Here is a 71,603-nt window from a genome sequence, read left to right on the forward strand (position 1 = left end):
CCGTCATCGTCATACTGGTATGGCTGTCACTCATGCTGCAGCGTCGGCTGCCACCTTAAGATGTAAAAAATAGATTTGTTCTGTGTTCATTTGCTTCCCCTTCCTCCGTGAAATCAACGGCCTGCTAAGCCCAGGGTTTCCAGTTTAATCTTTGGGGGGACCATTCTGTGTGACAGTTGTTTGTGTTTCTCCCTGTTCCTGTACCTGTACGCCATGTCGTCACTCGGCCCTCCCTCCCTCCTGCCCTCCCTCCTTCTCCTGGTCCATCAGATACTACTTTCGCGCCTTTTTTCAGACCAGGCGCCATAGCTAGCACTGGGATCATGGAGCCCGCTCAGATCACCGCAGCAATTATGAACACCACGCGCATTGTCCTGGAGTATATGCAGAGCCAGGACATGCCAAGGAGAAACCCGGACCAGGCGAGGAGGCGATTGCAGCGCGGCGACGAGAGTGATGAGGAAATTGACATGGACATAGACCTCTCACAAGGCACAGGCCCCAGCAATGTGGAAATCATGGTGTCACTGGGGCAGGTTCATGCCGTGGAACGCCGACTCTGGGCCCGGGAAACAAGCACAGACTGGTGGGACCGCATCGTGCTGCAGGTATGGGACGATTCCCAGTGGCTGCGAAACTTTCGCATGCGTAAGGGCACTTTCATGGAACTTTGTGACTTGCTTTCCCCTGCCCTGAAACGCCAGGATACCAAGATGAGAGAAGCCCTCACAGTTGAGAAGCGAGTGGCAATAGCCCTGTGGAAGCTTGCAACGCCAGACAGCTACCGGTCAGTCGGGAATCAATTTGGAGTGGGCAAATCTACTGTGGGGGCTGCTGTGATCCAATTTGCCAGGGCAATGAAAGACCTGGTGATAGCAAGGGTAGTGACTCTGGGCAACGTGCAGTCAATAGTGGATGGTTTTGCTGAAATGGGATTCCCAAACTGTGGCGGGGCCATAGACGGAACCCATATCCCTATCTTGTCACCGGAGCACCAAGCCACCGACTACATAAACCGCAAGGGGTACTTTTCAATGCTGCTGCAAGCCCTGGTGGATCACAAGGGACGTTTCACCAACATCAACGTGGGATGGCCGGGAAAGGTACATGATGCTCGCGTCTTCAGGAACTCTGCTCTGTTTCGAAAGCTGGAGGAAGGGACTTTCTTCCCGGACCAGAAAGTGACCATTGGGGATGTTGAAATGCCTATCGTGATCCTTGGGGACCCAGCCTACCCCTTAATGCCATGGCTCATGAAGCCATACACAGGCAGCCTGGACAGGAGTCAGGACCTGTTCAACTACAGGCTGAGCAAGTGCCGAATGGTGGTGGAATGTGCATTTGGACGTTTAAAAGCGCGCTGGCGCAGCTTACTGACTCGCTCAGACCTCAGCGAAAAGAATATCCCCATTGTTATTGCTGCTTGCTGTGCACTCCACAATATCTGTGAGAGTAAGGGGGAGACATTTATGGCTGGGTGGGAGGTTGAGGCAACTCGCCTGGCCGCTGATTACGCGCAGCCAGACACCAGGGCGGTTAGAGGAGCACAGCAGGGCGCGGTGTGCATCAGAGAAGCTTTGAAAATGAGTTTTGTGACTGGCCAGGCTACTGTGTGAAACTTCTGTTTGTTTCTCCTTGATGAACCCTCCAACCCCCCCCCCGACCCAGTTCACTCTACTTCCCTGTAAACCAACCACCCCACCCCACCCTCCCCTCCCGCTTGCAGAGGCCATAAAGTCATTGTTTTTTCACATTCATGCATTCTTTATTAGTTCCTCACAGAGGTAGGGGGATAATTGCCAAGGTAGCCTGGGATGGGTGGGGGAGGAGGGATGGAAAAGGACACACTGCATTTTAAAACTTTAACTCTTATTGAAGGCCAGCCTTCTGATGCTTGGGCGATCATCTGGGGTGGAGTGACTGGGTGGACGGAGGCCCCCCCACCGTGTTCTTGGGCGTCTTGGTGAGGAGGCTATGGAACTTGGGGAGGAGGGCTTTTGGTTACACAGGGGCTGTAGCGGCGGTCTCTGCTCCTGCTGCCTTTCCTGCAACTCAACCATACGCTCGAGCATATCAGTTTGATGCTCCAGCAGACGGAGCATTGCCTCTTGCCGTCTGTCTGCAAGCTGACGCCACCTATCATCTTCAGCCCGCCACTTGCTCTGTTCATCCCGCGATTCAGCCCGCCACCTCTCCTCTCGTTCATATTGGGCTTTTCTCATCTCCGACATTGACTGCCTCCACGCATTCTGCTGTGCTCTATCAGCGTGGGAGGACATCTGCAGCTCCGTGAACATATCGTCCCTCGTCCTACGTTTTCTCTTTCCAATGTTCACGAGCCTCTGCGAAGGAGAAACATTTGCAGCTGGTGGAGGAGAAGGGAGAGGTGGTTAAAAAAGACACATTTTAGAGAACAATGGGTACACTCTTTCATTACAAGGTCGCATATTTCGGCTTGCAGGCATGGTAGGCCACAGTGTTTTGGCTTTTTTAACCTTCTTAACATGCGGGAAAGGTTGCAAACAGCAGCGCATTTCCCATATCAAGGATGAATTGGGCTGTCCATTTAAAATGGGGTTTCAATGTAAAAGGAGGGGGCTGCGGTTTCCCGGTTAACATGCGGCACAAACACAAGTAAACCACCCTCCCCCCCACACGATTCTCTGGGATGATCACTTCACCCCTCCCCCCCACCGCGTGGTTAACAGCGGGGAACATTTCTGGTCAGAAGAGCAGGAACGGGCGCCTCTGAATGTCCCCTTAATAAAATCACCCCATTTCAACTAGGAGAGCTTTCTGGAGATGTCCCTGGAGGATTTCCGCTCCATCCCCATATACGTTAACAGACTTTTCCAGTAGATGTACTGGCCGCGATTGCCAGGGCAAATTAATCATTAAACACGCTTGCTTTTTTTTTGTAATGTTTACAAATAGTTACAAAGTTACACTCACCAGAGGTCTCCTGTGTGCCCTGAGGGTCTTGGGTGAGTTCGGAGGTTACTGGTTCCAGGTCCAGGGTAACAAACAGATCCTGGCTGTTGGGGAAACCGGTTTCTCCGCTTCCTTGCTGCTGTGAGCTACCTACAGTACCTCCATCGTCATCTTCCTCGTTCCCCGAACCGTCTTCCCTGTGTGTTTCTCCAGTGAGAGAGTCATAGCACACGGTTGGGGTAGTGGTGGCTGCACCCCCTAGGATCGCATGCAGCTCCGCGTAGTAGCGGCAAGTTTGCGGCTCTGCCCCGGACCTTCCGTTTGCTTCTCTGGCTTTGTGGTAGGCTTGCCTTAGCTCCTTAATTTTCACGCGGCACTGCTGTGTGTCCCTGTTATGGCCTCGGTCCTTCATGGCCTTGGAGATCTTTTCTAATACTTTTCCATTTCTTTTACTGCTACGGAGTTCAGCTATCACTGCTTCATCTCCCCATATGGCGAGCAGATCTCGTACCTCCCGTTCGGTCCATGCTGGAGCTCTTTTGCGATCCTGGGAGGACTCCATGACGGTTACCTGTGCTGATGAGCTCTGCGTGGTCACCTGTGCTCTCCACGCTGGGCAAACAGGAAATGAAATTCAAACCTTCGCGGGTCTTTTCATGTCTACCTGGTCAGTGCATCTGAGTTGAGAGCGCTGTCCAGAGCGGTCACAATGAAGCACTGTGGGATAGCTCCCGGAGGCCAATAACATCGAATTCCGTCCACACTACCCCAATTCCGACCCGCAAAGGCCGGTTTTATCGCTAATCCCCTCGTCGGAGGTGGTGTAAAGAAACCGGTTTAAAGGGCCCTTTAAGTCGAAAGAAAGGGCCTCGTTGTGTGGACGTGTCCAGGCTTAATTCGGTTTAACGCTGCTAAAGTCGACCTAAACCCGTAGTGTAGACCAGGCCTAACACTCCTACAATAACCTAAGGGGGGAGATGTGACACTCTGTGCCCCAAAGCAACTCCCTGGACTCCCATATTTACAAAGCTGATATGATTATGATATATTTTATACATAGTATGTCATGTAAGGCATCAAAGTTATGATTTCCTGAATATGATTACCCTATTTCTATACATGTATCATTTTTCTACTTAAAGTTCTGAAAGCGTGCGAGGGCATGTGGCCAGCTCATGTGACACTGGATATCGTTTGTGCCTGTACTTTTCCACTAACTGTACTGGGGGCTTTTGCTTGGAAAAATGAAGTTCCCTCCGCATGAAAGAAGCCATAAAAGGTGGACGTAACAAAATCACTTGGCCTCACTCCCCCACATAACTCAACACCAAGGACCGAACTGGGGATTTGGTCCCAGGCTGAAGGGATTTCTAGCCTGTGTATGGAAGACAGGTGGACTGTTTGTACCATCAGGGTAACACACCGCATGGTTCAAATCATGTCTAGTTTCTAGAACTCAGATTGTCATTTTGCTTTATTTCTTATGTAATCTACTTTGATCTGTACACTTATTCCTTATAATAAATCTATCCCTTAAAATCTATCCTCCTGCAGTTAATAAATCAGTTTTATATTTTTTCCCCTAATACAGTGTGTTGTTTAAAATGCAAAAGGGAAACCTGCTCAGGAACAGGGGCTGGTGCATTGTCCTCTCCACATTGAGGGTGGGGCAGACTGCGTAAAAACGTACCCTCGCCGGGCTTCTGACCAGGGTAAGACGGTACAGCTCTGGGGTCCTAGGCTGGGGAGCTGGGGTGAGGGGGGAATTGGCTGGAGCCTCTCTATTGTTGGCTCATGAGTGCCTAGTAAAAGCATTCATGTAACTGCAACTGGGTGCGTCCCTGGCTGTGTCTGGCTGTGGAAGTGCAAAACCTGGAGAGGATTGCAGCTTGTCACAGCCTCACAGTGTGAGAGGGAGCCCAGGTTGGTATGCCAGAGGGCTCAGCAGTACCCCCATTCCAGGTTGCATCCTGAGCAAGTCCATTACACCCACCTAATGAACAATCCCTGCTACACCATGAATCCATTTCCTTCTTGTCATGTGCTCAGTTACTAACGGAGAGACTGTGGTTACAGCAGGGAAGTCAGGACTCCTGGGTTCTGTCTGTCATTCTCTGTGTGACCTTCACCAAGTCACGTCACCCTTTCCCTCGGTTTACCTATCAGTATAATGACGATATGTTCATAGTGACTTTCCTTTGCCAGGTGTTTTGAAGATCCATCAATTTAGGGTGCTGCACAGTATGATGATAGTTACTGATGAGAATTACTGAATTCTGATCCCTTAGTGATAGCCCCGCGTGCCTGCAGAAAGTGTTCGTGTCTCCCCTGAGTCACCTTTCTCCAAATATCTCTGTCTACTATCTACCTATTAATATTGGGCCTTTACAGAGTATCAGACCCTCTGGAGAGCTGGGCATTATCCCTAGTTTTCTTACTAATCAACTACTTTTTAAAAATACACAAATACACAGAGCAGCCAATTCCTCTCTGACTCAGCGGAGAGCCGAAGAGTGGAGAGCCCAAGAGTTCTCATCTCCCTTTGGGAAGGTCCCTTAATTACTGTCCACTCCTAAAGCTGGATAAATAGCACAGAAGCACAGATATTGAAAGAGAGACATTGGCTAGAGTGTCTCTGGTCTCCAGCCTGTTTCCATTCAGATGCTGCTTCTCCCCTAGAGGCTGAACAATGCCCCCAGGATACCGCACAGCTGTATTATAAACTGTGCACACCCCTGTGTCGGCTCTCGGTGTGGGATGCTGCTGCAGATGCTGGGGTGAGAGAGGTGTGGGAAACGGCTGCCTGCGGGGGATTCCCAGGGAAGACACGTCTGTCTCAGAATTCACAGGTACCCATCTCTTGCTGAGGAGCTCACCTGCTTGACAAACCCAGTGCAACGTGGGTGTGATGGGATAGAGAATAGTTCTGTGGTCCTTTCTGCTTTGCAGAGCCATTAAACATACCGGGGCCCTTGCCACAGGGGATGAGTTTGGTCCAATATCACTGGCCAAAATGTCCCTCTTTACTCCCCTTGGAGTAAGAACTGAGTAAAGACCTCAGGAACCAGCTGTGTGTGAGTTAATGCACAGGGACTCTCACCTCCTCCTCTTGCATTTCAGGGCTCTGGCTGTTAACGGGGAGCGGGGGTTCTCACCTGACTTTCTGGTGGAAAGCATGGAGGTGCTAGGGCTCTTCATTGGAATAATTATATGAATTTTTCAACATGGGCAAGACATCTTTTCTCCTGGCTTCATTTGAGAAGTCGGCTGAACTGTTATGTCTTAAACTTTAAAAAAAAAAAAATCAATTCAGCTGGAAACAGACACACAGTGTGGGAAATTTCTGTGCAAACAGTTAAACTTTGGTCAACTTATAAGCAACTGAAAATGACCTCTCCTAACTGAAGGTGTCAGACAGCGGTTAGGATATAGATATTCAGGCCTGTCTGCAAAGGCCTATACTTGAGGAATTTAGGTGTATTCTTATCACTAAGCTAGTTATAGAGGTACAAAAGAAGAATCAAAATCAGTCTGCCTGTCTATGGGCCTTCTCTCACTATGACAGTCTAAGGCCTTGTTCTTAGGCTAAGGCCTTTGGCTTATCAGCAGGGGCAGCCGTAAGCTGGGAAGTGAACGGTCACGTCCTCACCAGTCACACTGAAATAAGGCAGCTTTGGGCTGTTAGAAAGGTGATCCGATCTATCACCTCCAGAGAAAGGGAAGAACCCTAGAAGATTTAAAGAAAACTTAGTTTGATAGCATCCTGTCTGGCAAGAACTCACTTATCAATAGCTGGGGTGTGAAATCCTCATTTCTTTGTTGTTCTATCACTGTAGTCCCCAATTCTCTATTGTTTGTCTGTATAATCTCTGTCTGGTTCTGTGATTGTTTCTGGCTGCTGTATAATTAATTTTGTTGGGTGTAAACCAACTAAGGTGGTGGGATATAATTTTTAGATAGTCATGTTACAATATGTTAGGATTGGTTAGTGAAATTTCAGTAAAATGATTGGTTAAGGTATAGCTAAGCAGAACTCACGTTTTACTATATAGTCTGCAGTCAATCAGGAAGTAGGGGGGGAATTGGAATCATGTTTTGCTAAGGGGGGGAATGGGAACAGGGTCACAGACAAGGCTCTGTGGAGTCAGAGCTGGGAAGGGGGACACTGAGGAAGGAAATTGAAATCATTGCTTGCTGGAAGTTCATCCCAATAAACATTGAATTGTTTGCACTTTTCTCCATCTTTTTTATGGCAGCCTTTCAAATACTTGAAATCTGCTATCATGTCCCTCCTTAATCTCCTGTTTTCCAAACTAAACATACCCAGTTCCTTCAGGCTTTGCTCGTATGGTTTGCATCCATCCCTGGGATCATCTTTGTTGCTCACCTCTGGATCCTTTCCAGTTTCTCTACATCCTTTCTGTACAGCAGTGACAAAAATTGCACACAGCTCTCCAGTCGAGACGTACCCAGTGGACAGGAGAGAGGTACTATCACCTACCATGACTTGCGCACTATGCCTCTGTTAATGCAACCCAAAATTGCATTAGCTTTTTTTGCAACAGCAAAATAATGCACACCCCGAGAGCTGTCACTATATCTACCTAATCCCAGTGTAAACAGCATGAGGTCGATGGAACAATTCTTCCATTAACCTCTCTACCACCTCTCGGGGAGGTGAATTACCTACGCTGATGGGAGAACATCTGTCATCCATGTAAGTAGTGTCCACACTTAAGCGCTTTGCAGCACTGCTGTAGTGTTTTAAGTGTAGACAAGCCCTCAAGCAGATCTTCCACAAAAGCATCCAGTCTGGATCTACAGACATGGGGAGTTGGCGAATCCACCACTTCCCTTTCCAGTTTGTCCCAACGGTTAATCACCCTCAGTGGCCCTTATTTCCGATTAGAATTTTCTGGCTTCAGCTTCCAGCCATTGGGTCTTCCTCTGCCTTTCTAAACTAGATTACAGAGACCATTAGCACCCACGGCTTTCTCCCCATGGAAGTCTCTGCTTGATTGTCTTTTTGATGAGATAAATAGATGAAGCTCTTTAAATCTCTCTCTGTGTTAGGCATTTTCTGCAGTCTCCAATCATTTTTGTGTTTTTTTCTGCACCTTTTCCAGTTTTTCAACATCCTTTTTGAAATGTGGACCCCAAAACTTGGTGCAGTCAGTTTCATCAATGCCATGTTCAGAGATAAAATCCTTCCCCTACTCCAACTCCTCCCCGCCCCATTTGTATATAGTTCATTTTTTTAACCTACTAAATCAAATGCCTCAGAAAAATCTAAGTCTGTTGCATCTGCTTGGTTCCCTAGATCAACCAAACGTGTACTCTCATGAAAGGATGAAATCAGATTTTTTTGACAAGACCTGTTTTCCATAAACCATGTTGTTGACTGGCATTAATTATACTCCTAGACGTTTTTTTTTTTTTTTCAACTAATCCCATATCAGCTTTTCCATTGTTTCTTTGTTTTGCCAAATCTTTTCTTAAAATCTTTCCCTTTATTTTTTTAATAGTTTATGTTTAATGCAGAACTGTCCTGTTTTTGCCTTGGAGGGCGGGGGGCTCCGTTGCTGCCTGACTCCTACTTCTGGTTCCGAATGAGATGTGTGGTTGATCCGTCAGTTAGTAACTCTGGGGTTTGTAACTCTGAGGTTCTACTGTAGATGCTGTTTAACATCCTCCTTGACTGCTAATGGACTGGAAAGTGTTTCATCACCGCATGTGATGTGAGTACTGCATACTGCTTCTTTCCAAATGCAGAACAAAAATAGTTCTTGAACACATCGACCTTTTCTGCAACATTAACAAGTTTCCTTTCTCCCTCTAGGAATTGGCCTTTAAATTTTCTAGGATTTCTTTTATTCTTAATATACTTAATAACCTCCTTAACCCTGCAAAGCATGGATTTCCCCTTGATGTCTGTAAAGTCCCGTATTCATTTTCATAACTTCCAGTTTGTATTGCTTGCTATCTATTTTCCCTTTTTCCCATTTGTTATATGTTGCTTTTTCCCTCTTAATTGCTGCCTTCACTTTGCTACTGAACTGGGTTTTTAACCAAAGTTCTCCACTTTCTTGATTGTGGAATCGTGGCTTTTCAGCTCTCTCATAAACTCTTCTGAAAGAAATCCCAATTTTCATTGCCATTGTTCTGCCTAAATTTTTCCTCCCAATCAGTTTTGCTGTTAATTTCTCTCAGCTTTGGGGAATTAGCCCTTTTGAAGGGTATCTGTAGGTAGCTATTACTGGTCGGGAGCTGTTCTCTGTATGTCCATTTCAATGTAATAAGTTCCATTTTTTATTTTATTCTCCTCTATCCTATACCCCCTTATTTGTCTCTTCTTTAAACTAAACAGTCCCAGATGGTACAGTCTGTCCACATACGCCAGCCTCCCCCATTCTCATAGCCTGTCTCAGAAATCCCCTTTCTATCCGCTATATCCTTTATAGAGACTGGGTGACCAAAACTGAGCGCATCTCCAGAGCTGGTTATTCTCCATCCCATTCCTTAGGCATTCGAACATTGTCTTTGTTGTGGCCACTACTGCCAATGAGCAGGTGTTTCCGTGGAGCTGCCATCAATGACGCCCAAGTCTTTTCCCTGAGGTGTGTTGGGATGTTTCCCCCGGTACATGTCTTGGCAAAGGTTTTTTTTCCCACTGTCAGATTTTTAGTAACTAGGTGAATAGGAAACTCCCTACAGCATGGACTCTCTAGCCTAGGTTTCATTGCATTAAGGCTATGTGTACACTGGCAGATTTTTTTTGCTGAAAGTTTGGTCAATGACCAAAAAGCCTTTAATGAAAATTGTTGTTGCATGTTCACACTGTCTTTCTCTTTTGGCATAGCGCGTCCACATGTGGGGCAGTGGCAACGATAGTGAGAGCAATGCACTGTGGGTAGCTATCCCACAGTTCAACTCTGCATCTTGTGTTAATAGGTGTTGTAGGAAGGCAAACTGGATCACAGCACATCATAGTTCTGGGCTCAATGTCCCATGATGCATTGCTTTCCGTCCCAGCATTCCATGTGCTTCCGTCTCTAGTTTCCCGCATTTTTCAACACCCCTTGTTTTCCGCTCAGCCCACCACCTCTATCTGCAGGAATGGATCCCGCACTGCTCTGCTAGCTGTCAGTAGCACATCGTGAATGGTAGTGGAGTCAGTCTTGAAGTTCTGAAGGCAACGGGAGTCACAGTTGCCTGACATGGTGTCTGACATGGATAACAGCAGCGTTAGATAGCTTTTGGCGTACACAGAACAGCTGAGCATGGTGGAACGTTGCTTTCCAGCTTGGGAAACTAGCACTCAGTGGTGGAATCGCATTGTTATGCAAGTCTGGGATGATGAGCAGTGGCTGCAGAATTTTTGGATGTGAAAAGCCACCTTCCTGGAACTGTGTACTGAGTTCCCACCAGCCCTGTGGCGCAAGGACACCCAAATGAGAGCTGCACTCTCAGTGGAGAAGTGCGTGGCGATCGCAGTGTGGAAGCTGGTGACTCCAGTCTGCTACTGGTAGGTCAAAAGTCAGTTTGGAGTTGAGAAGTTGACTGTTGGTGCTGTTGGGGGACTGTTAACAGGGCCATTAATCACATCCTGCTGCGCAGGACCGTGACACTTGGCAACATGTGTGACATTGTGGATGGCTTTGCAGAAATGGGTTTCTGTAACTGTGTGGGGCGATAGATAGCACTGGTCTACAATTTTTGAGAAGTCGTCTGCTTCAGAGATAAAGTGTGCTATTTATTATGTATTTTGATGTGCTGAATTCAAATATGACAATTAAAACAACTGATTGGCTACTGTTTCTAAGATATTTAAGTTTTTACATTTTATGTCTATGTATATTGTGTAGATAGTAGAGTTTTAATCATAAATTGTAAACCTAGGTCTTTTCATGTGTTTATGGTTGCTTTACATGATAATATTTCACCTGTCCTGTTTATGTAACACTTTAAAAATCAGCAAAAGGGTTATATAAATAAAATTTATTATGAAACAAAAGGCAAAAAACTATTATGTACATAGTTTAGTCCTATTCAGTGTCTACTCGGCGCTTCTTGGCTTGTCTCTTGTATTCATTAAATGGAGCATCTCTTGTCACTGTCCAGCAATAGTCTGCAAGCATTGATGGGCTCCATTTGCCCTGATAGCGTTTCTCCATTGTTGCAATGTCCTGGTGAAATCGCTCGCCGTGCTCGTCGCTCACTGCTCCGCAGTTCGGTGGAAAAAAATCTAGATGAGAGTGTATCTTTAGTGACATGTTGCAACCAAGACTTTTGTATGCCTTGAGGAGGTTTTCCATCAACAACCTGTAGTTGTCTGCCTTGTTGTTTCCGAGAAAATTTATTGCCACTAACTGGAAGGCTTTCCATGCCATCTTTTCCTTGCCACGCAATGCATGGTCAAACGCATCATCTCAAAGAAGTTCACGAATCTGAGGACCAACAAAGACACCTTCCTTTATCTTAGCTTCACTTAACCTTGGAAATTTTCCACGGAGGTACTTGAAAGCTGCTTGTGTTTTGTCAATGGCCTTGACAAAGTTCTTCATCAGACCCAGCTTGATGTGTAAGGGTGGTAACAAAATCTTCCTTGATTCAACAAGTGGTGGATGCTGAACACTTTTCCTCCCAGGCTCTAATGACTGTCGGAGTGGCCAATCTTTCTTGATGTAGTGGGAATCTCTTGCACGACTATCCCATTCGCAGAGAAAATAGCAATACTTCGTGTATCCAGTCTGCAGACCAAGCAAGAGAGCAACAACCTTCAAATCGCCACAAAGCTGCCACTGATGTTGGTCATAGTTTATGCACCTCAAAAGTTGTTTCATGTTGTCATAGGTTTCCTTCATATGGACTGCATGACCAACTGGAATTGATGGCAAAACATTGCCATTATGCAGTAAAACAGCTTTAAGACTCGTCTTCGATGAATCAATGTACAGTCTCCTCTCATCTGGATCGTGAACGATGTTGAGGGCTGCCATCACACCATCGATGTTGTTGCAGGCTACAAGATCACCTTCCATGAAGAAGAATAGGACAAGATCCGGTCACGGAACATGGAAACCCTAACATCACCTGCCAGGAGATTCCACTGCTATAGTCTGGAGCCTAACAGCTCTGCCTTACTCTTGGGTAGTTCCAAATCCCTGACAAGGTCATTCAGTTCACCTTGTGTTATGAGGTGTGGTTCAGAGGAGGAGGATGGGAGAAAATGTGGGTCCTGTGACATTGATGGTTCAGGACCAGAAGTTTAATCCTCTTCCTCGTCTGACTCAAGTGAGAATGATTCTGGTGCATCAGGAACCGGTAGTCCTTCTCCGTGGGGTACTGGGCGTATAGCTGATGGAATGTTTGGATAATGCACAGTCCACTTTTTCTTCTTTGACACACCTTTCCCAACTGGAGGCACCAGGCAGAAGTAAGAATTGCTGGTATGATCTGTTGGCTCTCTCCAAATCATTGGCACTGCAAAAGGCAGAGATTTCCTTTTCCTGTTCAACCACTGGCGAAGATTTGTTGCACAAGTGTTGCAGCATATGTGTGAGGCCCACCTCTTGTCCTGATCTCCAATTTTGCAGCCAAAATAAAGGTGATAGGCTTTCTTAACCATAGTGGTTATACTGCGCTTTTGTGATGCAAAAGTCACTTCACCACAAACATAGCAGAAGTTATCTGCACTGTTCACACAAGTACGAGGCATCTCCGCTCACTTTGGCTAAACAGAAATGTTTCCCTTTGTAAAATCAAACACTGACAAATAATAGAGCACGATACTGTATGATTTCTAGAGCTGATATAGGGCAATTTGTTCAGCAGAGTGATGTAAGCTTTGTTATGATTACATCATCCATGACTTCTAGGAATAACATGATGCAATTCATATAATGTATGACGCAATACCAGCTTCAGATTGCATCATTCATTGTTTTGCCTAAAAAGCAAGTACTGTCCAAACCAAATCATAGATTTATTCATAGATCCAGTCAAAGATGTATTTTAGCCATTTCTGGTTTAAATTGAGATCCCTTCCCTTTATAACTCACTTATCCTCCACCATTCCCAAGTCAAGGGTCGAATATACTGACCCAATAGCATATCTTGAAAACTAGAGCCAATCAACAATTTTAAGCATCATTTTTGGTCTCAGTGACCCAGAATTAGTAAAGTTTGACTACATTTATTTCAGAAGCATTTTGGCTGTAGAGCAGTGTAGCACGCATATTCCAATTTTGGCACCAGATGCCTTGCTATGGAATATACCAATCGGAAGGGGTACTTCTCCACACTGTTGATGGCACTCATGGATCACCATGGGTATTTCATTGACAGCAATGGGGGGAGGTCTGGAAAAATTCACGACACATGAATTTTTAGGAACACCGGCCTTTACAGAAAGCAGAAAGTGCGGACTTTTTTTCCAGACCTGAAGATCCCCGTAGGGGATATCGAAATGCCCATACTGATCCTGGGGGACCTGGCATACCCCTTAATGCCATGACTCCTGTAGCCGTACATGGGAAACGTGAATAGCAGTAAGGAACATTTCAATAATAGGCTGACTGGGGATAGGATGACCATGGAATGTGCATTTGGCAGATTAAAGGCGTGCTGGTGATGCCTTTAGGACAGGTTAGACCGCATTTGGGAAAATATTCCTATGATCGTAGGCATGTGTTGCACGTCGCATAATATTTGTGAAGGAAAGAGCGAAAAGTTTGTTTAGTGGTGAACTACTGAGACAGAACACTTGGCTGCTGATTTTGAGCAGCTAGATACCAAGGCTATTAGAGGGGCACAATGGGGGGCAATTCGAATCAGGGAGACTTTGTGTTTTTAAAATGAGAACGAGTAATGTTTGTTGCTATGCTTGGGTTTGAAATGCATAATGAAGTCCAGTTTTGGTAGGGTAGGAAGCAGTTGTGATTGTTCAGGCCCAGGGTTCAATGTAAGGAAATGATAAAAATGCCTGCTTGTTTGCTGTTGCCATCTGCTATCATAACTTCAACGGAAACAAATAAAGAGTGCTTTTTATTCAAATAACTTTGCTCTTATTGCCAAAAAACCCATCACACCATGCACACACACACAGCTGAGCGTAAGTCCAGCTTTCACTTGAAAAGGTGTCTGCAAATGGAATGTGGAGTGAATGGAAAAGTGAGAAGTTCCAGAAATTGGAAAGGAATGTGCAGGTGGAGTTTGGGAAGGACATGGGAAAGAGTTGTGAATGTGCTGAAGGGGAGGGAGGACACCCATCTGCTCAGTCTGGGGCATCAGGAGGGACTACAGCATGTTGGTTTGCCGTTCCAAAACTTTCATCAGCCTCTCCATTGCATCCCTAGCGCATGCCTCATTTTCTTTTCTTTCCTGCTTCTCACTTTCCCTCCACTGCCTGCATTCTGTCTTGTCTGCATCAGACTACTGCAGCACCTCCCAGAAAATATCTTCCTTGCTCCGTCTTGGTCGCTTTCTTATCCGGCGGAGACACTTGGCTGGAGTGGAGGGGGTGCCTCCTTTCAAGGACATATCTGGTGAAGCACAAGTAACAATAAACAGAAGCATTATTGTTAAGTAAATGTGCAGCATTGAAAGGCTACATTAAAATATACTGCTGGTAACACACTTATCACTTTTCCGTTGACCCTTGACAAGCACAAATGCCAGCGAACACTACAAGCCTGGTGTTCCCAGGGACGGGTGACATTGTGCGTGGAGAAAAGCAATGGGAAATGGGTCGTGGGTCACTTCTCAGGGGACAATACTCTTAAGTTTCTCACCCTTTTCCACAGGCAGGGGACATTGTGGCAGATATCTCTCTCCTGAGGGTTAGCAAGGAAGGAAGGGTGCATCTACGATATGCTTGCGGTTTCCACCCCAGTTCCTATACTGCTCGCCTGTGTGGTGCTTTGGTCCTTGCCCAAGTAATTGCCGAATGGCGTGAGAGAGTGTCTCTCAATGGGGGAAGAAACAAAGCAGCTCTGCCAAGGAACCTCCAGCAGAAGATTGCAGAGTACCTGCAGGAAGGTTTCCCAGAGATCTCTCTGGAGGATTCCAGTGAAATCTCGGTGTGCATCAACACCCTGTTCTGCCATACTGCCTAGCTGCACGGGGAAATGCCCAGCACACACAAACACAGCCAGCCTTCTACAGTTCTCTGCCTTCCACCCACCTCTGCACTTCACAAAGCAAAACCACTTACCAGGGGACTCCTCTCCTGCTCCTGGCTCACCTGATTGTGACTACTGAGACTGGCTGGACACCTCCAGAGTGGAGAACAGCTCCTGACTGGACGCAGCACTGTGCAACCCTGGCATGGGCTCCACATCTTCTAATCCCTCCACCTCTTCATCGATGACTTTCTCCTCTGGGTTAGGTCCAGTTTCCATCGGCTCCAGCCCCACTGAAGTATCCACACAGCTCTTGGTGGTGGAAGTTGAGTCGCCGCCAAGGATATCATCCAACTCCTTATAAAAATGGCAGGTCTGGGGCACAGCTCCGGAATGACCATTTGCCTCCCTTGCCTTCTGGTATGCATGCCTCACCTCATTCACCTTTGCTCTCCATTGCATCTTGTCCCGATCATAGCCCTTTTCCCACAAGCTGCAAGAAATCTTCCCATAGATATTGAACTTCCTACAGCTGGAGCACAGCTGGGACTGCACAGCCTCCTTCCCCAAATACTGAGAAGATCCAGCAGTTCCACAGTGGTCCAAGCGGGAGATCATTTGCTGCATGGAGCCGCCATGGCCACCTGGGAAGATGTGATGTGAACACTCCATGCCGAGCAAACAGGAAGGGAAATTTCAAAATTCCTGGGCCTTTAAAGCAGAGGAGTGGAAAGTATTTACCTGGATGCAGGGCAGCAGAGTTGAAAGTCCTGACCAGAGTGGTTAGGATGGGCATTTTGGGATGCCTTCCAGAGGCCAATTACAGTGATGAAATCAAGCATGGTGTCTACACTGGCACATCGGCGACAAAACTTTTGTGTAAAAAGCCTTACAAGTCTCGTCAATGTGCCTTTATTACTGAAACTCAGGAGTTCCGTCATCAAAAGTGGCTTTGTAGTGTTTACACCGCCACTATTTCTTCACCAAAAGCTGCTTTTTGGCAAAAAAAATGTGGCACTCTAGACAAGACCTAAGGAACAATGAGGGATAACCATTATTCTCTTGTGTTTCCTCCTGGCACCTATTAAGATTTCCCATACCACGATGTGTAGGAATTATTGATGAAGGAAGCACCATAAAATATGGTATTACATTAGTAGAGTCAGTTGTTCATAATTCATTTATCTGAATAATGAAAAGGTCATTATTCAGTGTGTGAAGAGTGACCAATCTGCTTCATCCATTAGAACAGCCTCCAGTTGTGCATGTAGTGTCTCATATTAACATTGTTTCTCCATCCAGGTGTTTATCCTGCGAACATCTCTCTAGACCCTGGGCACATACAGGAAGTCAGGTGAACGTACGGTACATGCAGGAGACACAGTTGAGCCTCAATGTTGTACACCTTCTCTCCTACTCCATGTCAGACTTCAACTCAACTGACTTCATCAACCCCTCCACATTCATCCTGCTGGGCATTCCTGGCCTGGAGGCAGCCCACGTCTGGATCTCCATCCCCTTCTGCACCATGTACATCATAGCCATCTTGGGGAACTTCACCATCCTGTTCATCGTAAAGACAGAGCCAAGCCTCCATGTGCCCATGTACTATTTCCTCTGCATGCTGGCCGTCACTGACCTGGTCCTGACTACGTCCATCCTACCCAAAATGCTGAGCATCTTCTGGTTCAATTCCAGGGAGATCAATTTCATTGCATGCCTGACCCAGCTGTACTTCAGTCTCAGCTTCTCTACGATGGAGTCTGGGATCCTCGTGGCCATGGCTTTTGATCGCTATGTGGCCATCTGTGATCCCCTGAGACATTCCACCACTCTGACAAACCCCATCGTGGCCAAAATTGGCCTGGCTCTGGTGCTGCGTGGTGCCATACTCGTACTGCCCTATCCCTTCCTGGCGAGGAATTGGCCATATTGCAGAACGAACATCATTCCCCACACGTACTGTGAGCATATAGCTGTCGTGAAGCTGGCCTGCGCCGACATCCGTGTCAGTAGTTACTACGGCCTCTCTGTGGCATTCTTCGTAATTGGTCTGGATGTGTTTTTTATCGCCATGTCCTATACCCAGATCCTCAGGGCCATCTTCAGACTCCCAACAAAGGACGCCCGGCTCAAGACTGTTGGGACCTGCGGGTCCCACCTCTGTGTCATCTTAGCCTCTTACATCCCAGCTCTCTTCTCCTTCCTCACTCACCGGTTTGGGCACAATGTGGCACTGCACGTCCACGTTCTCATGGCCAACATGTACCACCTGTTGCCTCCCATGCTAAACCCAATCATCTACGGGGTGAGAACCCAACAGATCCGGGATACGCTGCTCCAGCCCTTTACTCATAAAGGGACCTAAAGTTTTCTCCTGGTGGTCTGGCTCTCAGACCGAGCTCCATGCAGAGCTGGCTGGTGACATGGTGCTGGGCTCTTTTCCCTGAATCACTGACTGGCCAGTCAAAGAGACCCTTTCCTGACCTTACTGTGCTGTGTCAGGATGACAAACTGGGGAATCTCACAGGGTTGCCATCTTTCTAATTGCTGGTAACTGTAAGCCTGAGGTCCCACCTCTCTGCCCTGCCTCTTCCCCCAGGTTCCGCCCCTGCTCTGCCTCTTCCCTTCAAGGCCCCACCCCTCACTCGTTCCTCTCCTCTCCACCCCCTGTCACTCTCTGGTTCATCCCTGTGACACTCTGCACCCCAAAGCACCCCATATTTACCATGGTGATGTAATTATGGTATGTTTTGTACAAAATAGGCCCTGTGAGGTATCATTCTAAAAGTCTTAATCTGCTAAACATTGATATCCCCTTGGGTTGTATGCGCTCTCATTGTATGTGAAACTATGAAATCTTACTATGTGTGAGTTACTAAAGTGTGATATGAGGCTAGAAACACCCAAAACCAGCTTTTCAGGTATGTCAAAGGAGTAGCCAGACAGTGAATTGCTGTCGTCAACACCAATCCAGGGAAGAATCCACTAGAACAGGAACTCTGCATAAGAAAGCCTCCTTGGAGGGAGCACAGAGACAATGGAGAATGTTTGGCCAATGGGGGCACCCCCCACACACACTTCACATACATAGACTTTCCAGCAAGCTGGAAGAAACTATAAAAGATGGGGAGTGACATCATCTCTTGTCTTCACTCCCCCACAACTCAACACCTGCAAGAAGCTCTGAAAGGCAAAGGACTTTGAATGGGGGAGAGGAGTCCAGTCTGCAATGGAGATACAGCCTGTGCTTAAAGAATCTGTAAGCCTCCTTGTATTATTAGTCAGGGTGAGATATTGCTGATTCAAATCCTATTTAATGTGTACAATTCTTAGATTGCAAGTTTGTTTGCTTTCCAACATAACCTTATTTGATCTGTTTGTTATCACTTATAATCACTTAACATCTATCCGTCTGTAGTTAATAAACCCGACTTATGTTTTATCTTAACCAGCGTGTTTTTGAGTGAAGTGTTTGGTAATCTTAGCTCCGTTAGCAAAGGCTGGTGCAGATCTTCCCCCATCAAGGGGGGAGAGGACTATTTAATAAGCTTGTGCTTTGTACATTCCACTGCAGTGGAAGACGGTCTAATTCTGGGTTTATGCTCCAGCAGGTGTGCAAAGCTGGGGAGCTAGGAAATTGGCTGATGCCTCCATTGTTGGTCCATGAGTGGCTTAGGTAAAGCACTCAGGTAACTTAGTGGCGTGTGTGGCACTACCTGCTGTCGTGTTGGATGATAACTGGTCCTGGAGGGGCTGGCTGTGGGTCACCAGCAGAGCAGGGGGAGCGGCCAACCCAGCTGAATGGTTTGGAGGCACAGCGGTTCCAACAGCTACCAGGCTTCACCCTGAGGGTACATCCCATCACAATCTCCACTTTCCATCCAGCCCCCCCAGCTTGGTTCCCTCTACTCCCAGGCTGGGACGAGAGCTGCTGCAGCCTGACAAGGAGCCTTCCTGCGGGTAGGAGGTGGCCCCGGTTAATGACTCAATGTCTCCCTCTGCCCTGCATTAACCGAACATCATTATACATAGAGATATGAATAGAGTTCTTACGTCAGTTTCATGGAAGAGACTGTGCGCTTTAGAGTTGCAAAGAGTTCTTTCAGAATTAATCCGAGGTTGCAGTCCAATGTCCACTATCAGGGTGATCCAGAATGGAACTGGAGACGTTGGTATTGAGCTTCCCCTGATGAAGCTTTAGCAGAATTGAGATGACAGTATCAGGACCCAAGTATTCTTTTATAGACCACTGGAAGGCTATGAAAATAATGAAGCTTAGTTGTTTCAAAGGGAAGTAGAGACAATGAAGTTATTACACCTAAGTTTAATTTAAATGTTAATATTTTCTTTTGATCTTTGAATCAACAGATATACCACCAGACAGGAACCATCTGTTTACATGGTTAACATCTAACAAGTTATAAGTAAACACATACAATTAGCATTACCTCTAATTCTCTAACAATACAGGTTTGCATTTCAAAGCTCTAGTCCACTTCCCATTTATGTTGCTATTTATGAGGAATAGCCCCAGTGACCATTTATATACTTCTCTAATATGTCTTTAAAGGTTGAATTTAGGTCAATTAGCCTGCTAGTTGCACAACCCTTTCTGAGCCTGTGTCACACCTATTAACTCACGTTTGATTGTATGAACCATCTGTATCCTTATGTCTTTGGGCTTTTACTTGCTCTTCGCTCAGGCTCCTTGTGCTCAGAGGTAGGAGGCTAGGGCGGAGGCATCTATCTATACATTGGTTGGTCATTAAAGACTATCAGCCCTAACAAGTTCTCGCCCAGAGAGAAGAAAGGAGTTACTACATTCTAGATAAAACCATTTTTCTCCCGCTTCTCTGCTGTGGGGTGGGCTTGGAAGGAATGGAATCTCCCCAGAAGCAGGAACAGAGAGAGGAGGGGTTGGTCCAGCCCTTTAAAAACACAGAGACTGGATGAGACAGAAGAAGCTGGAGCAGGAGAGAGGCACAACTGCGGCAGAAGGGACGCTTTGGTTGTAGAGCTGTGGCTGCAGTAGAGAGACACACTCCAGATGGAGGAGAAGCCAGGAATTACAGGAGATGGCCCCTGGACAACTTAGGCCTGGTCTATACTACCCGCCTGAATCGGCGGGTAGAAATCGACCTCTCGGGGATCGATTTATCGCGTCCCGTCGGGACGCGACAATCGATCCCCGAATCGGCGCTCTAACTCCACCAGCGGAGGTGGTAGTAAGCGCCGCCGACAAAAAGCGGCAGAAGTCGATTTTGCCGCCGTCCTCACAACGGGGTAAGTCGGCTGTAATACGTCGAATTCAGCTACGCTATTCACGTAGCTGAATTTGCGTATCTTAAATCGACTCCCCGCTGTAGTGTAGATGTACCCTTAGAGGTCTCTGACCAAATCCAAAAGAACTCTCCAGGGCAATGAGGACACTGAAGCAGGGAATGGTGGGCAGGTGTTGTATTGTGTTTTAACTGGATCTGGGTATCTCTTATGCTGTCTAAAGTAGAGGAATTGGTTTAGCAACCCCTTTTGCAAGGCCCAGGTCTGTTTGCTTTAACAATCCTGTGCCCTGAAAGAGAGAAATTGGAAACTGAGTGTGCCCAAGGAGGAGCTCTTGGTAGTGTGCGTTGATGCAGTTGGAGAGTCTGGAGAACCAAGCCAAAACTAGTCCCAGGTCCCTGGTGCTTGCCGTGCACATCTCTGCTCCCAGAGCGAGGTGCTAGAATAGAAAAGAGGTGCACCCCGAGAGTGGGCCTAGAAAACCAGACCTAGAGTAGGGCCTTAACCCTGCTCCAACTCAAAAACACATGGGTCCTGTGTGTGGGACCCAAACACGGCTGCTTGGCAGGTGTCCGGGAACGGGAGCTTGAGTGGGGCTGGGAGTCCCTGTTCTACTGGATTTCGTCCCATCTCTCTCTCTCTCTCCATGCATTTTGGTTCCTTTTCTCTCCTTTCCTTTCTAACTCCCTACACACACACACATGCCTCCCTCTCTCTGCCACTTCTAGTGTGCATCCCACCCTAGCTGCCAGTTACGAAGACTCCACTTCAGTGGCAATTGCAGGTGTAGCACTGTGAACCACTGTACCTGAGCAGTGATCTGCTGGGCAAGAAGCGGTGTGCATTAGTCTGGTTATTAATCCAGATAAGTCCCTGGCCATTACCATTAAGTTGCCTGCAACTGCAAACTGCAACCAGCTCAATATTAACCTGTCTAGAGGGATTGCTGGGCAGACGGTAGCTACATAGACAGGGCTGGAGGCTGCTTGAAAGATGTGGGCGCTCCATTCATACAGTGCAGCCTTGGGGGGATGTCATGGCCGCAGGCTGCTACCAAGCTGCAGATCGATAGAACAATGGGTCCCCCAGCTCCAGTGAATGGAAGCAAAATGTGTGAGACTGAGAAATGCTGAGGAACTCTGGGCTGATGTTTTCAATGTTTGTGTCTCCAGCAGCTTCTCCGTATTGAGATCAGCAGCACAAGATCAGGAGTGAGGATATATTGAACCCACAACCGCTCCCATCAGCACTGTGTCAGTTTTTGGCAGCTTTCTTGCTGGGGACACATTGCTAGAGTGAAAGACCAGCAAATTCTAAAGTGGGCACACCGAGGAATGCCATGATATGGCCAGCGATCACCTGGGTGCCAAAAGCTTTGGTGGCACAACAGACCAGCTGCTGTGTGAATATGCAACCTGACCCCCTTAAACACCTTCCCAAAGATGAATCCGGGCAGTGCTCGGTTTGCAAGATGAATCTGGGCAGTGCTCGGTTTGCAAGGAGGCTATGTTCCTTTGGGATTTGCCATGAAGATGATGATGATGCCTGACGGGACGAACGGCTCCCCAGATACTGTGGCAAAAGGTCTGTTGATCCAGTAATGTGTGTGAGGCTGAGGTCTGACAAACAGAAAGTGCAGGTGACACTCGCTGAACAAGGAAAGTGAGAGGGACATTTTCAGGGGGTCACATATTGCCCGTGTGATGGGTAGCAGGGAAAACACTCTTCCAATTGCCTTTGCTCTGTACCTTAGCTTCCTTTTCTCCTGTGGTACAGACCAGAATGTAGTCTTTTTCAGGACACGGATGTATGTCCTCGATAAAAATACAAAATTAGATCTCAGAGAGCTCTGGTTTGATAGATATTTTGCTGTGACAAGCTGTACCCCAAAACAACACCCTGGCACCCCCATATTCACCTCTTTTATATAGTTGCCACAAATCTTGCACAAACTATGTCATGTGAGATGTGAATGGAAAAGCTACGGTTTGCTGAACATGATTATCCTATTTGTATACATGTCTCATTTTTCTATCTGAAGTTATGAATATTGACTATGTACCTGTATTTCAATTGTGTTTGCTTCTGTGGTAACTCCCACAAGGTAGTTTACATCCAGTCGGGCCAGCACTTTGTGAATGGATATTCATGTTGATAGCCCATCAAAAAGCACAATGGGCCATGGGAGAAGCTTATCCCCACCAGATGGACTTTCCTCTAGACGGTGTAGCCAGAATATGGGTAATGGCCCCTGCTATGACTCACTAAACCACTCAAAGGCATGTGACCAGCTCATGTGGCACCGGATTCCATCTTGTGCCTGTACTTTCCCACTAACTGCGCTGGGGGCTTTGTTTGTGACAATGAAGTTCCCTGCACCTGGCAAAAGTTATAAAAATGGGAGGTGACATCATCACTTGGCCTCACTCCCCCCACAACTCAACACCTCAAAACACGGCTAGAGGGAAAAGATTTTGACTGGGGAGGTGGTCCCAGGCTAGAAAGGAGAAATCCTGGCCTGTGAATGGAAGATTGGTGAACTGTTTGTACCATCAGTGAGATACTGCTTGATTCACACCCTATCTACTTTATAGAACCCAGATTGCGATTTTGCTTTATTTCTTAAGTATTCTACTTTGATCTGTACATTTATTACTTATAATCACTTAAAATCTATCCTTCTGTCATTAATAAATCTGTTTTATATATTTTACCTAATACAGTGGGTTGTTTGAAATACAAAAGGGAAATCTGCTCAAGAAGAGAGGCTGGTGCATTCTCCTCTCCACGTTGAGGGAGGGACGGACTGGGTAATAAACTTAGGCCTGGTCTACACTACGAGTTTAGGTCGACTTTAGCAGCGTTAAACCGAATTAAGCCTGGACACGTCCACACAACGAAGCCCTTTCTTTCGACTTAAAGGGTCCTTTAAACCGGTTTCTTTACACCACCTCCGACGAGGGGATTAGCGATAAAACCGGCCTTTGCGGGTCGGAATTGGGGTAGTGTGGACAGAAATCGACGTTATTGGCCTCCGGGAGCTATCCCACAGTGCTTCATTGTGACCGCTCTGGACAACACTCTCAACTCAGATGCACTGACCAGGTAGACAGGAAAAGACCCGCGAATGTTTGAATTTCATTTCCTGTTTGCTCAGCGTGGAGAGCACAGGTGACCACACAGAGCTCATCAGCACAGGTAACCGTGATGGAGTCCCAGGATCGCAAAAGAGCTCCAGCATGGACCGAACGGGAGGTAGGAGATCTGCTCGCCATATGGGGAGATGAAGCAGTGATTGCTGAACTCCGTAGCAGTAAAAGAAATGGAAAAGTATTAGAAAAGATCTCCAAGGCCATGAAGGACCGAGGCCATAACAGGGACACACAGCAGTGCCGCGTGAAAATTAAGGCGCTACGGCAAGCTTACAACAAAGCCAGAGAAGCAAACGGAAGGTCCGGGGCAGAGCCGCAAACTTGCCGCTACTACGCGGAGCTGCATGCGATCCTAGGGGGTGCAGCCACCACTACCCCAACCGTGTGCTATGACTCTCTCACTGGAGAAACACACAGGGAAGACGGTTCAGGGAACGAGGAAGATGACGATGGAGGTACTGTAGGTAGCTCACAGCAGCAAGGAAGCGGAGAAACCGGTTTCCCCAACAGCCAGGATATGTTTGTGACCCTGGACCTGGAACCAGTAACCCCCGAACTCACCCAAGACCCTCAGGGCACACAGGAGACCTCTGGTGAGTGTAACTTTGTAACTATTTGTAAACATTACAAAAAAAAAGCAAGCGTGTTTAATGATTAATTTGCCCTGGCAATCGCGGCCAGTACATCTACTGGAAAAGTCTGTTAACGTATATGGGGATGGAGCGGAAATCCTCCAGGGACATCTCCAGAAAGCTCTCCTAGTTGAAATGGGGTGATTTTATTAAGGGGACATTCAGAGGCGCCCGTTCCTGCTCTTCTGACCAGAAATGTTCCCCGCTGTTAACCACGCGGTGGGGGGGAGGGGTGAAGTGATCATCCCAGAGAATCGTGTGGGGGGGAGGGTGGTTTACTTGTGTTTGTGCCGCATGTTAACCGGGAAACCGCAGCCCCCTCCTTTTACATTGAAACCCCATTTTAAATGGACAGCCCAATTCATCCTTGATATGGGAAATGCGCTGCTGTTTGCAACCTTTCCCGCATGTTAAGAAGGTTAAAAAAGCCAAAACACTGTGGCCTACCATGCCTGCAAGCCGAAATATGCGACCTTGTAATGAAAGAGTGTACCCATTGTTCTCTAAAATGTGTCTTTTTTAACCACCTCTCCCTTCTCCTCCACCAGCTGCAAATGTTTCTCCTTCGCAGAGGCTCGTGAACATTGGAAAGAGAAAACGTAGGACGAGGGACGATATGTTCACGGAGCTGCAGATGTCCTCCCACGCTGATAGAGCACAGCAGAATGCGTGGAGGCAGTCAATGTCGGAGATGAGAAAAGCCCAATATGAACGAGAGGAGAGGTGGCGGGCTGAATCGCGGGATGAACAGAGCAAGTGGCGGGCTGAAGATGATAGGTGGCGTCAGCTTGCAGACAGACGGCAAGAGGCAATGCTCCGTCTGCTGGAGCATCAAACTGATATGCTCGAGCGTATGGTTGAGTTGCAGGAAAGGCAGCAGGAGCAGAGACCGCCGCTACAGCCCCTGTGTAACCAAAAGCCCTCCTCCCCAAGTTCCATAGCCTCCTCACCAAGACGCCCAAGAACACGGTGGGGGGGCCTCCGTCCACCCAGTCACTCCACCCCAGATGATCGCCCAAGCATCAGAAGGCTGGCCTTCAATAAGAGTTAAAGTTTTAAAATGCAGTGTGTCCTTTTCCATCCCTCCTCCCCCACCCATCCCAGGCTACCTTGGCAATTATCCCCCTACCTCTGTGAGGAACTAATAAAGAATGCATGAATGTGAAAAAACAATGACTTTATGGCCTCTGCAAGCGGGAGGGGAGGGTGGGGTGGGGTGGTTGGTTTACAGGGAAGTAGAGTGAACTGGGTCGGGGGGGGGGTTGGAGGGTTCATCAAGGAGAAACAAACAGAAGTTTCACACAGTAGCCTGGCCAGTCACAAAACTCATTTTCAAAGCTTCTCTGATGCACACCGCGCCCTGCTGTGCTCCTCTAACCGCCCTGGTGTCTGGCTGCGCGTAATCAGCGGCCAGGCGAGTTGCCTCAACCTCCCACCCAGCCATAAATGTCTCCCCCTTACTCTCACAGATATTGTGGAGTGCACAGCAAGCAGCAATAACAATGGGGATATTCTTTTCGCTGAGGTCTGAGCGAGTCAGTAAGCTGCGCCAGCGCGCTTTTAAACGTCCAAATGCACATTCCACCACCATTCGGCACTTCCTCAGCCTGTAGTTGAACAGGTCCTGACTACTGTCCAGGCTACCTGTGTACGGCTTCATGAGCCATGGCATTAAGGGGTAGGCTGGGTCCCCAAGGATCACGATAGGCATTTCAACATCCCCAACGGTCACTTTCTGGTCCGGGAAGAAAGTCCCTTCCTCCAGCTTTCGAAACAGAGCAGAGTTCCTGAAGACACGAGCATCATGTACCTTTCCTGGCCATCCCACGTTGATGTTGGTGAAACGTCCCTTGTGATCCACCAGGGCTTGCAGCAGCATTGAAAAGTACCCCTTGCGGTTTACGTAGTCGGTGGCTTGGTGCTCCGGTGCCAAGATAGGGATATGGGTTCCGTCTATGGCCCCGCCACAGTTTGGGAATCCCATTTCAGCAAAACCATCCACTATTGACTGCACGTTGCCCAGAGTCACTACCCTTGCTATCACCAGGTCTTTCATTGCCCTGGCAAATTGGATCACAGCAGCCCCCACCGTAGATTTGCCCACTCCAAATTGATTCCCGACTGACCGGTAGCTGTCTGGCGTTGCAAGCTTCCACAGGGCTATCGCCACTCGCTTCTCAACTGTGAGGGCTGCTCTCATCTTGGTATCCTGGCGTTTCAGGGCAGGGGAAAGCAAGTCACAAAGTTCCATGAAAGTGCCCTTACGCATGCGAAAGTTTCGCAGCCACTGGGAATCGTCCCATACCTGCAGCACGATGCGGTCCCACCAGTCTGTGCTTGTTTCCCGGGCCCAGAGTCGGCGTTCCACGGCATGAACCTGCCCCAGTGACACCATGATTTCCACATTGCTGGGGCCTGTGCCTTGTGAGAGGTCTATGTCCATGTCAATTTCCTCATCACTCTCGTCGCCGCGCTGCAATCGCCTCCTCGCCTGGTCCGGGTTTCTCCTTGGCATGTCCTGGCTCTGCATATACTCCAGGACAATGCGCGTGGTGTTCATAATTGCTGCGGTGATCTGAGCGGGCTCCATGATCCCAGTGCTAGCTATGGCGCCTGGTCTGAAAAAAGGCGCGAAAGTAGTATCTGATGGACCAGGAGAAGGAGGGAGGGCAGGAGGGAGGGAGGGCCGAGTGACGACATGGCGTACAGGTACAGGAACAGGGAGAAACACAAACAACTGTCACACAGAATGGTCCCCCCAAAGATTAAACTGAAAACCGTGGGCTTAGCAGGCCATTGATTTCACGGAGGAAGGGGAAGCAAATGAATACAGAACAAATCTATTTTTTACATCTTAAGCTGGCAGCCGACGGTGCAGCATGAGTGATAGCCTCTCCAGTATGATGACGATGGGTACCAATCATAATATACCATCATCTGCCAAAAGGCAAGGGGCTGCTGCTGTGTAGCAATGCAGCCCCACGTCTGCCAGCCCCACGTCCGCCAGCACCCAGCATCGCCCTCGGCCTCTTCTGGGTGCTTAGCAGACAATACTGGGCAATTGGCAGGAAATAGTATATTACGACTGGTAACCATCATCATCGAAACAGTAGCATGTCTGCCCAGGTGGCCATGATTGACAGCCACACCAGTACAACGACGATGGGTACAAGTCATAATATACCATCGCCTGGCAAGGGGCTGGTGCAATGCAGCCCTACGGCTGCCAGCCCCACGGCTATCACTCATGCTACACCGTCTACCGCCAAAAGGCAGTTAGCAGCTGCTGCTGTGTAGCAATGCAGTCCCACGTCTGCCGGCACCCAGAGGACATATGGTGACGGTGAGCTCAGCTGAGCTGAGCGGGCTCCATGCTTGCCGTGGTATGTTGTCTGCACAGGTAACCCAGGTAAAAAGGCGCGAATCTATTGTCTGCCGTTGCTGTGACGAGGGAGGAGGGGCCTGATGACATGTACCCAGAACCGCCCGCGACACTGTTTTGCATCATCCGGGCATTGGGATCTCAACCCAGAATTCAAAGAAAAGGCGCGAAAGGCGCTTCTCGGCTCTCTGAGCTGTGGCGCAAACGTAGTATCTGACGGACTAGGGGAAGGAGGAAGGGCGGGCCGAGTGACGACATGGCGTACAGGTACAGGTACAGGGAATTAAAATCAAGAAAGGTGGCTGTGCATCAGGGAGAAACACAAACAACTGTCACACAGAATGGTCCCCCCAAAGATTAAACTGAAAACCCTGGGCTTAGCAGGCCGTTGATTTGACGGAGGGAGGGGGAAGCAAATGAATACAGAGCAAATCTATTTTTTACATCTTAAGACGACGGTGCAGCGTGACTGATAGCCCTCGGCATCTTTCTGGGTGCTTGGTAGCAAATACGGGGCGGTGTATGACGATGGTCTTCAGGCCTATTGCACAATCGGCTGCTCAGGGAAGACTCTGCTAACGTACGATGACCCGACTTGTAATAGGACGGCTAACAGTCGTAATACACCATTTACTGCCAAAAGGCAAGCCCCACGGCTGCCAGCACCCAGATCGCCGATGAAGGCTACCAGTCTACTGCACCGTCTACCGCCAAAAGGCAGTTAGCAGCTGCTGCTGTGTAGCAATGCAGTCCCACGTCTGCCGGCACCCAGAGGACATATGGTGACGGTGAGCTCAGCTGAGCTGAGCGGGCTCCATGTTGTCTGCACAGGTAACCCAGGTAACCCAGGTAAAAAGGCGCGAATCTATTGTCTGCCATTGCTGTGACGGGGGAGGGAGGGGCCTGACGACATGTACCCAGAACCGCCTGCGACACTGTTTTGCATCATCCGGGCATTGGGATCTCAACCCAGAATTCCAAGGGGCGGCGGAGACTGCGGGAACTGTGGGATAGCTGTGGGATAGCTACCCATAGTGCAATGCTCCGGAAGTCGACGCTAGCCTTGTACTGTGGACGCGGTCCGCCGACTAGAGCACCTAGAGCATTTTATTGTGTGGACACACACAATCGGCTGTATACAACCGATTTCAATAAAACCGGCTTCTATAAATTCGAACTAATTTCGTAGTGTAGACATACCCTTACTCTGGTCAGGCTTCTGACCAAGGTAAGACGGTACAGCTCTGGGCTCCTAGGTTGGGGAGCTGGGGGGAATTGGCTGGAGCCTCTCAATTGTTGGTTCATGAGTGGCTGGCGAAAGCATTCATAGAACTCAGCCGGGTGTGTCCCTGCCTGTGAATCTTTGTGTGAGTGCAGGACCTGGAAGGGTCTGCAACTTTTCACATAATCACAGTGTGAGGGGGGTTTCAGATTAGTGTGCCAAAGGGCTCAGCAGTACCCCAGTTCCAGGTTGCACTCCGGTCAAAATTATGGATGAGATGGCTTCTCTATATGAAGATTTTGAGCTGACACAAGCCTCTATTGTAAATAAACTACAGACAGAGGGGTTTACACTTAGTGAGAAGCATGGTCACATTTTACCCCATTCCTCTAGTCCCCAACCCTACCAATCCCCACCTGTCACTTATCGTACTAGGTTTGTAAAACTAGCCTCTGCACAACTAGGCATGAAGCACTTAAAGGCTGTCAGCATTAATGGCAGGTAACACCTTGTGTGGGAAGATAAAGGGGCAGAAATTTCTGTCATTAGGAGGCGTATAGTGCAACAAGGTGACCTACTGACAGGACAGATGTCAGAGCTTTTATTATTTGGTGGTTACAAAATCCTTTTGCCTTTGGCTAAAGTGCACATAGAAACTGAGGGTTTGGAAGCTGTATGATCAGTGAGGGTAGTAGAAGATAACCCTATTGATATGCTAATTGGCAATGATTTCTTCCATATTGCTCAGACTGTTAAACTCTCCATCTGCAGCAAGAAGGAGCGTTCTGCTGGGACCTCAGAGGGAAAGAGGAAAGTCCCAGGAACTGCTGAAGGAATGAGAGAGTCTCCTTGATTCCCCTGCAGGAGGGGGAAGTTGCATGCTTCCAGGGATGGGGGTGGTTGAGACCAGCTCCTGCCCTTCAGCTGAAGGCAGCGTCGCCTCAGGGAGAAAAATGTCCATGTTGCAGCTAAACAAGAGATAAATCCAATGCCAAAGAGCACAAGGAGGTGTGTCCCAGAGGGGAGCCCAGAGAAGTGTGATAGAATCATAGAAACCACTGAGGGGGTGGGTGTGGGTTCCTTTAACACTGCAGCAGGAGGCCACACCACCTCAGGAAGGGAGCGGGGTGTGGAGCCTGCCACTGAGACAACTGTCCAGGCTGTTAGCTGTGAGCCCTTCCCGGCCGACCAGGGGAGAGATCCCACTCTAGAGAGCATAGGGGTATGTGTCCTAGAGGGGGCCCAGAGGAGGAAACTGGGGGAGAAATAGTCGGGGGACAGGAATGTCTCCTCACTGATCACATGGGGGAGGATGCCCAGGACAGAATGGCTGATTCAGCATCTGTGCTCCCAGGCACCCAACCTGTGGCTCAGGCTTTGAGAGGGAACGAACCTCCGGGAGCGGAGCTGTCACACAACTGACCTCTCAGTGTTACTTTCAGTTTAAACCTTATTTAATCTTGCCAAATTACTAATGTAAATACATGTATAAAGTTAAAATAAGTTCTGTAAATCAAAAGGACATCTTGGTTTAGTAAAAGAACAAGGTAGCCTCCATTTTGGATTAGGTTCTTGTTCCTCTAGACCAAGAAAGGGCAGGAAAATAGAAAGAGCGGGAATCTGACCTTGCCCGGCAACAGTTGCCTATAAAGACAGATGAGGGGAGGAGCCAGTGGGCTTGAGCCTTTGAGCTGTCAGAGGTTCAGGTGTCTAGCTCTCTCTCGTAGTGCAGTACAATCTTGGCCCTGGCTATTGGTCTGCAATAGTTACTTACTAATTAAGTTGGGTTTGTTTGTTTTGTTATTTTGGGAAAGCAAACTTGCATACATGGACCTGGTCCGATTAGTTAGATCACTCTTACACTCACAGACGATGCAAAGCGGGATAGGGTGGGAGTTAAGATAGGGATACGTACCTGTCTATTCCATCTGCCATCCACGGTCAGTGTCCATCACTGGCTTTGGTCATCCGGATCCTGCAGCCTCTCCATCGCTGACGTCTGAAAATGTAGAAGAACATCCTTTTATTTTAGAGTGTATAAATGTGTGCTTGTGTTATCCCGAATCTCCAAAATCATTAATCCACTTCCCTTTCCTTCCTTTCCCTTGTCCCTTAGTAAATAAAGAGTTGTTGTTTGTTTACATTCATGTGTGTGTGGTTTATTGGAATCCAGCTCTGGTAGATCGGCTTAACAGGGGGACTCAGCGGAAGGTAAACTGTAAGGCTCCCCAAAGTCTTCTCATCAGATTGGCCCAAGAGAGATAAAAATCCTTACATCAGGGATAGAGAGAGGGTACCCCAATCCAGGTAGATATTTTTCAGGACTTTGTTCCCGATGTGCTTGTGAAAACTTTCTCTTTCAGACAGGATGCAGGTCCAACTGAATCAACGGTTGTCTGTGGAAATGCTAATTATCCAACTGACAGAGGTGAGGAGGAAATTCCTTGGGTTGGGAAGACACAGACAGCAGCTGTGAAAAGACACATCTTTTAGCCCAGAGAGCACAGATCACAGCCCTCTAAGAAAGGGGGAGGGGAAGGTCCAAGTGCTGGGAGTGGGGATCACAGGGAAAGTCCAAGTGGGGGGTGGATTTTTTCCATGGGCATAACCCTGGGGTTGTGAAGCAGCTCCACAGAGGGCTAGCCAACATGCAAAGTCCCCTTACATCCTTACCTCACCAGACCCTGGCATACCAAGTCCCCAAAGATCTCCTTAGACTGAGATCCCTACTGAAGGGGACACTTGGGGGAAAGGAAAACCAGTAACTAAACATGTGTTAAGGTTCAGTGAGGAGTTGAAAGACACAATGGGTATTGAACAAATCAAACCATCCAAGCAGAAGGCATGGTATAATAAAAATACTTGAAAACACCTACCTGTGATAAAAGATTTGGTGTTATTGTTAAATCTCATGATGCAATGTTTGTTGCTAATAGGAAATCTTATAACAAAGGATTTGGTACTGATGGTAAATCCTATGAAAGGGTGTAACATGCATAATTTTGGGGAAAAGCTTTCGGACATGCTACAAATAATAAACAAGAAGCCCTGTGGGGATACAGCTTCTCAGATAACACCTGTAAATGGGCTCAAAGCTCGTCACAGCAGGGAAACCATAATCAATCTGGTCTGCTGTGTGGAAAGGGAAACTGAGGCACAACACTGCATGGCATTGATGAATATCTGTATTTAGTTATCACCAGTTGGAAAAGCTCAATGGTTGACAATGCTGCACCGATACAAAGAGAGGTTTTCTAGTGACCCAGACAAGGCACACAGAACTTTATAAAAACACATGTGGAGAACACTGCAATGTTTGCAACACTTGGGCTTTGTATGTTCCAAACCTTAAGAAGGCCTTGGGCACACTGCCTCCGAATTCGTCAGTGACTAACACCCCTGCAATAAATTAAGGGGGGAGGTGTGACATTCTGCACCCAAAGCAACACCCTGGCACTCCCATGTTGAACATGTTGATGTGGTTATGATGTATTTTATACAAAATGTCATGTAAGGTATCAATGAAAAAGTTATGATTTGCTGAATAGGATTACCCTCTCTGTATGCCTGTATCATTTTTCTACCTAAAGTTCTGAAAGCATGCGAAGGCATGTGACCAGTTCTTGTGACCCTGGACTCCTTTTGTGTCTGTACTTTTCCACTAACTGCACTGGGGGCTTTTGCTTGGAAAAATGAAGTTCCCTCCACATAGCAGGAGCCATAAAAGGTGGAAGTAATAAAATCACTTGGCCTCACTCCCCCCCCAACCCAACACGTGGAAACACCTGAGGAACAAGGACTGAACTGGGGATTTGGTCCCAGGATGAAGGGATTTCTAGCCTGTTGTAACGAGGCAGCCTTTGGCGGGACACTACTGAGAGTATCAATTCAGGACAAATTGCTTAGAGCCAGGCAGTCACAGCCCAAGGCTGGGGTTCAATTACTAAGGCAAACCAAACCAGCCAAACTGAGAGGACTTCGGTTTTACCCACTGGCTAACCTGAAGTCATACAAGCAATTCCCTCAGATACGCCAGTTTCTCAGTATCACCACCAGCACCACTCCTTGTGGGGACGAATGGTTATGAAAACCAATACCCTAATAAAAGAAAAAAGGTTCTCTCAATCCCAAAGGACCAAGGCCCAGACCCAGGTCAGTATAAAAAAACAGATCTTACCCACAACTCACGCTATTGCCAATCCTTTAGAATCTAAAATCTAAAGGTTTATTCATAAAAAGAAAGAAATACAGATGAGAGTTAAAATTGGTTAAATGGAATCAATTACATACAACCATTGCAAAGTTCTTAGTTCAGGTTTGTTTCAGGCTTCACGGGATTACTTCCAATTTACTGTCTGGTGCATTGTCCTCTCCACACTGAGGGTGGGGCAGACAGGGTAATAAATTACCCTCGCCAGGCTTCTGACCAGGGTAGGACGGTACAGCTCTGGGATCCTAGGCTGCGGAGCTGGGGTGGGGGAGAATTGCCTGGAACCTCTCTATTGTTGGTTCATGAGTGCCTAGTGAAAGCATTCATGTAACTGCAACTGGGTGCGTCCCTGGCTGTGGAAGTGTAAAACCTGGAGAGGATTGCAGCTTGTCACAGCCTCAAAGTGTGAGAGTGAGCCCAGGTTGGTATGCCAGAGGGCTCAGCGGTACCCCCATTCCAGGTTGCATCCTGGGCAAGTCCATCACACCCACTTAATGAACAATCCCTGCTAGACCGTGAGTCCATTTTCTTCTTGTTACTAACGGAGAGATCGTGGTTACATCAGGGAAGTCAGGGCTCCTGCGTTCTGTCTGTCATTCTCTGTGTGACCTTCACGAAGTCATGTCTCCCTTTGCCTCAGTTTACCTATCAGTAGAATGACAATATGTTCATAGTCACTTTCCATTGCCAGGTGTTTTCAAGATCCTTCAATGAAAGGTGCTGCATAGTATGATGATAGTTACTGATGAGAATTACTGATCTCTGATCCCTTAGCGATAGCCCCATGTGCCTGCAGGAGGTGTTCGTGTCTCCCCTCAGTCACCTTTCTCCAAATATCTCTGTCTACTATCTACCCATTAATACTGGGTATTTACAGGAATCAGACCCTATGGAGAGCTGGGCATTATCCCTAGTTTTCTTACTAATCAACGACACTTTTTAAAAATACACAAATACACAGAGCAGCCAATTCCTCTCTGACTCAGCGGAGAGCCCAAGGGTTCTCATCTCCCTTTGGGAAAGTCCCTTAATTACTGTTTACTCCTGAAGCTGGATAAATAGCACAGAAGCACAGACATTGAAAGAGAGCCATTGGCTAGAGAGTCTCCGGTCTCCAGCCTGTTTCCGTTCACATGCCTCTTTCCCCCTAGAGGCTGAGCGACCCCCCCTGGGATTGCACACAGCTGTATTATAAATGGTGCACACCCCTGTGTCGGCTCTCGGCGTGGGATGCTGCTGCAGATGCTGGCGTGAGAGAGGTATGGGAAACGGCTGCCTGCGGGGGATTCCCAGGGAAGACACGTCTGTCTCACAAGTCACAGGTACCCATCTCTTGCTGAGGAGCTCACCTGCTCGACAAACCCAGTGCAACGTGGACGTGATGGGACAGAGAATAGGTCTGTGGTCCTTTCCGCTCTGCACAGCCATTAAACATGCCCTTGCAAGAGGGCATGAGTTTGCTCCAATATCACTGGCCAAAATGTTTCTCTTTGCTCTGCCCCTGGCTGATGGCCTCCATCCTCGAGGTGGCTGCATTTCAGTGGCACAGGGGATCCTTCAGGATGAAAGGTGTTAGTAGATGGACAATTCTGAGGCCGTGGCCCGTACATTCTAAGGCCCCACTGAGGCAAATATCCCCTTCGAGTAAGAACTGAGTAAAGAACTCAGGAGCCAGTTGTGTGAGAGTAATGCACAGGGACTCTCACCTCCTCCTCTTGCATTTCAGGGCTCTGCTGTTAACAGCTCTCACTTGACTTTCTCATGGAAAGCATGGAGATGCTAGGGCTCTTCAATGGAATAATTATATGAGTTTTTCAATCTGGGCAAGACATCTTTTCTCCTGGCTTCATTCGAGAAGTCGGCTGAACTGTTATGCCTGAAACTTTCAAAAGACAATTCAGCCGCAAGCAAACACCCAGTGTGGGAAATTTCAGTCCAAACAGTTAAAGTTTGGCAAACTTATAAGCAACTGAAAATGAGGTCTCCTAATTGAAGGTGTCAGACAGCCTTAACTAGCCACCAGCACCATCTACAATGGCCAATCCATTTGTGAATCCCATTCAGCTATGCTCTTTGCTCCAATAAAGTCTGTGGCAAGGAGTTCCACAGGCCAAATATGGGTTATGTAAACAATTTTCTTTTCTCAATATTATATGTTTAGACTTTCAATCTAATTGAATGTTCCCCTGTTCATGTGTTATGAGACAGAGTAAATATAAATGCCTGACCTACTTTCTTTATCGATAGATTCATAGGGTTTAAGATCAGAAGGGACAATTAGATCATCCTGTCTGACCTCCTGTATAACACAAGCCATTAAATTTAACCCAGTTACCCCTGTATGTAGGTCCATAACTTGTGTTTGACTAAGACCTGGTCTACACTAGGATTTTACATTGTAAAATTTTTACATTTTACATTTTTTACATTGTAAAATCCTAGAGCCACAGGGTGAGAAGGGACCTGCAAGGGTCGGTGTGACAGGGTCAGTAGCTCACCGCTGCAGTGCCTCCTCCTGGTCGTCTCGGGGAATTAGTTTTAGCCAGTACAGCGCCCTCTTCGGGTGGCGTCCCGCCTGTCGTCTCGCCTTCGTTGGGTGCGCGGGTTTGCGCTGCTCTCCACGTACGGCGTTCTCTTCCGGGGCACTGCCCTCCAACAGTGTTCCCTGGTCCATTCACACCCCCTTCCGGGGGGTGGTTAAACAACAGCCCCACACCCTCGAGTCTGATCCTCACAGTCCAGGACCTGGTGTGGTTCTGACCGGCCGCTCCCTGCGGCCCGTGGCTGTGCGTGGGGCAGCACAGCAAACAAAGGGGGAAAAAGGGGTGGGGGGGAACTCTGGCCCGCCCACTACTCTGAGTCCCAGTCCAGAGGCCCTCTGGCGGCAGTCTCACTGTCTCCCTTCTCCTTCCTCCTCTGACTATCCCTCTGGACCGCTTCCCCAACAGCCCTTCGCTACGCTAGGCCTCCTTCTCCCAGGCCTGCCGCCTAGCAGGCTATGGAGTGGGGCCTTCTCCCACTCTCTCAGGCTGGCCTGCACTGCGCTGTCCGTGATGCTGGCCTCCCAGCTCTGGAGACAGACCTTCCCCTCTGAAGGCCTGGGACAGACTGCGTGCTCCTGCTCTGGGCAGCCTTTTATATGGCTAAGCCAGGCCCTGATTGGCTGGCTCCAATCTGCCTTCTGATTGGCTCCCAGTAAGCCCTCTCCTGATTGGCCGCGCGTCTACGCAGGCGCCTAGACCTGCCGCAGCCCAGTCTCTCTAGGTGTGGGGTAATTGCCCCACCACAGTCGGCTAGTCTAACCCCTGCCAAGATGCAGGGTTTGTTGTGTCTAAACCATCCAGGACAGATGGCTCCAGCCTCCTTTGGAAAATCTCCAGTGAAGGAGCTTTAACAACTTGCCTAGGCGACTGTTCCATTGCCCAACGGTTCCTACAGTTAGGAAGTTTTTCCTGAGATTTCATCTAAATCTGCTCTGCTCTAGTTTGATCCCATTGCCTTTTGTCCTGACCTTTGTGGCAAGAGAAAACAACTTTTCTCCATCTTTTTTATGGCAGCCTTTCAAGTATCTGAAGACCAATATCATGTCCCTCCTTATTCTCCTCTTTTCCAAACTTAATATACCCAGTTCCTTCAGTCTTTGCTCATATGATTTGCATCCATCCCTTGGATCATCTTTGTCGCTCACCTCTGGATTCTTTCCAGTTTCTCTACATCCTTTCCACACAGCGGTGACCAAAATTGCACACAGCACTCTTCATACTGCTTCTTTCCAAATGCAGAAGAAAAATAGTTCTGGAACACATCTACCTTTTCCGCAACTTTAACAAGTTTCCTTTCTCCCTCTAGGAATTAGCCTTTACCTTTTCTAGGATTTCTTTTGTTCTTAATATGCTTAATAACCTCCTTTTTGGTATCCTTAGCCCTGCAAAGCATGGATTTCCCCCAATGTCTTTAACGTCCTGTATCAATTTTCATAACTTCCAGTTTGTATTGCTTGCTATCTATTTCCCCCTTTTTCCCATTTGTTATATGTTGCTTTTCCTCTCTTAATTGCTCCCTTCGCTTTCCTACTGAACTGGGTTTTTAACCAAAGTTCTCCAATTCCTTGATTGTGGAATCGTGGCTTTTTAGCTCTCTCACAAACTCTTCTTAAAGAACTCTCAAGTTTCATTCCCATTTTTCTGTCTAAATTTTTTTTCCCAATCATAATTTGTCTCAGCTTTGGGAAATTAGCCCTTTTGAAGGGTATCTGTACATAGCTATTACTGGTTGGGAGCTATTCTCTGTTTGTCCATTTCAATGTAATCAGTTCCATTCTTTTAATTTTGTTCTCCTCTATCCTATGCCCCCTTATTTGTCTCTTCTCTAAACTAAACAGTCCCAGACTTCCTGATCTCATAGCCTGTCTCAGAAATCCCCTTCTATTGGCTATATCCTTTATAGAGACTGAGTGACCAAAACTGAGCGCATCTCCAGAGCAGGTTATTCTCCATCCCATTCCTTAAGCACTAGAACATTGTCTTTGTTGTAGCCACTACTGCAAATGAGCAGGTGTTTCCATGGGGCTGCTATCAGTGACACCCAAGTTTTTTCCCTGAGGTGTGTTCTACTTGGGATGATCCTCCCCGGCACATGTCTTGGCAAAGGCTTTTTTTCCCACTGTCTGATTTTCAGTAACTAGATGAATGGGAAACTCCCTACAGCATGGCTCTGTAGCCTGGGTTTCATTGCATTAAGGCTTTGAGTACGTTGGCAGATTTTTTTCGCTGAAAGTTTGGTCAATGACCAAAAAGCCTTTAAAGAAAACCGTTGTTGCATGGTCACACTGTCTTTCTCTTTCGGCATAGCGCATCCACACGTGGGTTGGTCACAGCGACAGTGAGGGCAATGCACTGTGGGTAGCTATCCCATAATTCAGCTCTCCATCTTGTGCACATAGGTGTTGTGGGAAGGCAGAGTGGATCGCAGCAGATCATAGAATCATAGAATATCAGGGTTGGAAGGCATCATCTAGTCCAACACCCTGCTCAAAGCAGGATCAAACCCCCACTAAATCATCGCAGCCAGGGCTTTGTCAAGTCTGACCTTAAAAACCTGTAAGGAAGGTGTCATAACTATAAAGGGAAGGGTAATAGCTGTCCTGTGTACAGTACTATAAATCCCTCCTGGCCAGAGACTCCAAAATCCTTTTCCCTGTAAAGGGTTAAGAAGCTCAGGTAACCTGGCTGGCATCTGACCTAAAGGACCAATAAGGGGACAAGATACTTTCAAATCTTGGGGGGGGGAAGACTTTTGTTTGTGTTCTTTGTTTTGGGACGGGGTTCTTTCTCGGGACTGAGAGGGACCAGACATCAATCCAGGTTCTCCACATCTTTCTAAACAAGTCTCTCCTATTTCAAACTTGTAAGTAAATAGCCAGGCAAGGCGTGTTAGTTTTCCTTTGTTTTCTCAACTTGTAAATGTACCTTTTACTAGAGTGTTTATCTTTGTTTGCTGTACTTTGAACCTAAGACTAGAGGGGAGTCCTCTGAGCTCTTTAAGTTTGATTACCCTGTAAGGTTAATTTCCATACTGATTTTACAGAGATGATTTTTACCTTTTTCTTTAATTAAAAGCCTTCTTTTTAAAAACCTGATTGATTTTTCCTTGTTTTAAGATCCAAGGGGTTTGGATCTTGATTCACCAGGAGTTGGTGGGAGGAAAGAGGGGGGATGGTTAATTTCTCCTTGTTTTAAGATCCAAGGGGTTTGGATCTGTATTCACCAGGGAATTGGTGAAGGTTTTTCAAGGCTTCCCAGGGAGGGAATCCATTGAAATGGTGGCAGCGGAACCAGAGCTAAGCTGGTAGTTAAGCTTAGAAGTTTTCATGCAGGCCCCTACATTTGTACCCTAAAGTTCAAAGTGGGGATCCAGTCCTGACAGAAGGAGATTCCATCACCTCCCTAGGTAACCCATTCTAGTGCTTCACCACCCTCCTAGTGAAAACATTTTTCCTAATATCCAACCTATGCCTCCCCTACTACAACTTGAGAACATTACTCCTTGTTCTGTCATCTGGTATCACTGAGAACAGTCTAGATCCATCCTCTTTGGAACCCTCTTTCAGGTAGTTGAAAGTAGCTATCAAATCCCCCCTCGTTCTTCTCTTCTGCAGAATAAACAATCCCAGTTCCCTCAGCCTCTCCTCATAAGTCATGTGCTCCAGCCCCCTAATCATTTTTGTTCCCCTCCACTGGACTCTTTCCAATTTTTCCACATCCTTCTTGTAGTGTGGGGCCCAAATCTGGACACACAGTACTCCAGATGAGGCCTCACCAATGTTGAATAGAGGGGAATGATCACGTCTCTCAATCTGCTGGCAATGCCCCTACTTATACAGCGCAAAATGCCGTTAGCCTTCTTGGCAACAAGGGCACATTGTCAACTCATATCCAGCTTCTCGTCCACTGTAACCCTCTAGGTCCTTTTCTGCAGAACTGCTTCCTAGCCATTCGGTCCCTAATCTGTAGCAGTGCATGGGATTCTTCCGTCCTAAGTGCAGGACTCTGCACTTGTCCTTGTTGAACCTCATCAGATTTCTTTTGGCCCAATCCTCTAATTTGTCTAGGTCCCTCTGTATTCTATCCCTACCCTCCAGCATATCTACCACTCCTCCCAGTTTGGTGTCATCTGCAAACTTGCTGAGAGTGCAGTCCATGCCATCCTCCAGATCATGGATGAAGATATTGAACAAAACCGGCCCCAGGACCGACCCTTGGGGCACTCCGCTTGATACCGGCTGCCAACTAGACATGGAGCCATTGATCACCACCCATTGAGCCCGACGATTTAGCCAGCTTTCTATCCACCTTACAGTCCATTCATCCAGCCCATACTTCTTTAACTTGGCGGCAAGAATACTGTGGGAGACCGTATCAAAAGCTTTGCTAAAGTCAAGGAATAACACATCCACTGCTTTCCCCTCATCCACAGAGCCAGTTATCTCGTCATAGAAAGCAATTAGGTTAGTCAGGCATGACTTGCCGTTGGTGAATCCATGCTGATCACTTTACTCTCCTCTAAGTGCTTCAGAATTATTACACATTGAAGCCACAGATCATGATTGATGCCACGGATCATGGCTCCGGGCTCAATGTCCCATGATGCATTGCTTTCTGTCCCAGCATTCCATGTGTTTTGGTCTCCAGTTCACGGCATTTTTCAATATCTCTTGTTTTCTGTTCAGCTCGCCACTTGTATCTGCAGGAATGGATGCTCTGCTAGCTGTCAGTAGCACATCACGAATGGCAGTGGAATCAGTCTTGAAGTTGCGAAGGCAACGGGAGTCACAGTTGCCTGATGTGGTGTCTGATGTGGATAGCAGCAGTGTTAGCTTGATTTTGGCATTCACGGAACAGCTGACCATGGGTGGAACGTCGCTTTGGGGCTCGGAAAAGTAGCACGGTGTGGTGGAATCGCATCGTTGTGCAGGTATGGGATGACGAACAGTGGTTGCAGAACTTTTGGATGTGAAAAGCCACCTTCCTGGAACTGTGTACTGAGTTCCCACCAGCCGTATGGCGTAAGGACACCCAAATGAGAGCTGCACTCTCAGTGGAGAATCGTGTGGCGATCACAGTGTGGAAGATGGTGACTCCAGGCTGCTACTGGTCGGTCACAAATCAGTTTGGAGTTGGGATGTCAACCATTGGGGCTGCATTAATGCAAGGGTGCAGGGCCATTAATCACATCCTGCAACGCAAGACCGTGACTCTTGGCAACGTGTATGACATTGTGGATGGCTTTGCAAAAATGGGTTTCCCCAACTGCAAAGGGGCGACAGATGGCACGCATATTCCAATTTTGGCACCGGATGCCTTGCGATGAAATATATCAGTCGGAAGGGGTACTTCAACATGGTGTTGCAGGCTCTTGTGGATCACCACGGGTGTTTCATTGACATCAATGCAGGTGATGTGACGCATGAATCTTTAGGAACACCGTCCTTTACAAAAAGCTGAAAGACTTTCTTTCCAGATCAGAAGATCCCTGTAGGGGATGTCGAACTGCCCATAGTGATCCTGGGAGACCTGGCATACCCCTCAATGCCAGGGCTCATGAAAACATAGAAGTGAAACCTGGAGAGCAGCAAGGAGCATTTCAACAATAGGCTGAGTAGGAGCAGGATGACCGTAGAATGTGCATTTGGCAGACTAAAAGTGTGCTGGCGATTCCTTTCTGAAAGGTTAGACCTCAATGAGGAAAATATTCCCATGGTTGTAGCCATGTGTTCCACCTTGTATAATATTTGTGAACTTAAGGGCAAAAAGTTTGCTCAGGCGTGCACTGCTTGGACAGAACACTTGGCTGCTGATTTTGAGCAGCCAGATACCAAGGCTGTTAGAGGGGCACAATGGGGGGCAATTGGAATCAGGAAGGCTTTGCGCGGACGCTTTGTAAATGAGAACGAGTAAAGTTTGTTGCTATGCTTGGGATTGTAATGCATAATGAAGTCCAGTTTTGGTAGGGTAGGAAACAGGTTTGATTGTTCAGGCCCAGGGTTCAATGTAAGGAAATGATAAAACTGCCTGCTTCTTTGCTGCTGCCATCTGCACGGAAACAAATAAAGAGTGCTGATTATTCAAATAAGTTTGCTTTTTATTGCCAAAAAACCCACACGCCATGCACACACGCACACACCTGACCATAAGCCCAGTTTTCATTTGAAAAGGTGTCTGCGGATGTGGAGTGAATGGTTAAGTGAGAAGTCCCAGAAATCGGAAGGGAATGTGCGGGTGGAGTTTGGGGAGGACATAGGAAAGAGTTCTGAATGTGCTGAAGGGGAGGGCAGGCACCCATCTGCTCAGTCTGGGGCATCAGGAGGGACTGCAGCATTGTGGTTTGCCACTCCAAAATTTTTATCAGCCTCTCCATTGCATCCCTAGTCTATGCCTCATTTTCTTTTCTTTCCTGCTTGTCACTTTCCCTCCACTGCCTGCATTCCGTCTTGTCTGCAGCAAAGTACTGCTGCACCTCCTAGAACATATCTTCCTTGCTCGGTCTTGGGCGTTTTCTAATCCGGCAGAGACACTCGGCTGGAGTGGAGGGAGTGCCTCCTTTCAAGGACATATCTGGTGAAGCACAAGTAACCATAAACAAAAGCATTATTGTTAGGTAGACGTACAGCATTGAAATGCTAAATTAAAATACACCACTGGTAACACACCAGTCACTTCCCCGCTGACCCTTGACAAGCACACATGGAGAGTGGAGAACAGCTCCTGACTGAATGCAGCACTGGGCAACCCCGGCATGGGTTCCACATCTTCTAATGACTCCACCTCTTCATCAATGACTTCCTCCTCTGGGTTAGGTCCAGTTTCCGTTGGCTCCAGCTCACCGAACTATCCACAGGGCTCTTGGCGGTGGAAGTGGGGTCGCCACCAAGGATAACGTCCAACAGCTTATAAAAATGGCAGGTCTGGGGCACAGCACCGGAGCGACTGTTTGCCTCCCTTGCCTTCTGGTATGCATGCCTCAGCTCCTTCACCTTTGCTCTGCACTGCAGCAAGTCCCGATCATAGCCCTTTTCCCACAAACTGCAAGAAATCTGTCCATAGGTATTGAAATTCCTACAGCTGGAACACAGTTGGGACTGCACAGCCTCCTCTCCTCAAATACTGAGCCATAGGCAATGTCTCGGTGGGTGCCAAGCTCCCCACCCCACCCCGCTGCCCCAGCTCACCTCTGCCTCCACCTCCTCCTCTGAACACACCACGACCCCGCTTCTCCTCCCAGCACTTGCCACCACCAAACAGCTGTAACAAGACAAGGCCTAAGGAACAATGCAGGATAACCAGTATCCACTCATGTTTCTTGCTGGTGCCTATTAAGGTTTCCCACACCACAATATGTAGGAATTATTGACACAGGGAGCACCATAAAATATGGAATTGGCATTAGGATGGTCAGTTGTTCATAATTCATTTATCTGAATAATAAAAATGTCATTTTTCAGTGTGTGAAGAGCGACCAATCTGCTTCATCCATTAGAACAGACTCCAGGTGTGCATCTAGTGTCTCATATTAACATTGTCTCTCCATCCAGGTGTCTGTCCTGCGACCATCACCCTAGACTCTGGGCACATACAGGAAGTCAGGGGAACATACGGTACATGCAGGAGACACTGTTCTTCCTCAGTGTTGGACACCTTCCCCCCTTCACCATGTCAGATTCCAACTCAACCGACTTCACCAACCCCTCCAACTTCATCCTGCTGGGCATTCCTGGCCTGGAGGCAGCCCATGTGTGGATCTCCATCCCCTTCTGCACCATGTACACCATAGCCATCTTGGGGAACTTCACCATCCTGTTCATCGTGAAGAGGGAGCCGAGCCTCCATTTGCCCATGTACTATTTCCTCTGCATGCTGGCCATCACCGACCTGGTCCTGTCTACATCCATCCTGCCCAAAATGCTGAGCATCTTCTGGTTCAATTCTAGGGAGATCAATTTCAGTGCATGCCTGACCCAGCTGTACTTCATTCTCAGCTTCTCTACGATGGAGTCTGGGATCCTCGTGGCCATGGCTTTTGATCGCTATGTGGCCATCTGCGATCCCCTGAGACATTCCACCATGCTGACAAACCCCATGGTGGCCAATATTGGCCTGACCGTGGTGCTGCATGGTGCCATACTCGTACTGCCCATTCCCTTCCTGGCAAGGAGGTGGCCATATTGCAGAACGAACATCATTCCCCACACGTACTGTGAGCACATAGCTGTGGTGAAGCTGGCCTGCGCCGACATCAGCATCAGTAGTTACTACAGCCTGTCCGTGGCACTATTGGTGATTGGTCTGGATGTGTTTTTTATCGTCATCTCCTATACCGGGATCCTCGGGGCCATCTTCAGCCTCCCAACAAAGGACGCCCGGCTCAAGACTTTTGGGACCTGCGGCTCCCACCTCTGTGTCATCTTAGCCTCTTACATCCCAGCTCTCTTCTCCTTCCTCACGCACCGGTTTGGACATAATGTGGCTCTGGATTTCCACATTCTCGTGGCGAACGTTTACCTCCTGTTGCCCCCCATGCTAAACCCCATCATCTATGGGGTGAGGACCCAACAGATCCGGGATAGGCTGCTCCAGCTCTTTACTCGTAAAGGGACCTAAAGTTTTCTCTTGGTTCTCTGGTCTCAGACCAAGCTCTATGCAGAGCTGGCTGGTGACATGGTGCTGGGCCCTGCTCCCTGAATCACTGACTGGCCAGTCAAAGTGACATTAAACCCTTTCCTGACCTTAGTGTGCTGTGTCAGCGTGACAAACTGGGGAATCTGTCTATATACAACTCATAGGGTTGCCACCTTTCTAATTGCTGGTAACTATAAGCCTGAGGCCCCACCTCTCTTCCCTGCCTCTTCCCCCAGGTTCCGCCCCTCCTCTGCCTCTTCCCCTCAAGGCCCCACCCCTCACTTGCTCCTCTCCTCCCCACCCCCTGTCACGCTCTGGATCATCCCTCTGACACTCTGCATCCCATATTTACCATGGTGATGTAATTATGGTATGTTTTGTACAAAGTAGGCCCTGTGAGGTAACATTCTAAAAGTCTTAATCTGCTAAACATTGATATCCCCTTGGGTTATATGCGCTCTCATTGTATGTGAAGCTATGAAATCTTGCTATGTGTGAGTTACTAAAGTGTGATTTGAAGCTGGAAACACCCAAAACCAGCCTTTCAGGTATGTCAAAGGAGTAGCCAGACAGTGTTAATTGCTGTTGTCAACACTCATCCAGGGAAGAAACCACTAGCACAGGAACCTTGTGTAAGAAAGCCTCCTCGGAGGGAGCTTGGAGACAATGGAGAATGTTTGGCCAATGGGGGCATCCCCCCTCCCCCACATCACATGCACAGACTTTCCAGCAAGCTGGAAGAAACTATAAAAGATGGGGAGTGACATCATCCCTTGTCTTCAAACCCCCTCTCCCCCGCAAACTCCACACCTGCAAGACACTCTGGAAGACAAAGGACTTTGAACGGGGGAGGGGAACCCAGGCTGCAAAGCAGATGTGGCCTGTTCCTCAAGAATCTGTAAGACTGCTTATATCATCAGTCAGGGTGAGTTTACATGGTTAACATCTAACACGATATAAGTAAACACACACAATTAGTATTACCTCTAATTCTCTAACAATACAGGTTTGCATTTCAGAGCTCCAGTCCATTTCCCATTTATGTTGCTATTTATGAGGAATAGCCCCAGTGACCATTTATATACTACTCTAACATGTCTTGAAAAGGTTGAATTTGGGTCAATTAGCTTGCTAGTTGCACAACCCTTTCTGACCCTGTGTCACACCTATTAACTCACGTTTGATTGTATGAACCATCTGTATCCTTATGTCTTTGGGCTTTTACTGTGCTCTTCGTTCAGTCTTCTTGTGCTCAGAGGCCAGAGGTTAGGACAGACAGAAGAAAGGGGTAACTGCATTCTAGATAAAACCAGTTTTCTGCAGCTTCTCTGCTGAGGGGTGGGCTTGGAAGGAATGGAACCTCCCCAGAAGAGGGAACAGAGAGAGGAGGGGTTGGTCCAGTCCTTTAAAAACACAGAGACTGGATAAGTCAGAAGAAGCTGGGGCAGGAGAGAGGCACAAGGATGGCAGATGGGGACTCTTTGGTTGAAGAGCTGTGGCTGCAGCTGAGAGACAGACTCCAGATGGAGGATAAGCCAGAAGTTGCAGGAGGTGGCTCCTGGACACCTTAGAGGACTCTGACCAAATCCCAAAGAACTCCCCAGGGCAATGAGGCAGGGAATGGTGGGCAGGTGTTGTATTGTGTTTAAGTAGATTTGGGTATCTCTTGTGCGCTCTAAAGTAGAGGAACTGATTTAGCAACCCCTTTTGCGAGGCCTGGGTCTGTTTGCTTTAATGATCCTGTGTCCCAGAAAGAGAGAAACTGAAAACAGAGTGTGCCCAGGGAGGAGCTCTGGGCAGGGTATGTTGAAGCAATTGGAGAGTCTGGGGGAGCCAAGCCAGAACTAGTCTCTGGGCCCTGGCACTTGGCATGCAGGTCTCTGTATACCCCACACACCTCCTGGGTGTGGTGTTCTGTCCCATCTAGTGGCACTGATATCATGGAGAGAGAGAGAAAAAATGAGTCTTCTCTACAGCCTTATCTAATAGTCATTTGGCTTTTAGCCCATGTGGTAGAGGCTCATGCACTATGCTCCAGAGGTCTCTGATTCTATCCCACCTGCTGATGACCGGGGTCTGTCGGTGTTACATCTGCTCCCAGAGGGAGGCACTAGAATGGAAGCTGCACCCCAAGAATAAGCCTAGAAAACCAGAGCCAGAGGAGGGCCTGAACCCTGCTCCAACTCAAAAACACATCGGTTCAGCATGTGGGTCCCAAACACAGCTGCCTGGCTAGTGTCCAGGCGCGGGAGCTTGAGCAGGGCTGTGACAGCAAACCTGAAGCTGGGGCACGGATGCTAAGGGACTGTGAGTGGACCAGGAGTGTAGCTGGGTGATCCCAAACCTGCAGGGAGGTGTCCACAAGATGTTCTCTTCACCCTAATGTGGCCCACTCTCCTCTGCCCTCAGTGTTTCCCACGGTGCTCCAGTTCCCAGACTGATCCAGCCAGAATCCCTGAAGGAAATATTTCCTGAACCAGGTAGTGCCAGTTTAGGGTCAGGGCATAAATATAGAGGAACGAGTAGCATAAAATCCCTTCTTGGCAGCTGTACTGAATCGCCTTACCTGTAAGCGGTTAAGCAGTTCAAATAACCTCGTTGGCACCTGACCAGAAGGAGCAATGAGGAAAGAAGATACTTTCAAATCTGGGGTGGGAAGGATTTGTTTGTTGCTCTCTTTTGTTGTTCCCTCTCCAGATGGAGGCAGAAGCCAAGCAGGTATAACATCTCCTGAAAATATACCTGGAATAATCCATCTAAAACCATAGAAATTATAAGTAGGGCAAGGAAATGCATTTGGTTATCTTTTGTTTTGTCTTATGAATTTTGCTATGCTACAAAGGTCGTTTTATTCTTGTTTTTGTCACTGTGATGCTGAGCCCAGAGGGGAATCCTCTTTGTTTTAAATCTTTTTATTACCCTGTAAAGTTACCTTCCATCCTGATTTTTGCAGGTGTGATTCTTTTACTTTTTCTTTATAATAAAGTTCTTCTTTTAAAAACCTGATTCATTTCAGTGTCCTGAAGACAAAGGGTCTGGTCTGTGCTCACATTGCTAAGGCAATTAGTTGGTAGTTTATTCTCCAGCCTCCCCGAGAAAGGGAGTGAAGGGGCTTGGGGGGATATTTTGTGGGATCGGGATTCCAAATGACCCGTCCTTGAATTTTTGTGTAAATCACTTGGTGGTGGCAGCAATACCATCCAAGGACAAGGAAAGGAATGTGTGCCTTGGGGAAGTTTTAACCTAAGCTGCTAAAAATTAAGCTTAGGGGGTCTTTCATGCGGGTCCCCACATCTGTACTCCAGAGTTCAGAGTGCTGGGGAGGGGAACCCTGACATGGTGGCAGCACAGTGGGATCATTTTGAACCAGAAGCACAGACCTCAGGATTGTAAAAGGACACATTTTTCCTTTTGGCTGCTTGAAAACCAGGGAGGTTTTTTTTTTTAAGGGACACATTTTTATTTTTATTTTTTGCTGAGAGCAGCTGAAGTTTTTTTTCTTTCCCTGAAGGCAAAGTAGTTAAACTGCAGCAACGGAATTCACAAGCTGTTTTTTCTTTTCTTTCTAGCTCTTGGGCTAGGCTATAATAGGGCAAAATGAGTGATAGTGAAGTGCAAAAGAAACTTGAACTTCATAAAAGCCAGATAGAAGAAAGGGAAAGGGAACATGAAAAACAAATGGAATTAAAGCGCTTGGAGGCGGAAATGGAGGCGAAGCGCTTGGAGGCGGAAGAGAGAAAAGAGGCGAAGCGCTTGGAGATGGAGTTACAGCTGAAGTGCTTAGAGCTGGAAAGGATTAAGCTGGGTCCCACAGGTAACCCTAACAGTCCTTCTCCAGATATTGCTCCCCATTCCAAGAAATTCCCCACATACAAGGTAAGTGATGATACAGAGGCCTTCTTAGAAAATTTCGAAAGAGCCTGCCTTGGGTACAACACCCCTAAAGACCAATATATGGTTGAGCTGATGCCGCAGTTCAGTGGACCCTTAGCAAAGGTGGCAGCTGAAATGCCTAAAAAACACATGAATGATTATGAACTCTTGAAAAAAAAAAAGGCCAAAATTAGAATGGGGCTAACACCCAAGCATGCCCATCAGCAGTTCAGAGCCCTAAGTTGGAAACCAGACGTGGCATTTTCCCGACATACCTACCACATTGTAAAAAATTGGGATGCCTGGATATCAGGATCAAGCATTAAATCTCTGGAAGATCTGGCTCTCCTAATGCAAATGGAGCAGTTCTTAGAGGGTGTTCCTGAGGAAATAAAAAAGTACATCCTAGATCGGAAGCCCAAAACTGTAATTGAGGTGGGGGAGATCGGAACCAAAGGGGTGGAGGTAGCGAAAAAGAAAAAAAGCTGGTAGCAGTTGGAATGGATATCAAAAGGGGCAACCCGAGACAACACTCTACCACCGGGAGCAGCCCATGGCCCCACCTACATCTGAAGAAAAACCCTAAGCACCTTATCGTCCCACCACACCATTCTCCATAAACCCACCTCGCCCCAGTGACCAGTCAGCTGGGTGATGTTTTAAATGTAACGAGCTGGGGCATGTGAAGGCCAACTGCACAATAACCCTAACAGACTGCAGTTCATTGCACCGGGGTCACACCAAAGGTCCTCAGGCTCAGATGCCTCCCAGATACCCTCAGAGCAAAGGGAAACTGTGAGTGTGGGCGGGAAGAAGGTTATCGCGTGGAGGGACACTGGAACACAGGTGTCAGCTATCCACCAATCCCTAGTGGACTCCAAATTCAACAACCCAGAGGCCCAAGTGACGATTCAACCCTTCAAGTCAAACTCTGTAACCTTGCCTACAGCCAGGTTGCCTTTCCAGTACAAGGGCTGGTCAGGAATGTGGACTTTTGCAGTCTGTGACAATTATCCCATTCCCATGCTGCTGGGAGAAGACTTGGCCAACCATGTAAAGCTAGCCAAGAGGGTGGGAATGGCAGGGCCAGTGCAAGGATATTTTGCACCCTAAGCGAAACTTCCACCTTGCGCCCCACCCCCTCCCCCTGGAGCATCGCTTATTATAAACTTTCAAAAATGAATACTGCATAATGTGGCATTGTTCATTAGAATTAATACATGCTCGGCTTGAAAATTTATTAATTTCATTATTTAGTCTACATATTTAATGAAAATAAATGGCCTTGGGTCTCCTGCACGTGGCTAGAGTCCCTCCTCCCCCCCCCCACATGGATCTGGAAAGGGTTGTTTTGGGGATCATAGCACAGACCAGGGAGTTGGGATCTGGCTTCTATTCTCCACCCTGGCACCAACTCACTGGACGACTTCAGGCAAGTTACTTCCCCGTTCTGGGCTTCAGCTCCTCCCAGTGCTATGGTGTGAAATGTTTCCTTGCACCTGGGCTGGAAAGTGCAATGCAGGCGGGAGGGGGTATCTGAAGGCCTGTCTTCCCCACAGGTGTGAGGCGAAGACAGAGTTCCAGCCTCCGTCATGACTGTCCTGGTTGCTTTACTCTGCCCCACGCCAATCGCTGCTGAAGCTCCTTAATCAGAGAGCTCTGGCCCAGGGCAGAGGCGGCAGTATCATTCTGGGCCTGATTTTCAGAGATGCTGAGCACCTGCGGTTCCCCTGATGTCTGTGGAAACTCCAGGGTTCTCAGTACTTCTGAAACTCAGGGCAATTTATTTCGAATGCTGGGCCAGGACTGAACCTGCAAAGGCAGGTCCATATACACCCCTCAATCCACAGCAGATCTCCCATCAATAACAATACAAGCAATCAGGAGAATGATGAGGGGCAGTTGGCCCAATGCTGGGAGTGGGGAGGACATGGTCCTAATGTGGTCACTAAACTTCTACCTAGTAAAGTTACTGGTGCATCTCCAGTCATTCAGTGGAAGAACAAAAATCTCTTGGGTGCTGCAGCCTGCCCAGGGTTCAGCTGCACTTAACCTGAGTTGCTCGCACACTTGCAGTGGTTGTGCACCACGCAACTGGTCACCCATGTTACATGAAAATCTGGCTCTGATGGTGTTGTAATTAGGCTTAACAGTTACTGCCGCATTTCCTAGAGCTGTTGTCCCAGGCTGGCTGCAGACTCAGGCAGACAGAACTGTGTCGGCTAGACGCCCATCACCTTTGCAAGATTTTCCTCGTAGCCATAAGGGCTCGAGACAGCCGTGTTTTGTCATTGAAAACTTGCAGTGTGCTTCCCCGGAATCCCAGATTAATACCTTGTGTGGGCAGGTGCAGAACTCAGGGCTTGAAGGCCTCTGGTCTAATGGTCTGAGCCAGAGCAGAACTAGGAGCCTTGATCTCCTGTGTTCAAAGCAGGACTCCAACAATGACTCCCCAGGTGACCTTGGCAAAGTCACGTCCCTAATGTCTGCCTCAGTTTCCCCAGAAATGGGGCTCTCTTTACCTGCTCCACAGGGCTGCAGGGATGGAGCCTTGGAAGGTGGCACATGCTGAGGACGGTTACACTTTTGCAGCTTTTTAACCCTGAATCCTCTGGCAGGGCCATGATCCACCCCTGCAGGTGGACCGGTGGCCACGGTCTCCTCTTCCTTTCCCCCACTCCCGCCCTCCCCTCCCGCTGCTGCATTGCTGTCAATAGGGCCAGCTGCAGGCGGGCTGATGTCACCCGCTCCGATCTGCAGCCGGCAGCCCTTGGGCAGCAGCCACTGCTGTGACATGGGGTCCAGGACTGCCAGAGCCGGAGGGAGCTGGCTAGGGAGCGATGCAGTAGCCTGGGGGCTCGGGGAGGAGGCAGCTCCGGGCTGGCAGGGAGGGCATGGGCAGGCAGTGATGTGGGGCGTGGCGGAGGGAGGCGGCAGGGCCCACGGTTGCAGAGGACACCCACAGAGGTAGATGCTAACGCGGCTGCGAGCGGCCCATCCCCCCGCTGGGAGCAATAGTGTAAAAAAAAAATTGGGGGCACCGCTTTTTGGTGCTCCCAAATCTTGGCACCCTAGGCGGACGCCTAGTTCGCCTAGTGGTTACACCGGCCCTGGGGAATGGTCACCCGCAGCCAGGCTAAGCAAACCTTCACACCTATCCCTGTTCCTGAGCCTTCTACAAGGGCCCCATCTGTGTTGCCAAAGACCCAGACTGAGGTGGTGGAACCGGATCCCCTGCCAACAACTACAACAGCCGTAGTGGATCCAGTCCCAGAGACCCAACCAGAACTAGTCCCAAAACCAGCGCTGGCAGAGCAACCAGCACCAGCACCATTGCCAGCCCTGAATCCAGCACTTGCAACCCCGTCTGCAACTCCAATGCCAGAGGGCACCACCGAGCCTGCACTGGCAGCAGCAGCTAAACCTGTGCAAGAGGCTCAGTCAGAGCCTGAAATACAACCTAATGCACCAGCGGACAGCGGTTCAAAGTCAGTGGAAACAGCCCCAGCACCTGCATCGCTTCCAGAGGGATCAAACCCAAGTCCACAATCCCCAGTGAGGAACTCATGTCTCCAGCGTCAAGGGAACAATTCCAGGCAACCGTCAAAAGGCCTTTAATGAGCTTAAAGCAACACTCATGTCTGACCCTGTGCTAAGGGCCCCAAACTTTAACAAACCATTTCTAGTTAGGCTCTGTGGATGAGGGGAAAGCAGTGGATGTGTTATTCCTTGACTTTAGCAAAGCTTTTGATACGGTCTCCCACAGTATTCTTGCCACCAAGTTAAAGAACTATGGGCTGGATGAATGGACTGTAAGGTGGATAGAAAGCTGGCTAGATCGTCGGGCTCAACGGGTAGTGATCAATGGCTCCATGTCTAGTTGGCAGCCGGTTTCAAGCGGAGTGCCCCAAAGGTTGGTCCTGGGGCCGGTTTTGTTTAATATCTTTATTAATGATCTGGAGGATGGTGTGGACTGCACTCTCAGCAAGTTTGCAGATGACACTAAACTAGGAGGCGTGGTAGATACACTAGAGGGTAGGGATCGGATACAGAGGGACTTAGACAAATTAGAGGATTGGGACAAAAAAAACCTGATGAGGTTCAACAAGGACAAGTGCAGAATCCTGCACTTAGGACGGAAGAATCCCATGCACTACTACAGACTAGGGACCGAATGGCTAGGAAGCAGTTCTGCAGAAAAGGACCTAGGGGTCACAGTGGACGAGAAGCTGGATATGAGTCAACAGTGTGCTCTTGTTGCCAAGAAGGCTAACGGCATTTCGGGCTGTATAACTAGGGGCATTGCCAGCAGATCGAGGAACGTGATCATTCCCCTTTATTCGACATTGGTGAGGCCTCATCTGGAATATGTGTCCAGTTTTGGGCCCCACACTACAAGAAGGATGTGGAAAAATTGGAAAGAGTCCAGCGGAGGGCAACAAAAATGATTAGGGGTCTGGAGCACATGACTTATGAGGAGAGGCTGAGGGAACTGGGATTGTTTAGTCTCCAGAAGAGAAGAATGAGGGGGGATTTGATAACAGCCTTCAACTACCTGAAGGGGGGTTCCAAAGAGGATGGAGCTCGGCTGTTCTCAGTGGTGGCAGATGACAGAACAAGGAGCAATGGTCTCAAGTTGCAGTGGGAGAGGTCCAGGTTGGATATTAGGAAACACTATTTCACTAGGAGGTTGGTGAAGCACTGGAATGCGTTACCTAGGGAGGTGGTGGAGTCTCCTTCGTTGGAGGTTTTTAAGGCCCGGCTTGACAAAGCCCTGGCTGGGATGATTTAGTTGGGAATTCGTCCTGCTTTGAGCAGGGGGTTGGACTAGATGACCTCTTGAGGTCCCTTCCAACCCTGATATTCTATGATTCTATGATTCTAGTAACCACAGATGCGTCTGAGAGCAGTTTTAATACAGGAAGGACCAGATCAAGAATTCCATCCTGTCGTGTTTCTCAGCAAAAAACTGTCTGAAAGGGAAAGCCACTGGTCAATCACAAAAAAGGAATGTTACACTATTGTGTACGCTCTGAAGACGCTACGCCCATACACTGGGGGATGGCGTTTCCACCTGCAGACCTACCATGCTGCTCTGAAGTGGCCTCATACCGTCAAGGAAAATAACAAAAAAAATTTTCAGTGGAGTTTAGCTCTCCAAGATTTTAATTTTGAAATACAACACATTTCAGGAGCGACTAACAAAGTGGCTGATGCACTCTTCTGTGAAAGTTTCCCAGAATCAACTGGTTAAAATCATCCTAGAAATGTGGGAAATACTGTTAGCTCTTATATAATCAGTAGTATGTCTAGAGGTGCATATGTCTTATTAAATCTGTTTCTCCTAGAGTTGCAGGAAGAAATCACAGCCAGTGTCCAGCACGATCTGTGATTTGGGGGACCTGTCATAAATATAGAGGGAAGGGTAGCATAAAATCCCTCCTTGGCAGCTGTACTGGATTGCCTTACCTGTAAGGGGTTCAGCAGTTCAAATCACCTACTTGGCACCTGACCAGAAGGACCAATGAGGAACGAAGATACTTTCAAATCTCAGCGGGGAAGGATTTCTTGTTGCTTCTCCCTCAAGACAGAGGGAGAAGCCAAGCAGATAAAATATCTCCTGAAAATATACCTGGAATAATCCGTCTAATACCACAGAAATTATAAGTAGGGCAAGGAAATACGTTAGGTTTTAGCTTCTGAATTTTCCTATGCTACAGTGGTAGTTTTATTCCTGTTTTTGTAACTGTGAAGCTGAGCTCAGAGGGGAGTCCTCTGTGTTTTAAATCTTTTTATTACCCTGTAAAGTTACCTTCCATCCTGATTTTGCAGGTGTGATTCTTTTACTTTTTTCTTTATAATAAAGTTCTTCTTTTAAAAACCTGATTCATTTCAGCGTCCTGAAGACAAAGGGTCTGCTCTGTGCTCACATTGCTAAGGCAATTGGTTGGTATATGTAGTGGGGTGATCTCCCACTCCTGCCCTGAACAGCCTGAAATCAGCCCTGGGACAGGACTGAGGCTGCGTGAGGGCTGCAGCTAGTAAGAGCTGCAAGCCTCGGCTGATTGCGGAAGGCAGACACAGCTGGGGCCACGTCCCACTCAGACCGTAGCTGGCCTTATAAAGGCCAGGGAAACCAGGCGCTGAGGACTCTCCCTCTAGTGGGAGAAGGGCCTGGCTGCTGGGAGCTGAGCAGGGTACCTAAAGTGGAGCAGGGCTGGGGGAAGGCCAGAGGAGCTGGGGGAGCTCCAGCCTGGAAACCCCCAGGCTGCAGGCCTTGTTAAAGGCCGGAAAGGGTACGGGGGTTGCAGAGGGGCAGTCCAAAGGTAGGCAGAGGCAGCAGGTCCAAAACCTGCTTGCCAATGATGAGTGGCTTATATACTGCAGTCCGCTCCAGTGAGCGGGGGCTAGATGGTGACTGCCAGTAGCCAAATCTGAGGCGAGGTGGAGATAGGGGGTTGGGGGTTCACCGGGGAGGGGAGACCCAGCGAGACTGCGGGGTACTGCAGGGGGCAGAAACCCTGACAGTCTCTACATTGGAAAGTGCTCCCCAGAATGGAAGAGGCAGAGAATCCCTGTTCTAGTTGATTTCATCCCATCTCTCTCTCTCTCTCTCCTCATCCATGCATTTTGGTTCCTTTTCTCCCCCTTTCCTTTCTAGCTCCCCACACACACACATGCCTCCCTCTCTGTGCCACTTCTAATGAGCATCCCACCCTAGTTGCCAGTTACAAACACTCAAGGGTCTGTTGTTCCATCCACTTCAGTGGCAATTGCAGGTGTATCACTGTGAATCTCAGATGAGCTGAGCACTGATCTGGCTGGGCACAAAGCAGTGCGCATTAGTCTGGTTATTTATCCAGGTAAAAAAAGTCCCTGGCCACCACCATCAAGCAGCCGGAAACTGCAAACTGCAACCAGCTCAGAATTAACCTCTATGGAGGGATTGCTGGGCAGATGGCAGCTTCATGGACAGGGCTGGAGGCTGCTTGAAAGATGTGGGTCCTCCGTTCATACAGCGCAGCCTTTGGGGAGATGTCTTGGCTGCTGGCTTGGTAGAAACTTGCAGATCTATAGAGCAATGGGTATCCCAGCTCCAACGGATGGAAGCAAAATGTGGGGGGCTGAGGAACTCTGGGCTGATGTTTTCAAGGCTCGTTGTTTCCAGCCGCTTCTCCATATTGAGATCAGCAGCACAAGATGAGGAGTGAGGATATATTGAACCCACAACCACTCCCATCAGCCTTGTGTCAGTTTTGCCAGCTTTCTTGCTGGGGACACATTGCTACAGCGAAAGACCAGCAAGTTCTGAAGTGGGCACACTGAGGAAAAACACAAGAGTCCAGGAGGTGCTATCATTGTAATTCCACTGAGCACTGAGCACCGGAGGGATAAACGCCCTGTGCTCGGAGGAAGCAGGCAGCCCACGCGAATGCTGCAATTCTGAGCACAGAAGCCCCTCAGGCACCCATCACGTATCATACTAGGTTAGCTAAAGTAGCCTCTGCACAACTAGGCATGAAGCACTTAAAGGCTGTCAGCATTAATGGCAGGGAACTGCTTGAGTGGGAAGATACAGGGGCAGAAATGTCTGTGGTTAGGAGGAATATAGTGCAACAAGGTGACATACTGACAGCACAAATGTCAGAGCTTTTATTATTTGGCAGCTACAAAATCCTTGTACCTTTGGCTAACGTGCACATAGAAATCAAGGGTTTGGAAACTGTATGATCAGTGGGGGTAGTAGACGATAACCCTATTGATATGCTAATTGGCAATGATTTCTTCCGTGTAGCTCAGGTTGTTAAAGTGTCTGCCTGCAGCAAGAAGGAGCGTTCTGCTGGGACCTCAGAGGGAAAGGGGAAAGTCCAAGGAACTGGTAAAGGAAAGAGAGAAAGTCTCCTTGATTTCCCTGCAGCAGTGGGAAACTGCCTGCTTCCAGGGTGGTGGTGGTTGAGACCAGGTGAAGGGAGCGCTGACTCAGGGAGAAAGATGTCCATGTTGCTGCTAAAAAAGGGACAAACACAATGTTAGGGAGCATAGGGAGATGTGTTCTGGAGGGGAGCCCAGAAAAGGGTGATGGAATCATAGAAACCACTGAGGAGGTGGGTGTGGGTTCCTTTAACACTGCAGCAGGAGGCAACACCACCTCAGGAAGGGAGCGGGGTGTGGAGCCTGCTACTGAGACAACTGTCCAGGCTGTTAGCTGTGAGCCCTTCACAGATAAACAGGGATAGTTCCCACTCTAGAGAGCATAGGAGTATGTGTCCTAGAGGGGGGCCCAGAGCAGAAAACTGGGGGAGGAATAGTGGGAGTACAGGAATGGCTCCTCACTGATCACATGGGGGAGGATGCCCAGGAAAGAATGGATGATTTAGCATTTGTGCTCCCAGGCACCCAACCTGAGGGGAAAGGAAAACCAGTAACTAAACACATGTTAAGGTTCAGGAGAAGTTAAAAGACACAATGGGTATTGAACAAATCAAACTGTTCAAGGAGAAGGTGTGGTATAATAAAAATACTTGGAAACAGCTACGTGTGATAAAAGATTTGGTGTTATTGTTAAATCTCATGATGCAATCTTTGTTGCTAATGGTAAATCTTATAACAAAGAATTTGGTACTGACGGTAAATCCTATGAAAGGGTGTAACATGCATGATTTTGGGGAAAAGCTTTTGGACATGCTACAAATAAGAAGCCCTATGGGGATCCTGCTTCTCAGCTAACACCTGTAAATGGGCTCAAAGCTTGTCACAGCAGGGAAACAATAATAAACTGGGTCTGCTGTGTGGAAGGGGAAAGTGAGGCACACCACTGCATGGCATTGATGAATATCTGTATTGAGTTATCACCAGCTGGAAAATCACAATGGTTGCCAATGCTGCACAGATTCAAAGAGAGGTTTTCTAGTGACCCAGAGAAGGCACACAGAACTTTGCAAGAACACGTGGATAACACTACAATGTTTGCAACACTTGGGCGTTGTATGTTTTAAACCTTCAGAAGGCCTTGGACACACTGCCTCCAAATTGGTCAGTGACTAGCACTCCTACAGTAAACTAAGGGGAAAGTGTGACATTCTGCGTCCCAAAGCAACACCCTGCTACTACCATATTTACCCCCGTGATATGATTATGATATATTTTGTACAAAGTATGTCATGTAAGGTATCAATGAAAAAGTTATGATTTTCTGAATATGATTATCCCCTTTGTATGCATGTATCATTTTTGTACCTACAGATCTGAAAGCGTGCGAGGGCATGTGACCAGCTCATGTGACACTGGATTCCATTTGTGCCTGTACTTTTCCACTAACTGTGCTGGGGGCTTTTGCTTGGTAAAATGAAGCTCAACACCTGGACACAACTTAGGAACAAGGACCGAACTGAGGATTTGGTCCCAGGCTGAAGGGATTTCTAGCCTGTGTATGGAAGGCAGGTGGACTGTTTGTACCATCAGGGTGACACACTGCGCGATTCAAATCCTGCCTAGTTTCTATAACTCAGATTATGATTTTGCTTTATTTCTTAGGAAATCTACTTTGATCTGTACCCTTTTTCCTTAGAATAACTTAAAATCTATCCTTCTATAGTTAATAAATCCGTTTTTTATTTTTTTTACCTAATACAGTGTGTTGTTTGAAACAGAAAATGGAAATATGCTCAGGAACAGGGGCTGGTGCATTGTCCTCTCCACATTGAGGGGGGGGTGGACTGAGTAATAATTTTACACTGATCAGGCTTCTGACCACGGTAAGATGGTACAGCTCTGGGGTCCTAGGCTGGGGAGCTGGGGTGGGGGGGTATTGGCTGGAGCTTCTCTATTGTTTGTTCATGAGTGCCTTGTGAAAGCATTCATGTAACTGCAGCTGGGTGCGTCCCTGGCTGTGTATAGCTGTGGAAGTGCAAAACTTGGACTGGACTGCAGCTTGTCACAGCCTCACAGTGTGAGGGGGAGCTCAAATTGGTATGCCAGAAGGCTCAAGGGAATCCCCATTCCAGATTGCATCTTGGGCAAGTCCATCACACCACCTAACTAACGAGCCCTGCTAGATTCCTTCTTGTCATGCACAACAGGGAAGTCAGGACTCCTGGGTTCTATCTGTCAATCTCTGTGTGACCGTCACCAAGTCACGTCTCCCTTTGCCTCAGTTTACCTATCAGTATAATGACGATATGTTCATAGTGACTTTCCTTTGCTAGGTGTTTAGAAGATCCTTCTATGAAAGGTGCTAAACAGTATGATAGTTACTGATGAGAATTACTGATCTCTGATCCCTTAGCGATAGCCCCATGTGCCCGCAGAAAGTGTTCGTATCTCCCCTCAGTCACCTTTCTCCAGATCTCTCTGTCTACTATCTACCCATTTATACTGGGTATTTACAGGGTATCAGACCATATGGAGCACTGGGCATTATCCCTAGTTTTCTTACTAATCAACTATACTTTTTAAAAATACACAAATACACAGAGCAGCCAATTCCTCTCTGACTCAGCAGAGAGCCCAAGAGTTCTCATCTCCCTTTGGGAAAGTTCCTTAATTACTGTTTACTCCTAAAGCTGGATAAAGAACACAGAAGCACAGACACTGAAAGAGAGTCATTGGCTTGAGTGTCTCTGGTCTCCAGCCAGTTTCCATTCAGATGCCACTTCGCCCCTCGAGGTTGAGCAAAACCCCCTGGGATTGCCCACAGCTATATTATAAAGAGTGCACACCTCTGTATCGCCTCTCGGCATGGGATGCTGCTGCAGATGCTGGGTTGAGAGAGGTGTGGGAAACGGCTGCCTGCGGGGGATTCCCAGGGAAGACACGTCCGTCTCAGAATTCAGAGGTACCCATCTCTTGCTAAGGAGCTCACCTGCTCGACAAACCCAGTGCAACGTGGGCATGATGGGATAGAGAATAGGTCTGTGGTCCTTTCTGCTCTGCACAGCCATTAAACAGCCCAGGGCCCTTGCCAGAGGGGAAGAGTTTTTTCCAATATCACTGGCGAAAATGTCCCTCTTTGCTCTGCCCCCGGCTGATGGCCTCCAGCCCCGAGGTGGCTGCATTTCAGTGCACAGAGGATCCTTCAGGATGAAAGGTGTCAGTAGATGGACAATACGAGTCCAAATTCTGAGGCCCCACTGAGGCAAAACTCCCACTTGGAGTAAGAACTGATTAAAGACCCCAGGAGCCAGATGTGTGTGAGTTAATACATAGGGACTCTCACCTCCTCCTCTTGCATTTTAGGGCTCTAGCTGTTAACAGGGCTCTAATCTGGCTTTCTGATGGAAAGTATGGAGGTGCTAGGGCTCCTCACTGGAATAATTATATGAATTTTTCAACATCGGCAAGACATCTTTTCTCCTGGCTTCATTTGAGAAGTTGGCTAAACTGTTATGCCGGAAACTTTCAAAAACCAATTCAGCCTGAAGTTGGAAATTTCAGTCCAAACAGTTAAAGTTTGATAAACTTATAAGCAACTGAAAATGAGATCTCCTAATTGAAGGTTTCTGACAGCCTTAACTAATGGTGGAGCCACCAGCACCACCTGCAAAGGCCAATCCATTTGTGACTCCCATTCAGCTATGCTTTTTGCCTGTGGCAAGGAGTTCCACTGGCCAAATATGGATTATGTAAACAATTTTCTTTTCTCAATGTTATATGTTCAGACTTTCAATGTAATTGAATGTTCCCATGTTCATGTGTTATGAGACAGAGAAAATATAAATGCTTGATCTACTTTCTTTATTGATAGATTCATCAGGTTTAAGATCAGAAGGGACAATTAGATCATCCTGTCTGACCTCCTGTATAACACAAGCCATTAAATTTAACCCAGTTACCCCTGTATGTAGCTCCAAAACTTGTGTTTGACTAAGACCTGGTCTACACTAGGATTTTACATTGTAGAATCATAGAACCACAGGGTGAGAAGGGACCTGCAAGGGTCGGCTAGTTTAAGCCCTGCCAAGATGCAGGGTTTGTTGTGTCTAAACCATCCAGGACAGACGGCTCCAGCCTCCTTTGGAAAACCTCCAGTGAAGGAGCTTCCACAACCTGCCTAGGCGACTGTTCCATTGTCCTCCTGTTCTTACCGTTAGGGAGTTTTTCCTGAGATTTCATCTAAATCTGCTCTGCTCTAGAACCCATTGCCTTTTGCCCTGCCCTCTGTCTCAAGAGAGAACAAATTTTCTCCATCTTTTTTATGGCAGCCTTTCAAATACTTGAAGACCGCTATCATATCCCTCCTTAATCTCCTCTCTTCCAAACTAAACATACGCAGTTCCTTCAGCCTTTGCTCATATGGTTTGCATCCATCCCTTAGATCATCTTTCTTGCTCACCTCTGGATCCTTTCCAGTTTCTCTACATCCTTTCCAGACAGCGGTGACCAATATTGCACACAGCTCTCCAGCTGAGACCTAACCAGCGCTGAGTAGAGTGGTACTATCACCTACCATGACTTGCACGCTATGCCTCTGTTAATGCAACCCAAAATTGCATTTCCTTTTTTTCCAACAGCAAAAGAATCCACACCCCTGAGAGCTGTCGCTATATCAACCTAACCCCGATATAAACAGAATGCAGTCGATGGAACAATTCTTCCATCAACCTAGCTACCACCTCTCGGGGAGATGAATTACCTACACTGACGGGAGAACCCCTGTTGTCCATGTAAGTCATGTCTACACTTAAAACACTACAGTGGCACTGCAAAGTGCTTAAGTGTAGACAAGCCCTCAAGCAGATCTTCCAGAAATGCATCCAGTCTGGATCTGAAGACATGGGGAGTTGGAGAATCCACCACTTCCCTTTGTAGTTTGTCCCAACGGTTAACCACCCTGAGTGCTAAGCATTTGGCCCTTATTTCCAATTGGAATTTATCTGGCTTCAGCTTCCAGTCCTTGGGTCTTCCTCTGCCTTTCTAAACTAGATTACAGAGCCCATTAGTACCCACGGTTTTCTCCCCATGGAAGTCTCTGCTTGATTGTCTTTTTGATGAGATAAATAGATAAAGCTCTTTAAATTTCTCTCTCTGTCAGGCATCTTCTCCGGTCTCCAATCATATTTGTAGTTTTTTTCTGCACCCTCTCCAATTTTTCAACATTGTTTTTGAAATGTGGACCCCAGAACTTGGCGCAGTCGGTTTCATCAATGTCGTGTGCAGAGGTAAAATCCTTCCCACGCTCCAACTCACCACTGCCCCATTTATGCATTCAAGGATCGCATTAGCCATTTTGGCCGGAGCATCACACTGGGGAGCTCACAATGAGTTGGTTGTCCACAATAACCCCTAAATCCTTGTCAGGGTCCCTGCTTTCCATAATACCCTGCCCTAGCCTGGGGGTCAGTCCTGCATTCCCTGTTCCGACAGGACCACTTTGTATTTGACTGTATTAAAACATTTTGTTTGCATGGGCCCAGCTCAACAAATGCTCCAGATCAATCGTTATGCCTGCCCTGGCCACCTCATTGTAACCACTCTGCCAAGCTTTGGGTCATTAGCAAATTTACCCTTTGGCCCTTCGGCCTTTGACAACATCTTTCTGAGATCTGTCAGTTAGACAGCTTTTAGTCCATTTAACATGTGCTCTACTGATATTGTATAGTGTTCATATTTTTAACTGAATGTTTCCCCTACTAAATGAAATGCTTCAGAGAAATCAAAGTTTGTTGCATCTGCTTGGTTCCCTTGATGAACCAAACGTGTACTCTCATGAAAGGATGAAATCAGATTTATTTGACAAGCCCTGTTTTCCAAAAACAATGCTGTTGTCTGGCATTAATTATACTCCTAGACTTTTTTTTTTTTTAAACTTATCCCACATCAGCTTTTCCATTGTTTCCTGACTACTTACTTCTGGTTCCGAATGAGATGTCTGGTTGATTGGTCAGTTTGTAACTGGTGTTTGTAACTCTAAGGTTCTATTGTAGATGCTGGTTAACATCCTCCTTGACTGCTAATGGACTGGAAAGTGTTTCATCTCCGCATGTGATATGAGTACCTCAGACTGCTTCTTTCCAAATGCAGAACAAAAATAGTTCTTGAACACATCTAACTTTTCTGCAACATTAACAAGTTTCCTTTCTCCCTCTAGGAATTGGCCTTTACCTTTTCTAGGATTTCTTTTGTTCTTAATATACTTAATAACCTCCTTTTTGTTCTCCATAGCCCTGCAAAGTATGGATTTCCCCCGATGTCTCTAACGTCCTGTATCAATTTTCATAACTTCCAGTTTGTATTACTTGCCAATTATTTTCCCTTTTTCCCATTTGTTATATGTTGCTTTTCCCCTCTTAATTGCTCCCTTCGTTTTGCTACTGAACTGGGTTTTTAACCAAAGTTCTCCACTTTCTTGATTGTGGAATCGTGGCTCTTTAGTTCTCTAATAAAATCTTCTTAAAGAACTCCCGTTTTTCATTCCCATTTTTCTGTCTAAAGTTTTCCTCCCAGTTTTGCTGATAATTTGCCTCAGCTTTGGGGAAATTAGCCCTTTTGAAAGGTATCTGTAGATAGCTATTACTGGTAGGGAGCTGTTCTCTTTCCATTTCAATGTAATCAGTTCCTTTCTTTTATTTTCTTCTCCTCTATCCTACACCCCCTTATTTGTCTCTTCTCTACACTAAACAGTCCCAGACTTTTCAGTCTGTCCGCATATGGCAGCCTCCCCCATTCTGATAGCCTTTCTCAGAAAACCCATTTCTAGCGGCTATATCCTTTATAGAGGCTGAGTGACCAAAACTGAGCTCATCTCCAGAGCAGGTTATTCTCCATCCCATTCCTTAAGCACTAGAACATTGTCTTTGTTGTGGCCACTACTGCAAATGAGCAGGTGTTTCCGTGGGGCTGCTATCAGTGACATCCAAGACTTTTCCCTGAGGTGTGTTCTACTTGGGATTTTTCCCCTGGCCCAAGTCTTGGCAAAGGTGTTTTTATTTCCCACTCTCAGATTTTCAGTAACTAGGTAAATGGGAAACTCCCTACAGCATGGACTCTCTTGACTGGGTTTCATTGCATTAAGGCGATGTGTACATTGGCAAATTTTTTTCGCTGCAAGTTTGGTCAACAACCAAAAGCCTTTAAAGAAAATCATTGTTGCACGTTCACACTGTCTTTCTCTTTCGGCATAGCGCGTCCACACGTGGGGCCATTGCAGCGACAGTGAGAGCAATGCACTGTGGGTAACTATCCCACAGTTCAGCTCTCCATCTTGTGCTGATAACTGTTGTGGGAAGGCAAAGCAGATAGCAGCACATCATGGCTCCAGGCTCAATGTCCCATGCATTCCATGTGCTTCCGTCTCCAGTTTGCGGCATTTTTCAACGTCCCTTGTTTTCTGCTCAGCCCAGCACCTCTATCTGCTGGAATGGATCCCGCACTGCTCTGCCAGCTGTCAGTAGCACATCACAAATGGCATTGGAATCAATCTTGAAGTTGTGAAGGCAAAGGGAGTCACAGTTGCCTGATGTGGTGTCTGACTTTGATAGCAGCAGCGTTAGATTGATTTTGGCATTCACGGAACAGCGGAGCATGGTGGAATGTCGCTTTTGAGCTTGGGAAACTAGCACTCAGTGGTGGAATCGCATCGTTATGCAGGTCCGGGATGACGAGCAGTGGCTGCAGAACTTTTGGGTGTGAAAAGCCACCTTCCTGGAATGGTGTATTGAGCTCACCCCAGCCCTGAGGTACAAGGACACCCAAATGACAGCTGCGCTCTTTGTGGAGAAGTGCATGGCAATCACGGTGTGGAAGATGGTGACTCCACGCTGCTACTGGTCGGTCACAACTCAGTTTGGGGTTGGGAAGTCGACCGTTGAGGCTGCGTTAACTCAAGTGTTCAGGGCTATTAATCACATCCTGCTGCGCAAGACCGTGACTCTTGGCAACGTGCGTGACATTGTGGATGGCTTTCCAGAAATGGGTTTCCCCAACTGTAGAGGGGCGACAGATGGCACGCATATTCCAGTTTTGACTCCGGATGCATTGCGATGGAATATATGAGTTCGAAGGGATACTTCTCCACGGTGTTGCAGGCTCTTGTGGATCACCATGGGTGTTTCAGTGACATCAATGCAGGTGGTCCAGAAAAGTGTGTGACGCATAAATCTTTAGGAACACCGACCTTTACAGAAAGCTAAAAGCAGGGACTTTCTTTCCAGACCTGAAGATCCCCAGAAGGGATGTCAAAATGTCCATAGTGCTCCTGGCATACTCCTCAATGCCAGGGCTCATGAAGCCGTATGTGGGAAACCTGGATAGCAGTAAGGAGCATTTCAACAATAGACTGAGTAGGGACAGGATGACCATGGAATGTGCATTTGGTAGATTAAAGGCACGCTGGCGGTGCCTTTATGACAGGTTAGACCTCAGTGAGGAAAATATTCCCATAGTCATAGCCATGTGTTGCACGTTGTATAATATTTGTGAAGGAAAGGGTGAAACGTTTGCTCAGGCGTGCACTGCTCAGACAGAACACTTGGCTGCTGATTTTGAGCAGCCAGATACCAAGGCTGTTAGAGGGGCACAATGGGGGGCAATTCGAATCAGGAAGGCTTTGCGGGAACGCTTTGTAAATGAGAACGAGTAAAGTTTGTTGCTATGCTTGGGATTGTAATGCATAATGAAGTCCAGTTTTGGTAGGGTAGGAAACAGGTTTGATTGTTCAGGCCCAGGGTTCAATATAAGGAAATGATAAAACTGCCTGCTTCTTTGCTGCTGCCATCTGCACGGAAACAAATAAAGAGTGCTGATTATTCAAATACGTTTGCTTTTTATTGCCAAAAACCCCACAACGCCATGCACACACACACAGCTGAGCATAAGGCCAGCTTTCATTTGAAAAGGTGTCTGCGGATGTGGAGTGAGAAGTCCCAGAAATCGGAAAGGAATGTGCAGGTGGAGTTTGGAGAGGACATGGGAAAGAGTTCTGAATGTGCTGAAGGGGAGGGCGGGCACCCATCTGCTCAATCTGGGGCATGCAGCATGTTGGTTTGCCGCTACAAAACTTTCATCAGCCTCTCCATTGCATCCCTAGTGTATGCCTCATTTTCTTTTCTTTCCTGCTTGTCGCATTCCCTCCACTGCCTGCATTCCGTCTTGTCTGCATCAGAGTACTGCAGCACCTCCCAGAACATATCTTCCTTGCTCGGTCTTGGACATTTTCTAATCCGGCAGAAACACTCGGCTGGAGTGGAGGTGATGCCTCCTTTCAAGGACATATCTGGTGAAGCACAAGTAACTATAAATGGAAGCATTATTGGTAAGTACACCTACAGCATTGAAACGCTACATCAAAATACACTGCTGGTAACACACCAGTCACTTTCCCGTTGACCCTTGACAAGCACATATGCCAGTGAACACTACAACCATGATCAGTGTTCCAGGGGGCGGGAGACATTGAGCATAGAGAAAAGCAATGTGAAAGGAGTTGCGGGGGGCACTTCTCAGGGGACAACACTCTAAAGTTTCCCACCGCTTTCCACAGGTGGGGGTCATTGTGGCAGATCTCTCTCTCCTGAGGGTTAACACGGAAGCAAGGGTGCATTTACTACATGCTTGCCGTTTCCGTCCTGGTCCCTATACTGCTCGCCTGTGTGCTGCTTTGGTCCTTGCCCAAGTAATTGCAGAATGGTGGGAGAAAGTGACCTTCAATGGGGGTAGGAACAAAGAAGCTCTGCCAAGGAACCTCCAGCAGAGGATTGCGGACTACCTGCAGGAAGGTTTCCCAGAGATCTCTCTGGAGGATTCCAGTGAAATCTCGGTGTGCATCAACACCCCGTTCTGACATACTGCCTAGCTGCACGGGGAACTGCCCAGCACACACAAACACAGCCAGCCTTCTACATTTCTCTGTCCTCCACCCACCTCTGCACTTCACAAAGCAAAACCACTTATCAGGGGCATTATCTCCTGCTTCTGGCTCACCTCATTGTGACTGCTGAGACTGGCTGGACACCTCCAGAGTGGAGAACAACTCCTGACTGGATGCAGCACTGTGCAACTCTGGCATGGGCACCACATCTTCTAATGCCTCCATCTCTTCATCGATGACTTCCTTCTCTGGGTTAGGTCCAGTTTCCGTTGGCTCCAGCCCCACCGAAGTAGCCACTGGGCTCTTGGCGGTGGAAGTCAGATCGCCGCCAAGGATAATGTCCAACACCTTATAAAAATTGCAGGTCTGGGGCGCAGCACCAGAGAGACCGTTTGCCTCCCTTGCCTTCTGGTACTCATGCCTAAGCTCCTTCATTTTCCTCTGCACTGCATCATATGCTAATCATAGCCATTTTCCCACAAGCTGCAAGAAATCTTCCCATAGGTATTGAAATTCCTACAGCTGGAGCACAGCTGGGACTGCACAGCCTTCTCTCCTCAAATACTGAGCAGATCTAGCAGTTCCACAGTGGTCCAAGTGGGAGACCACTTGCTGCATGGAGCTGCCATGGCCACCTGGGAAGATGTGATGTGAACACTCCACGCCGAGCAAACAGGAATGGGAATTTCAAAATTCCTGGGCCTTTAAAGGGGGAGGAGCAGAAAGTATTTACCTGGATGCAGGGCAGCAGAGATGAAATTTCTGACCAGAGTGTTTATGATGGGCATTGTGGGATGCCTTCCAGAGGCCAATTACACCGATGAAATCAATCACAGTGTCTACACTGGCACTTTGGAGACAAATTTTTTGTGTAAAAAGCCTTACAACTCTTGTCAAGGTGCCTTTATTACATCACTGAAACTGAGGCATTCCGTCATCAAAAGTGGCTTTGTAGTGTTTACACCTCCACTATTTCTTCACCAAAAGCTGCCTTTTGGTGAAAAAATGTGGCAGTGTAGATAAGGCCTATGGAACAATAAGGGAAAACCAGTATCCATTCGTGTTTCCTCCTGGTGCCTGTTGAGGTTTCCCACCCCACAATGTGTAGGAATTATTGTGACAGGGAGCACCATAAAATATGGAATTGGCATTAGTAGGGTCAGTTGTTCATAATTCATTTATTGAATAATGAAAAGGTCATTATTCAGTGTGTGAAGAGCAACCAATCTGTTTCATCCATTAGAACAGCCTCCAGTTGTGCAAGTAGTGTCTCATATTAACACTGTCTCTCCATCCAGGTGTTTGTCCTGTGACCATTACCCTAGATCGTGGGCACACACAGGAAGTCAGGCGAATGTACGGTACGTGCAGGAGACACCGTTGGGCCTCAACATTGGACACCTTCTCCTCTACACCATGTCAGACTCCAACTCAACCTACTTCACCAACTCCTCCACCTTTATCCTGCTGGGCATTCCTGGCCTGGAGGCAGCCCATGTCTGGATCTCCATCCCCTTCTGCGCCATGTATGCCATAGCCATCTTGGGGAACTTCACCATCCTGTTCATCGTGAAGAGGGAGCCGAACCTCCATGGGCCCATCTATTATTTCCTGTGTATGTTGGCCATCACCGACCTAGTCCTGTCTACGTCCGTCCTACCCAAAATTCTGAGCACCTTCTGGTTCAATTCCAGGGAGATCGATTTCAGTGCCTGCCTCACCCACCTGTACTTCATTCTCAGCTTCTCTGCGATGCAGTCTGGGATCCTTGTGGCCATGGCTTTTGATCGCTACCTGGCCATCTGCGAACCCCTGAGACATTCCACCACCCTGACAAACGCTGTGGTGGCCAAAATTGGCCTGGCCATGGTGCTGCGTGGCATCATACTCGTACTGCCCTATCCCTTCCTGGCAAGAAGGTTGCCATATTGCAGAACCAACATAATTCCCCATACATACTGCGAGCACATAGCTGTGGTGAAGTTGGCCTGCGCTGACATTAGCATCAGTAGTTACTACACCCTCTCTGTGTCATTCTTCGTGATCAGTATGGATGTGTTTTTTATTGCCATGTCCTATACCCAGATCCTCAGGTCCATCTTCAGCCTCCCAACAAAGGAGGCCCGGCTCAAGACTTTTGGGACCTGCGGCTCCCACCTCTGTGTCATCTTAGCCTTTTACATTCCACATCTCTTCTCCACCCTCGCGCAACGGTTTGGGCAAAATGTGGCCCTGCATTTCCACGTTCTCATGGCCAACATGTACCTCCTGGTGCCCTCCATGCTAAACCCCATCATCTACGGGGTGAGGACCCAACAGATCCGGGATAGGCTGCTCCAGCTCTTTACTCATAAAGGGACCTAAAGTTTTCTCCTGGTGCTCTGACTCTCAGACCGAGCTCCATGGAGAGCTGGCTGGTGACATGGTGCTGGGCCCTCATCCCTCAATCACTGACTGGCCAATCAAAGTGACATTAAACCCTTTCCTGACCTTACTGTGCTGTGTCAGGGTGACAAACTGGGGAATCTGCCTATATACAACTCATAGGGTTGCCATCTTTCTAATTGCTGGTAATTGGAAGCCTCAGGCCCCACCCCTCTGCTCTGCCTCTTCCCCCAGGTTCCGCCCCTCCTCTGCCTCTTCCCATGTGAGGCTGGAAACACCCAAAACCAGCCTTTCAGGTATGTCAAAGAAGTAGCCAGACAGTGTTAATTGCTGTCGTCAACACTCATCCAGGGAAGAATCCACTAGCACAGGAACTCTGTGTAAGGAAGCCTCCTCAAAGGGAGTACGGAGACAATGGAGAATGTTTGGCCAATGGGGGAAGACCACCCACGTCACATGCACAGACTTTCCAGCAAGCTGGAAGAAACTATAAAAGATGGGAAGTGACATCATCCCTTGTCTTCACTCCCCCACAACTCAACACCTGCAAGAAGCTCAGGAAGACAAAGGACTTTGAACTGGGGAGGGGAACCCAGGCTGCAAAGCAGATGTGGCCTGTTCCTCAAGAATCTGTAAGACTGCTTGTATCGTCAGTCAGGGTGACTTTACATGGTTAACATCTAACACGATATAAGTAAACGCACACAATTAGTATTACCTCGAATTCTCTAACAATACAGGTTTACATTTCAGAGCTCCAGTCCATTTCCCATTTATGTTGCTATTTATGAGGAATAGCCCCAGTGACCATTTATATACTTCTCTAATATGTCTTGAAAAGGTTGAATTTGGGTCAATTAGCTTGCTAGTTGCATAACCCTTTCTGACCCTGTATCACACCTATTAACTCACTTTTGATTGTATGAACCATCTGTATCCTTATGTCTTTGGGCTTTTACTGTGCTCTTCGCTCAGTCTTCTTGTGCTCAGAGGCCAGAGGTTAGGACGGCCAGAAGAAAGGGGTAACTGCATTCTAGATAAAACCAGTTTTCTGCAGCTTCTCTGCTGAGGGGTGGGCTTGGAAGGAATGGAACCTCCCCAGAAGAGGGAACAGAGAGAGAAGGGGTTGGTCCAGCCCTTTAAAAACACAGAGACTGGTGGCTCCTGGACACCTTAGAGGTCTCTGACCAAATCCCAAAGAACGCTCTAGGGCAATGAGGACACTGAGGCAGGGAATGGTGTGCATGTGTTGTATTGTGTTTAAGTAGATCTGGGTATCTCTTGTGCACTCTAAAGTAGAGGAATTGGTTTAGCAACCCCTTTTGCAAGGCCTGGGGCTGTTTGCTTTAATGATCCTGTGTCCCAAAAAGAGAGAAACTGAAAACAGAGTGTGCCCAGGGTGGAGCTCTGGGCAGGGTGTGTTGAAGCAATTGGAGACTCTGGGGAAGCCAAGCCAGAACTAGTCTCTGGGCCCTGGCACTTGGCATGCAGGTCTCTGTATACCCCACACACCTCCTGGGTGTGATGTTCTGTCTCATCTAGTGGCACTGAGATCACTTAGAGAGAGAGATAAAATGAGTCTTCTCTACAGCCTCATCTGATAGGCGTTTGGCTTTTAGCTCATGTGGTAGAGGCTCATGCACTAAGCTCTAGAGGTCCCTGGTTCTATTCCGCCCGCTGATGACCGGGGTCTGTCAGCGTTACATCTGCTCCCAGAGGGAGGCACTAGAATGGAAGCTGTACCCCGAGAGTGGGCCTAGAAAACCAGAGCCAGAGGAGGGCCTGAACCCTGCTCCAACTCAAAAACACATCGGTTCAGCATGTGGGACCCAAACACAGCTGCCTGGCTAGTGTCCAGACGCGGGAGCTTGAGCAGGGCTGTGACAGCAAACCTGAAGCTGGGGCACGGACGCTAAGGGACTGTGAGTGGACCGGGAGTGGAGCTGGATGATCCCAAACCAGCAGGGAGGTGTCCACAAGATGTTCTCTTCACCCTAATGTGGCCCACTCTCCCCTGCCCTCAGTGCTTCCCACGGTGCTCCAGTTCCCAGACTGATCCAGCCAGAATCCCTGAAGGAAATATTTCCTGAACTAGGCTGTGCCAGTTTAGGGTCAGGGAAAGGATTTGTCTCTGTCATAAATATAGAGGAACGGGTAGCATTAAATCCCTCCTTGGCAGCTGTACTGAATCGCTTTACCTGTAAGCGGTTAAGCAGGTCAAATCACCTCGTTGGCACCTGACCAGAAGGACCAAAGAGGTAAGAAAATACTTTGAAATCTGGGGCGGGAAGGTTTTGTTTGTTGCTCTCTTTTGTTGTTCCCTCTCCAGATGGAGGCAGAAGCCAACATCTCCTGAAAATATACCTGGAATAATCCAGCTAATACCACAGAAATTATAAGTAGGGCAAGGAAATGTGTTAGGTTATCTTTTGTTTTAGCTTGTGAATTTTCCTATGCTACTGAGATAGTGTTATTCCTGTTTTTGTAACTGTGAAGCTGAGCCCAGAAGGGAATGCTCTTTGTTTTAAATCTTTTTATTACCCTGTAAAGTTACCTTCCATCCTGATTTTGCAGGTGTAATTCTTTTAATTTTTTCTTTATAATAAAGTTCTTCTTTTAAAAACCTGATTCATTTCAGTGTCCTGAAGACAAAGGGTCTGCTCTGTGCTCACATTGCTAAGGCAATTGGTTGGTATATGTAGCGGGATGATCACCCACTCCTGCCCTGAACAGCCTGAAATCAGCCCTGGGACAGGGCTGAGGCTGCGTGAGGGCTGCAGCTAGTAAGAGCTGAAAGCCTCGGCTGATTGCGGAAGGCAGCTACAGCTGGGGCCACGCCCCAGTCAGACCGTAGCTGGCCTTATAAAGGCCAGGGAAGCCAGGTGCTGAGGCCTTTCCCTCTAGCGCTTGAGGGAGAAGGGCCTGGCTGCCTGGGAGCTGAGAAAGTCCCTAAAGTGGAGCAGGGCTGGGGGAAGGCAGCAGGACTATTGCCTGGACACTGGAGAGACAAGAAGGGACGACAGATCCTGGTTACACCGGGGACTTTTACGCCAAGACCCCCGAGGAAGGGGGCTGATGACCTACAGGGGATCCAGGAGGCCCAGCAGGGAATATGGGCAGTGCATTTGGCCCTTCATGAACAATTGGGCTGGGTGGTGGAGGGACAGCGGGCCCTGGCACTACTCCTCCGAAAGGAGTTCCAGAGGAACCGCAGAGGCCGTGTGCAGCGGAGTGCCAAGGCCAGGAGGCCTGTGGCAAGGTGCAGGGCATGCTACACCTGTGGAAAGATGGGGCATTTGAGACGGGACTGTCCCTATTGGGGTGGGGGCAGGACGCCGCAGCCCAAGCAGGGAGCAGGACAGGTCTCGAAGACAGTCCGCCGGGTGAAGACACCTGGGCGGCCGCTGACCTGTTGGGCCTGTGGGCAACAGGGC

The 71,603-nt window shown here is 47.9% G+C and overlaps 3 protein-coding genes across 4 annotated transcripts; all 3 read left to right on the forward strand.

The window, feature by feature from the left end:
- The first annotated feature begins 16,473 nt into the window (after window positions 1-16,473).
- LOC117871972 (olfactory receptor 52E2-like) lies at window positions 16,474-17,421 on the forward strand. Its single transcript, XM_034759882.1, has one exon. It carries the CDS (start codon window positions 16,474-16,476, stop codon window positions 17,419-17,421), a length of 948 nt encoding a protein of 315 aa, XP_034615773.1.
- Window positions 17,422-35,087: 17,666 nt separating this feature from the next.
- LOC117871979 (olfactory receptor 52H1-like) lies at window positions 35,088-44,090 on the forward strand. 2 transcript variants are annotated; one of them, XM_034759902.1, is made up of 2 exons: window positions 35,088-35,107; window positions 43,172-44,090. In XM_034759902.1, exons 1-2 carry the CDS (start codon window positions 35,088-35,090, stop codon window positions 44,088-44,090), a joined length of 939 nt encoding a protein of 312 aa, XP_034615793.1. The 2 variants fall into 2 exon arrangements, with proteins under 2 accessions (XP_034615793.1, XP_034615785.1); XM_034759894.1 differs by lacking the exon at window positions 35,088-35,107 and having other exon boundaries at window positions 43,143-44,090.
- Window positions 44,091-67,200: 23,110 nt separating this feature from the next.
- LOC117871990 (olfactory receptor 52R1-like) lies at window positions 67,201-68,148 on the forward strand. Its single transcript, XM_034759915.1, has one exon. The coding sequence runs from the start codon at window positions 67,201-67,203 to the stop codon at window positions 68,146-68,148; it is 948 nt and encodes a 315-aa protein (XP_034615806.1).
- The last annotated feature ends 3,455 nt before the right edge of the window (window positions 68,149-71,603 follow it).

The sequence above is a fragment of the Trachemys scripta genome, chromosome 1 (assembly GCF_013100865.1).
Source record: "Trachemys scripta elegans isolate TJP31775 chromosome 1, CAS_Tse_1.0, whole genome shotgun sequence".
NCBI lineage: Eukaryota > Metazoa > Chordata > Testudines > Emydidae > Trachemys > Trachemys scripta.

Coding starts and splice junctions, on each gene's coding strand:
- LOC117871972 (XM_034759882.1), top strand. CDS start 16,474: ATGTCAGACTTCAACTCAACTGACTTCATCAACCCCTCCACATTCATC.
- LOC117871979 (XM_034759894.1), top strand. CDS start 43,143: ATGTCAGATTCCAACTCAACCGACTTCACCAACCCCTCCAACTTCATC.
- LOC117871990 (XM_034759915.1), top strand. CDS start 67,201: ATGTCAGACTCCAACTCAACCTACTTCACCAACTCCTCCACCTTTATC.